Here is a 71265-nt window from a genome sequence, read left to right as displayed (position 1 = left end):
GACGCTCGTGCAACATTACCTAGCCAGAAGCGTTTTCGTCTTCCTTCTCCGGAGCATATGACTTCAAGGCGCACGAAACCAACGTTTAAAAGCTAGCAGAAGCTATGTCGCCTACCGTCCCGAGGAGGTGTGATAACAAAACCTCTTATTAATTTATCGGCTCTTCGCTATAGGCTCAGGAGTGAAATTTGCAGTGGTGTTGTAGATGAGCGTAGCAAGCCAATTTGTTTATTTTTGCACCGTAAGTTTGTGGTTCTTTAAGGTTTAGTTGTGTAAGTTTCAAGTTCTGTCGAAGTTTGGGAGCTAGAGTGTGTGCGCTTCCGTCATACACACCACATCGCCGCGTCTCAGCCGGAGTGTTCCATCACGGAGTACTCAAAATTCAGCCTTTTATGCCTCAACATTACCTGTGTTCTCCGTGTTGTTTACTTCGAGCTACAAAAAACCATGAGCGACGAAATCAACAAGTGATGTTGTGTTCACGTTTGCTACCGCGTAGGCGGCGCATATGGTAAAACTTCGCATTTAAGGGCGTTCATACCCGAATGTTCTTATTTTACGCTAGATCACAGTGCACTTGGTTTTTATGCGTAACCGTTTCATTCTACACGCACTGTTGAAAAGTAAATTTGCGGTGCCCTGAATTGCGTATGAAAAGTATGAAAGTGTACTTAGTATTCCAGGGCATTCATTCCTCCGTGTTCTCAATTTACAGTAGATTACAGCGGAGTTACATTATTTTACATAAGCGTTTTATTCTACATGCACTGTAAAAAGTTAATGTCCAGTGCACTGCATTGTATATGAAGAAGACTTGTAGCATTTTGTATTTACGGCACTATTTGAGCTTATCAAACCTTGAGTGTCATCTAACAGGCATGCAAGTTCGTATTGTACCCAAGGTGCTTGATTCACTCAGTGCTTTTTGTTTCTTCCCAGAAGGCCTCGGCATACAGCATATCGGCAATTTGTCCGGTGACTCTGACGTCGCCTAGGAAAAAACATCGCCTCATTTTGTCAGCCTTTTTGGTGGCGAAGATAAGGGGATCATTCTCGGCGGACTTACCGACGGGTTTTGATATGTTCAATTTCAAGGAGGCAAGTAATGCCGATTTCTGAGGTTCTTTTCGAGTGGGCGATGTTCCGTGCTACTAACGATAATAGCATAGAAACGTGGTTCTTTTTAATGCTGAAGAGAGCTTCTTATTGGGTAGCCTGGTAAATATCTAAAGCCACCAAAGCTACTACACATCCCACAATGGAGGGAAAACTGGACACAGCTGCTTTATTTCACAGAAAACATATGCATGTGTGTCCTCAATTGCAAATTGCTCAAAGAACCCATTAATTCATCAGATATTCTTCTCTTCGCATTAGTTGCCGTGCCCTAGCCTTTCTCCATGATTTTGTCGAGAATCTAACCCACGTTTGTTCTCTGACCCACTCTGCCCTCTTCCTGTCCCTTAATGTAACACCTATTATTTTCCTTCGCATATCATACTGCGCTCTCCACATATTAAGTTGAACCCTTTCAGTTAGCCCTCCGTTTTGGCCTCATAGCTAAGTATTAGTAAGATGCAGCGTTTATATGCTTTTCTCTAAAGGGATATTGGTAATGTGTCTGTAGCGCCCCTCGTGTCGCGCTCGGTTCGCAGGCCATGGCACGCGGCTCCAGACAAGCAGGAGTAAGTTGGGGCTGGGAAGCCACAGCGTGAGCAGCGAAAGTATAAACAGTTCGAACCTCAAAGATGTCGGAGCTCGTTATTCCTCGCCTTAGCTTCGACAGAATTGGTCACCCGGCTTCGAACACGCAACCCCATCCCTCCTTCATGGATTCTCCTGGCTCGTCTTCCATTCCTACCGGCGGCGACACGTTCCAGAACGCTCAGTCTCTCGATGCTTCGGTGAGCGCGTTCCAGCCAGTCAGCCTGCCGCAAATTCGGCCCAATAGACCCCGGTCCTGGCTCCTGCAGGTGGAACCACCTTTCCAACTGCGACGTATTACCAGCCAGGAGACCAAGTTCCTCCACCTCGTGCCGGCCCTGCCTCCTGACTTCGCTGAGGAATTAGTGGACGTCATCAGCTCGCCGGACTCGGCTCGACCCTTCGAAATGTTGAAGGCTGCTATCAATGACCGCAAGTCAGCGTGCGAGCGCAGCAACTTCCAGCAGCTCCTCAGTGCTACAGAGCTTGGTGACAGCCGCCCGTCGCAGCTCCTCCGTCGCATGCACCAGCTTTTTGGAGACTGTCGTACAGCACGACCTCCTTCTGCGTGAGTTGTTCCTTCAGCGTCTTCCCCAACACATGGTCCCCATCCTCGCAGCTTCGGGTGATTTTTCATTATACAAGCTCGCTGAAATAGCTGACCGCTTTGCCGACTACTAACGGCAAAAGATAGGCAGACAGAGGAAAGGGCGCAAGCACGCACAGACGCTCGCGAAGCAGATGAGCGCGAGGGTAAAAAGAGCTCGCGAGGCAGAAGAGCGGGAGGCGAAAAGAGCTGGCGAGGCAGGAGAGCGAGAAGAGAATAGAACTCTCGAGGCAGAAGAGCGAGAAGCTAGAAGAGCTCGCGAGGCAGAACAACAGGAGAAAAGGATAGAACGGGAGGAGTTTCTTTTGTGGAAACAAGCGCATGTCGCGGAAGAATATGAGGAGATCGACGACAGTGATCAGCATTCCTTAGCGGGTAGAGAATCTCCTAGACCTGCCAGGGTTTGTCCAAGAAAGCGGATGGCTCCTTTTCATGACAAGAGAGATGATTTGGACGCATTTCTGCAACGATTCGACCGGATAGCTCTGGGGCAAGGCTGGGAGCGTAGTGAATGGGCCGTGGCATTGAGCATGTGGATAGTCGGAGAGGCGCTGAAAGTGTTTGGAAGGATGCCTGCTGCTGATTCCATGGACTACGAGGAAGTTAAAAGGGCGCTCCTCCAAAGATTCTGGCTTACAGCAAAGAGTTTTCTTTAGAGATTTCGCACCTCGAAACCTGAGGATTTGGAAGCCGCTAAATAGTTTTCCTGCAGGCTGGAAACCTATTTTGATAGGTGGCTTGATATGTCCAACACAAAAAACAGTTTTTAAGGGTGCGTGATAAGCTTGTCACAGAGCAATTTTTAGCATATTGCAGCTAAAAGCTAGCGGTATTCCTAAAAGAAAGTTGTGTTCATTGGAAGAGTTCGCCGACACTGCAGACCAATCGCTCGAGGCTCAAGGGCTAAGATTTTTGAGTAAGGAAAAGGAGGAAACCCAAAAGATCCTAGAGACAGATGCGGCAAAACCAAGAGCATAAGACGGTGCATCTATGGCGCCAGTGAGGTGTTTTCTCTGCGCCAAGGTGGGACACCGTGCAGTTGACTGTCGGATTACTAGCGCTGTCTAAAAACACAGGTTGTGTGTCAAGGTTTTAAGAGGAGAGGCCATACTCTGGATGAGCTTTGTTACAGAACGCACGACCGAACTGCATATGTTGCCGACTCTAGGGTAGAACTTGTCATGCATGTGCCACCTGAAGTTCCGCAGCTGAAAGGAGAGCAAATGCCGCAGAAAATCAGGCGATGAGTGGGACACCCAAGTCGAAAGCAGCAATGCCTGTGGTGGTTGGGCAAATAGGGGACCGTCCTATGTTGATGCTTAGAGACAGCGCAGCCAACACAGTTTTGCTTCGTAGAAGCCTGGTGAGGGACGAGGATCTTGCAGGGGAAGCGTCGGCCCTCACTCTTGTAGATAGCACAGTAATCTGCCTTCCTGAAGCGAGAATCATAGTGTCCAAGAAATATTATACTGGGCAGGTAGTGGCAAAATGAATGCGTAGACCAACGCATCTACGATCTCATCTTGGGAAACATTACGGGTGCTAGAAGTATCGCAGACCCCGATCCCGGGTGGAGGATGCTCGACGTTGAAGAATATCCAAAGGAGGAAAGGCCCGGGACTGCTCAGACGTGTGCAGTCAGTTTCTCGTCTGCAGTGGAGACAAGAGCTCAAGCGACCGCCCGAGCAACGCAGCGTCCGCTCTCTGCTCCTGTTACGGTGAGCCTGAGCGTAAAACAAGGCGAAATTGCAAAAAGGCAAAAAGAAGACCCGAGTTTGAAGGCCTGCTTCGAAAGAGTAGGGGAAAAAGTGAAAAGAAAAAAGAGTTGTACATCATTCGAACATCAATTGGTAAATGGTCTTCTGCACAGGGAATGCATATTTATTTCTGGACGGCGTGTCCAATAGCTGGTGTTACCGAGAGATATGCGAGAGAGCGTGCTACGCTGAGGACCTGATGCAATTATTGCCGGACACCAGGGTGATCAAAAAACGGTGTTTAGGATCACCATGGAGTTCTTTTCGCCGGGTGTTAGAGTGATGTTAAGCGCTTTGTTCGCTCATGTGACGTGTGCCAGCGCACAGTTCTGAAGGGAAGAGTTGGTACCGTACCTCTGGGCAAGATGCAAGCCATCGACCTAACGTTTCAGCGACTGGCAATTGACATTGTAGGGCCAATCTCTCCAGTGTCCGCCAAAGGCAACATATATGTGCTTACTCTTGTTGATGTGGCCACTCGTTATCCTGACGCTATTCCACTGAGAACTACTCACAGTATCTAGGTGGCGGAGGGTCTTATGGAAATGTTTTCGCCTTATGGGTTCGCAAAGCAAGTTTTGACTGACCGGGGCTCAATATTCACATCGGAACTAATGAAGGAGGTTAACCGCCTTTTGTCAGTAAGACAGTTACTGGCAAAGGCTTACCATCCCATGTGTAATGGGCGTGTAGAGCGGTTCAACGACACCCTCAAAAATATGATCAAGAAAATGTGCCAGGAGAGGCCTACTGATTGGGTATAGATATCTCCGAGCTCTTTTCTTCGCTAACCGCGAAATACTGCAAACGGGTCTTGGTTTCTCGCCCTTGGACATGTATAGAAGAACCGTTGGAATTCCATTTGCAATACTCAAGGAGCTGTGGGCTAATAAAGGTATTGAATGAGATCTCAAGACAGCATAGACGTACGATATTGAGTTGCGGGACAGGTAGAAGGAAACATCCAGGCTTGCACATCAGGGCCTGGAAAGCGCGCGCGAACGCTATAAAGGATATAATAAGAAAGCCATTCACAGAAATCTGAATCCGGGCGATAGGTTTCTCGTACTCCTACCACGGATCATAACCAGTTAGTGATGCAATGGAAGGGCCCGTACCTTGTGGCGCAGAAGAAATAGAACATGGATTATGATTTATTGATAGAGGACATTAAGAACGGTTTCTATCTAAATATGTTGAAGAAATACGAAGACAGGGGTCCTGTACGGCACGCTCCCGAGGTAGCATGTGCGGTAGTGGCCGAGGAGACAAGTGATGTTTCCCACGTGTCCACGGGCAGTGAGAAGAAAAATGCATTAGGGGATGAGGTACTAATGAATTCCAATTAAAAATGAAGACAGACGATCACAGCTCTACTCGAAAATAAGAAGTAGACGTTTTCGGAAAGGCCAGGAAAAACGGAGGTCATATGTTACAAATTAGACCTGTATAAAAATAGATTCAACTAAACAGCTATAGATATTTCTGAAATGTATCTTGTTGCTGCGCAGGGATCATTGGGATGTATCCTGTTGTTGTTGTTGATGTTGTTCTCAAGTGATTATACAAGGTAGTGTGGTGTGGGTATTAACATGTGTATTAAGAATGCCGCACGGACAACATTAGTGGTGCTTTAATGTTCCGAAAATGCAGTTTGTTGTGTTGTGTGAGTGGTGTGCTTTTGGTTTGTACAGGACTTCCGCGGTGTGTTGTGTGCTGTGTCCAGAGCCTCCACAGCAGATAGTCGGTTGGCTGGATGGCTTGAAGATGAGTATGACGTAAGCAGTTTTTCATGGAAAAACTCTTCAGAGACGGGGCCCTTGTCACATATAATAAAGAGTCCAAAATAAAATTATGAAGGAAAGAGCTGTGAAGAAGAAGACGTGCTTTAACCGAAGAATAAAGAAGATGGAGAAGACGCAGTCGGTGAGGTGGAGAGGGATGATTGGTGGAGAAGAGAAGGAGAAGGCGACGACAAGGCTTACGTGGACTAACGCCAAGGCTATAAAAGGGCGAAGGAGAGCGAGGCACGAGGGGGGGGGGGGGAGAATAGAGAAGCGGAGGCTCCGGCGGGTCAGAGACGCTGCGGCTGGAAGAGAGCGACGCCGGCTACTGCTCCGGTGAGCCCGCGCTCTACGGCTTCGCATTGTGGACTTCCTGCCGTGCCTCAGCCCGCTCCGGGGAGTCAACGGTGGACGATACCACCTGCTACGACCAAGGGTGTCTCAAGCGCTGTTGTCACCCATCCAGGGATGTACCCCCAGCGCCAAGAACACCGGCTTCTCAACCACCGGCGCTGGGACCGGGAGCTTATACGACGCAGCCAGCGACGCCGCCAATGACGCGAGCCCAAGCACGACGATGTCGTTTGTATTTTTGTGTGTGTGTGTGTTTTGTGTTAGCTTTGTTATTTTTGTATTCAAGTGTGTGTGTCACGTAGGGTGTACTAAATGTGCATCCGTGTGGGTACACTTTTCACCTAGTCCATTCTTTTGGTCCGAGTGTTATTCGCGGAGATCCGTGATACCATCAAATCCATCCATCCATCCGTCCGTCCATCCATCCATCCATCAATCCATCCATCCATCCATCCATCCATCCATCCATCCATCCATCCATCTATCTATCCATCCGTCCGTCCGTCCGTCCGTCCATCCATCCATCCATCCATCCATCCATCCATCCATTCATCCATTCTACCATCTATCCATCCTTCCATCCTTCCGTCCATCCAACTATCCATCCTTCCGTCCATCCATCCCTCCATCCATCCGTCCGCCCATCCATCCATCCATCAATCCATCCATCCATCCATCCATCTATCTATCCCTCCGTCCGTCCGTCCGTCCATCCATCCATCCATCCATCCATCCATCCATCCATCCATCCATCCATCCATCCATTCATCCATTCTACCATCTATCCATCCTTCCATCCTTCCGTCCATCCAACTATCCATCCTTCCGTCCATCCATCCCTCCATCCATCCGTCCGCCCATCCATCCATCCATCCATCCATCCATCCATCCGTCCGTCCGTCCGTATGTACATCCATCCATCCATCCATCCATCCATTCATTCATTAATTCATTCATTCATTCATTAATTCATTCATTCATTCATCCATTCATCCATCCATCCATCCATCCATCTATTGAAGCAACCGCCAGCCGCATGTTGAAGGCATCTATCGGCCGTCACTAACGTCGCTTCGTTTACATTTACACCGGCGTCTTACCACCGTTACGATGGATCCCGTTCCCGAACAAGACAGCGAATGCAATTCAGCGACGTCAGCCCCACAGAGCGTGCCATGCTTTTGAGGACTGAAGCGGCTGGTGCGGTCGAATGTCAAGAATATCGAAGCGCCGCGGAGCCGGCATTGTCGGCAGGAAATGCGGGAGGAGTAATTGCAGAGCCACTATCACGACTGATTAGTTGATACTTATACGTGCGGAGATATCTTAATTCTATAATAATAGTCCTCGTAGACCGTAGTGTTGCCCATCGTCTTGGTACATTTACTAAAGCGCCGAACGGTGCGTTTGCTAATATGGACGCTCGTGCAACATTACCTAGCCAGAAGCGTTTTCGTCTTCCTTCTCCGAAGCATATGACTGCAAGGCGCACGATACCAACGTTTAAAAGCTGGCAGAAGCTATGTCGCCTACCGTCCCGAGGAGGTGTGATAATAAATCCTCTTATTAATTTACCGGCTCTTCGCTATAGGCTCAGGAGTGAAATTTGCAGTGGTGTTGTAGATGAGCGTAGCAAGCCAATTTGTTTATTTTTGCACCGTAAGTTTGTGGTTCTTTCAGGTTTAGTTGTGTAAAGTTTCAAGTTCTGTCGAAGTTTGGGAGCTAGAGTGTGTGCGCTTCCGTCATACACACCACATCGCCGCGTCTCAGCCGGACTGTTCCATCACGGAGTACTCAAAATTCAGCCTTTTATGCCTCAACATTACCCGTGTTCTCCGTGTTGTTTACTTCGAGCTACGCAAACCATGAGCGACGAAATCAACAAGTGATTTCTGTTCACGTTTGCTGCCGCGTAGGCGGCGCATATGGTAAAACTTCGCATTTAAGGGCGTTCATCCCCAAATGTTCTTATTTACGCTAGATCACAGTGCACTTGGTTTTTATGCATAACCGTTTCATTCTAGACGCAATGTTGAAAATTAAATTTCCGGTGACCTGAATTGCGTAAGAAAAGTATGAAAGTTTACTTAGTACTCCAGGGCATTCATTCCTCCGCGTTCTCAATTTACAGTAGATTACAGTGGAGTTACATTATTTTGCATAAGCGTTTTATTCTACATGCACTGTAAAAAGTTAATGTCCAGTGCACTGCATTGTATATGAAGAAGCCTTATAGTATTTTGTATTTACGGCACTATTTGAGCTTATCAAACCTTGAGTGTCATCTAACATGCATGCAAGTGCGTATTGTCCCCAAGGGGCATGATTCACTCAGTGCTTTTTGTTCCTTCCCAGAAGTCCCCGGTATGCAGCATATCGGCAATTTGTCCGGTGACTCTGACGTCGCCTAGGAAAAAACATCGCCTCATTTTGTCAGCCTTTTTGGTGGCGAAGACAAGGGCATCATTCTCGGCGGACACACCTACGTGTTTTGATATGTTCAATTTCAGGAGGCAAGTAATGCCGATTTCTGAGGTTCTTTTGGAGTTGGCGATGTTCCGTGCTACTAACGATAAGAGCTTAGAAACGTGGTTCTTTTTAATGCTGAAGAGAGCTTCTTATTGGGTAGGCTGGTAAATATTAAAACCACGAAAGCTACTACACATCCCACAATGGAGGAAAACGGGACACAGCTGCTTTATTTCACAGAAAACATATGCATGTGTGTCCTCAATTGCAAATCGCTCAAAGAACACATTAATTCATCAGTTATTCTTCATTTCGCATTAGTTGCCGTGCCCTAGCCTTTCTCCATAATTTTGTCCAGAATCTAACCCACGTTTGTTCTCTGACCCACTCTGCCCTCTTCCTGTCCCTTCATGTAACACCTGTTATTTTCCTTTGCATATCATACTGCGCTCTCCACATATTAAGTTGAACCCCTTCAGTTAGCCTCCGTTTTGGCCCCATAGCTGAGTATCAGTAAGATGCAGCGTTTATATGCCTTTCTCTAAAGGGATAGTGTTAATGTGTCTGTAGGGCCCATCTCTCCGCGCTCGGATCGCAGGCCGAGGCACGCGGCGGAAGAGACGCAGAAGGAAGTTGGGCTAGATGCGTCTGTAGGGCCCATCGCGTTGCGCTCGGCTCGCAGGCCGAGGCACGCGGCGCAAGACAAGCAGAAGAAATTTGGGCTGGGCAGTCGCAGCGTGAGCAGTGAAATTAAAAACCCTCTATTTTTACAAGGAGTGCCTCGGTGGAGTTCTCTGTCTCTGAGTGGCTTTCCTTTATTGCATATTCCAGTACTGATTTTCTTCAGGATACAGTTTGTGCAAGTATACGCCTTTCACAACCCGCCCCTTCAGGTCAGAGTGGCGCTGGCAACAATTGGGCCAAGGGCCACTACACCGAGGGTGCTGAACTGGTGGACTCGGTGCTCGACGTTGTGCGCAAGGAAGCGGAATCCTGTGACTGCCTGCAGGGATTCCAGCTGACCCACTCCCTGGGCGGTGGTACTGGATCTGGCATGGGCACACTGCTCATCTCGAAGATCCGTGAAGAGTACTCCGATCGCATCATGAACACCTAGAGTGTAGTGCCCTCTCCAAAGGTGTGTGACATTATCTGCAGGAGCCATCTTCAGCATCTTTGAAGCAAATCAAACATGACATTTTGGTCTTGCTTTATAAGGCGTCTTCCTTGAATTTTGATTAGTCGTTATGCACAAAGTTCTCATTCTCTTCCTGCGGCTACCACTAGGTTTCGGACACTGTCGTCGAGCCCTACAATGCTACTTTGTCAGTGCATCAGCTTGTGGAGAACACCAACGAGACCTACTGCATCGACAACGAAGCACTCTACGACATCTGCTTCCGGACGCTTAAGCTCATGACTCCCACCTACGGAGACCTTAACCACTTGGTTTCTGCAACGATGTCTGGTGTGACCACATGCCTGAGGTAAGTATTTCGCAGCTTCATTCAAGGGGTCACTTAAGCGCCTCATGCATGTTCATAAAGAGCCCAAAGAGGTCGACACCATCCGCCGAATTGTTAGTTCCGACGGTAGTGATCGGTTCATTATGGAACAAGCACTGCAAAGACTGCGGTCGCCAAGGTCTTTTACAAAATATTTAGAGTAATACACTACAGCTAATCTCCATGTATAAAGTGCATGTGGTGGCAATATTTTAAGAAAATACAATGACGAGCAAGAAAGCAAATAAAAGCACCCTCACCGTCCGCATAAAAACTAACAAACACCGCACCTGCTATAGCCAGCCAAGCAGCTGCTCAAGGAAGCTTTGAAAAACACTTCAAAGAAAGTGAATTTGGCAACGGCAGCAATAACGAGAAGGCGGCTGCCGTCGGGAATAATGGAGCGGCGCCTAATCTACGGCATGCGATTGCACACATTGGGAATAAAATGGCCGTGTTTCACCACTGTACCTCAGAAACTCATGAGGCGAAAAGGTAAATTAAGCCCTCGCGCTGTAAATGATGAAAAACTACTCTGTTCAAAAAGCAAACATCTCAAATCTCTTAGAAATAATTTAGGTGTGTGTCAGTGGAGAATGCTTTTTGAACTGTTTCTCCTTTATAAAGCGCACATTTATCTCGTTCAGCTCCTTAATCCTAGCGTACAGGACCTCCATATAAAGCCTCACGTACAGTGGAATCAGTTATCCCCGTTTTCTCTTCGGGAAAAGGGAATACACATTCCCACGTTTTGGTATGGAAGTTTTTCTTCGATAAATAGTGGCACTTTCTGAGGAAGTTGGGAGCAGAGTACCACATTAGCGTGCTGAGCAGTCAGTATGGAATACTGGTTGCCATTGTTGGGGGATGGTGTTTTAGGGCCTGGAGAACTATCAATTAATTTTAAAGTGCCACGACAACCGGCAGACCGGTGAAGTTAATACCCATCGATGTTCTCCTAATGTAGTAATTTGTATAACCTTTGAAGCTGGATACGAAGCAGTGTCCATGTGAAGAATCCATTTTTATTTTTTGTGATTTTGCCAATGAATGGAAACAGCAACAGAAGAAATCTTGTTACCTTACTGGAGCTGGTTTGTTTCTCCGCCGTTGTAATTTGGCTGAGGCAAATAACAGGCATGCAGTTTCAATGTTCTCTAGAGCAGACTGGCAAAGTGTAAACTATGTCACTTCTGAAATTTCCATGAGTTCGTTCTTTCATTGGGCTTCGTTCTCTGCACTGGCGTGAAGAGAACTGAATTTAAAATTTGATGACCCGATATTCAAAAGCTTTGAACGAACAGCGGCAACAATCGCGACATTCTACAAGATGCCTCCACTGACCATTGTAGCTGCTTTATAATCTTACCACAATCTTGTTCTGACTGCTCCCAAACAAGAGCGCCCAACATACGTCTGTAAATTCTCTCGCCTTTTGAATTAAGCGGGCTTCTAATCAAGCACCGTCCCATTCCTCACAGATTTCCTGGGCAGCTGAATGCTGATCTTCGCAAGCTGGCCGTTAACATGGTGCCCTTCCCTCGCCTCCACTTCTTCATGACTGGCTTTGCTCCACTCACGTCTCGCGGCTGCCAGCAGTACCGGGCTCTGACCGTGCCAGAGCTGACGCAACAGATGTTCGATGCCAAAAACATGATGGCTGCTTGCGACCCCCGCCACGGTCGTTACCTGACAGTTGCTGCAGTCTTCAGAGGCCGAATGAGCATGCGGGAAGTCGATGACCAGATGCTCAACATCCAGAACAAGGACTCGAGTTACTTCGTTGAATGGATCCCGAACAACGTAAAGACAGCTGTCTGTGACATACCGCCTCGAGGTCTGAAGATGTCTGCTACTTTCATTGGGAACAGCACAGCCATTCAAGAGCTTTTCAAGCGGATCTCCGAGCAGTTTACAGGTGACCGTCGTGTTTGATTTGAAAGTGCTTCTTAAAAGCACATGCTTTCATTGTAGGTACCCATTGCTGTCGCTTTTCTGGTACAGCGCGTTTTCGGGGACAGTTCTAGGAGTGTGACCCCGCCTGCTTGATATATTATTTTTTTGCAGCTATGTTCCGCCGCAAGGCATTTCTGCACTGGTACACCGGAGAGGGCATGGACGAGTTTGAGTTCACCGAGGCCGAGTCCAACTTGAACGAACTGGTGTCAGAATACCAACAGTACCAGGAGGCCACCCCTGAGGACGAGGAGGAATTCGAGGAGACCCAGGCAGAGGCCTAGTTTGTGTGCAGTGCTTTTTTTCTTTCGGTTTACAATAAAGTGTCTGTTTGTCATGGATCCTTGTTTTTGAGCCAGGTGCTTGTGCACTTTAGTATGTCGTAGGCCCGGACTGCGTCACAAGCATGGTCACGCAAAACAGCTAAACCTTACTGTATTGCAATGTGCGCACATCTGTAAATAGCCGTGTGACCGGCGTTTTCGGCATTTTGACGAAACTCTAAAATCTGTTAAAATCTTCTCATCGAACCACTTTTAGAGCGAACGCAAGGTGATCTTAAGAAAAACAAGTTTTGATGAGCTATTATTGGTCTCGGATACTTCCTGTCTGATGATGTGGCAAATTCTCTGTGCTGTCGAAACTGATACGAGACGAGACGGTTTTTAGAACATCGCTACGGAGAATACATTTAGCTTATTCTCAGTGTTACTTGACTGAGGTTTTTTGGCGTATTATCTAGCCATCGTTTGTCTCATATTTTTACGATTTTTAACAAAAATTTTAGTGACGGGATCTTCGTCAATACTACGACGATCGAATCACTTTCCTTGAGAGACTCTTCTACTTGAGGCAAGGAAAAGACGTTGAGAAGACGCCGACAGGACATCAAGTAGCATTTGAGGCTGCTTGACCAATTCATTGTTCAGCGATAGTCGAGCTCCTCGGGGCTGCTGAACCTGTAGCGATCGAACCACAAGGCCCATATCTCGTCCTTCTGTGAGCGGAATAGCCCTAACCCGGGACGCAGCGCAGAAAGGTTCGTCGTCAAAGGCTTTGGCGATTCGCCACTGTGAGGAGCCCTCAACCCTTAATACTCAACGAACATTGTCCGTGTTGAATTCTGCGCTAATGATTCAGAATCCCTCAGCGTGGTGTCCACAGAAACGGAGGGCAGGTGCTTTGGAAGCCATGCGAGCTTTCGTGATCTGAAAGCCCTATGCTTGGAGGCGGGAGCGATATTTCCGGCGAAGGTCTGGGGTAAACAGCTCTTTGTCTCTATAGCAGTTTAGCGTCAGCATCACCAGCTCTTAACGTGATAGCGGTAAAGGCCCCGTTCACCCGAAAATCCAGTGCCGATGTTCGTGTTTTCGGTGTCGTGAGTGAAAAACCGCAAGCTCTTGATTGCCCAGGTATTGAATGTCCAGATATTTTTGGTTGCAAAGTAGAGAACGACCGTTTGCATATATGGTAATTAACCGATTGCGCTACCGCGTTATACCCTTAGGGCGGAGCTTAAGTGATCCTTCCAAGTTTTGCATGGCAGGTAGGAAAGCGCTTCCTGATGTCTCTGAGGGGCTCAAGTATGTCTCCGTAGTAGGTTTGCATTACAGGATAGGTTCCCACTTCGTCGACTACCGCTTGGTTTTATGACCGCGAGCTGTGGCGTTCGTGATTTGATTCCCGGTGTGTAGAGCCCATGTCATGGTAAGTGCTTCTCAGCTGGTACCCCCATGGCGGAATATTTGGGAAGCCTTCTCGATGGGGCTACCGCTGGTGTAATTACGACTGATTGTTGTCTGCGAGTCGAGGTTACTGTCAAGGATCTGTGCCATCTGTTTCCGTCGGCGACTGCGAGGATTTTCGTGGTCAAATAGCATCCAGGTCGCGGCAGTGTAACGCGAAATCCGGTGACAACTCTTGCACTACTGGAGTGGAACTCGTTTCATTTTTATCGCCTTACCGTAATATCCGGTATACAGTCCGCACGCAGTGTATAGTCCGCAACACACAATTTTGGCTGCATATGGATTGTAAAACTTTTATTTCCAACAGTTTGAGAGGCTTTAGGCCCCTCGCCTAAACGACAGCCAGAATGTCCTGGCTTGTGGCGGCGTCTTCGGCCAGTTGTACGACCTTTGTCTGAATCATCAGATCGGTGCTGAATAGGAGAGCCTCTCATTGGTCAAGCGATAGAATTTTTTTCTCTCCAGGGGGCAAAATGGTATTTCCAATATATATGGTTGAGATCCGCGTTGTGGTGACATAGCTTGCACACATTTGATTATTGGGACGGATAACAAAGACTACACAAAACTGGGTTCTGGAATGTATGAGTCTGGAGACGGCTGATGAGAAAAAAAATACTACACTTTCCGCACTCGTTACATACAATATCAGAATCAGGCGTGCGAACAGCACATAAAATTATATTTGGCGCAGTTCAAGTATCAAAAAACGTGGCAATAGAGTAAGCGTCGCGAACTTTGTGCCACATTCAGCGATGCTGAAAATGAAAAAAATGCTGTGCAGTGCATGTATACAGATGGTCCGCAAAGCGCAAAATATAAATTTTTAGCATGTATAACTCGCAGACTGTATACCAGAAACAATAGAATATGTTACAGAATTTCTGCCCCTCCCCCTAAAAGAGCCGCTTGCTATATATATATATATATATATATATATATATATATATATATATATATATATATATATATATATATATCAAATTTTTTCTCAGTATACAGAGGAAATGCTAGGCATCACATGGGAAAGAAATATGCTACAGATTAGAAATTACGACCTACACTGCGCTCATCATCCTCGTCCGTAGCGTTTTCCTCGTTCCATTTACTGACAAGCACAAGGCACTCCGAGCGTATTCAAATTCTAAAGCTTCATTTAGGTAAGCACAACGAATGAATGAGTCAAATAACATTTATTTACTTACATTCAACCGCATAAACGAACAGTTTGATCAGTGTTTATATTTTTTAACAGCAAGCTCATGATTCACCCGAAGATGAGGAAGACGTGGTTTGCGACGTTCCGCGATGTGTTCATCTCTAAAAACTCAAATTTCCTTTGAATAATATAAGGCACACTTTTCACGCACTTCTTTTTGCCTTCGCCAGATTCTGAGCTGATCTCTCTTTATGGGAGTGTCATTAACCTTGCGAGACCAACAACAACCAAAGACGGTTGACCACAAATCACCTACTCCTTCAGTGCAGATGCCCGCCGCGGTGGCTCAGTGGTTAGGGCGCTCGACTACTGATCAGGAGTTCCCGGGTTCGAACCCGACCGCGGCGGCTAAGTTTTCATGGAGGAAAAACGCTAAGGCGCCCGTGTGCTGTGCGATGTCAGTGCACGTTAAAGAACCCCAGGTGGTCGAAATTATTCCGGAGCCCTCCACTACGGCACCTATTCATTTCTTCTTTCACTCCCTCCTTTATTCCTTCCCTTACGGCGCGGTTCAGCTGTCCAACGATATATGAGACAGATACTGCGCCATTTCCTTTCCACCAAAAAACCAATTATTATTACTATTCAGCGCAGATCGGGTTTGGGGTAGGTGTCGCATTTGTAAATATACCAGCGCAAAACGTAAGCCCACGTTACGGCAGAAGGGAAGACATTACGACAGATCCATTGCTCTCCTCACTGTAGTCGCGTCTCTTTTTTGTACTCACTTCGTTTTTACAATGCGTGAGTATCGTTACAACTGATCCTGGTTGAACGAGCGTAATGGAAAAGCCTGCTCGATGCTGCGGGCATCTTGGAAGCCTTAACGCGGGAAGCAACGCGCAAGCTGTGCAACATACTCTGAAAAGCTGTTAAAATTGTATGTACTGAATTTCGCGAGATAGGGGTCACAGTCATGTTCTCACAAAAAAATCCTCAGCATATTTAATCCAGTTAATGAACAATTTCAAGCGTAAGGAGGCCCATACCAAATCGCACTCAGCTTGCCACCGTTACAAATGCTGGTAAGGGATTGTCTGTATTGCTGTTGGGGCCTGATGTTTAATTCACAGGAAGTTATTTTAAAACCTGTTTTGATGCACAGCACGCGGAAGGCGCAAATGCAACCATTTTCGCTTAATTTTGTACACTAGGTATGCGGATATCCATGGCTATTGAGGAAGGCTCCAATTTTACTCCTCTGACGTTATGTTAAGGTCTGTTTACACAATGAACCCCATATAGGAGACGCCGCAGTGCCTTTGGCGGTCGTCTGCTGAGACCAAGGTCGCCAGTTCGATTCCTGCCGCGGCGGCCATATTTCGATGGAGGCGTAATACAAAAATACCCGTGCGCTGCAGCCACAAGTGGCGCATGTTAAAGATCCCCATTTTGGCTAAATTATTCTGCAGCCCTCCACTACGGTGTTCCTCATACCCTATGTGTCGGTTCGAGACGTTAAACTCGACAATTAAAAAAAATAAAATCTTGAGACCAATTTTTGTGTCGCGAAACAGGCTTTGCGTGACGTTCTACTTTCAGTTCGTAAAGTTCGCGCCTGGCTCGTATCTGGCCTGGCCCCGGTTGTTGTTGATGATGATAATGATGATGATTTTGGCCTCTGGTTGAATGGTACGTACCCACGGTAGGGGGATTGGACAGGGTACATTGGCCCCGGTTATCTGCGCACCAGGGGTTCCAGCAGAAATTCCGATATCCTTTTTTCTGACGGCGGACCCCGGATCCTTGGCTGCCATGTTGGTGAACGTCGCACAGTGAAATGTGATGCGCGTGTCTAACCCTGTTATCAGCACCTGTAATGCTGGAGGTCGGAGCAAGCGGCTGTAAGTGGATTAGGCATACGCACGGCCTGTCGCCGTGCTACGTTCACCAATATCAGACAATTGTCCGCGGGCAGTGTGCATACCTAACGCACCGAAAGCAGAACGCAACCCGGACCAAGGAACGGCAAGAGGCCCGTATTGTGAATCCACATTTACTAAAGAATTCCATGATCCATCAAAAGTATCGATCATGTACCTAGTAAAATCACTGCCCGGATGAACAATTTCTGCGCAAATTGTCTGTGTTAATAGCTTGCTGTTCACCAGGCATATATTGGCACATAGCCACCCAATCTGAACCTGGCAACGTTTGGCAGAAGGTTAGGTGGGCGGATGAGATTAAGAGGTTTGCAGGCATAAGGTGGGCGCAGCTGGTAAAGGACAGGAATAATTGAAGAGCCATGGGAGAAGCCTTTCTCCTGCAGTGAGCGTAGTCGGGCTGATGACGACGATGATAAAAATGACCCACCCAAACCCCCAACCCAACCTCCCATACCCACACCCAACCACTTCCTCCCAATGGGAAGCCACTGTTTCGAGAGCACAAACCAGGATGACCAGCGCAGACTGATCGACCAGGCAACCCCGATTGGAACAGATAATGAGGCCCTGGACTCAGGTCTCTAACCTCTTGGGGCTACAGTCAGGCTGCTGCTGCTGATGATGATGATAAAATAAAGTTTTCCAATCGGTCGGTAACATTCAAACTTTAGAACCGACCGCACGCGCACAAATCGAAAGGTTAGAAAAGTTAAAAAAATATGCTGCAGAATGCACGTTTGTTCTTTCGAGCGAAACCAATTTCGAGCACCGAGAAAAGAAAGTAGAAGAGGCCGAGTTTGCCCCTGCAGCCTGTTGAGAGAACCCCGTTGTGCCGGAAGCTTTGCGAAACGAAAAATAGTTCGCGTTGTACGGCACATATCCTTTACACGGCACCGTGTACGTGAACTGAAGGCCTTATATATAACCTCTGAAACTCATTTACCATGGCAGGAACAGGCTGCGGCACTACTTTATGCGCTATTGAGTCGACACGCGTACACATAGGAACAGAGTTGAGGAAGAAGTGAGCGTTGATGCGGCGCAAGGCTACAAATACGTGGGCCCTTGACCCAGGCAGGCAGTCGGCATCTTGACAGCTTAGTCTCGGAGTGGCATCGAACATGCGCGAGATAGTCCACATCCAGACAGGCCAGTGTGGCAACCAGATTGGGGCGAAGGTAAGCCACCTCTACCACCTCGTGGGTTATTTCACGGCTCAGGCGATCGCGGTTGCCATTCGGTCCCAGTGCCGGTCCCGGCGCGTTTTACGTTGGTGATTATGTTGCGTCCTAAACGCCACGTACTAGAATCTCGTTTCAGGATACGGGCGAAAGCAATTGCCTGTGAAGCAGTCGCGGCTTTTACCAGACGTACTGCTTTCGTTCTAAGTTGTGGCCTCTTTGCGTTGGACAATGTTGAGCCCTAGCTAATGCTCATCGAATCTCTTGTTCTTGACCACTCCTTTCGCTCTGACCTTTTAATTACTGCTCGCGCTTTGAGAGCGTTGAGATATTGTTGTTGTTTTATGACATATAGCTCAGACTTTATTCCCGGTTGTAAAAAAAATTCGAGACAATCGGTCTTGGCGGAGAGGTGACATGGAACTGTTTTATGGCAAATGACTGCCGCAAAGCGATCGGCGAGGATTCTTTGCCGGAATTTTTTTTCGCACGACCTAGTTTTCGCGTATGATGCAATTCAAAAGCCTCAAGTGATCTTAGGCCCTGCCGGGTTTCCGCCATCAGCAAGACACATGGCGGGTGAGAATCGATGGCAGTTGACGAGTTGACTACAAAAACCAGTTGACAAGTGGAACTGTAGCAGTTATGCTGCTTTCGCTGTGAATTACAGCCTCTAAATATGCTTTGACTGCCGCCACTGCGCGATGTGACGCCACTCTGATTACTGAAATCTTTTCCCGTCTGCAGTTTTGGGAGGTGATTTCCGATGAGCATGGCATCGACCCAAGCGGGGCGTACCATGGCGATTCGGACCTCCAGTTGGAGCGCATCAATGTCTACTACAATGAGGCCTCCGGTACGCGTCTGGCTGTATTTCGGTTGATAATTTCACTCTGAAGCTTCACCGTCGAGTTGATGTTGCCTTGTGGCTGTTTCGCACTGCTAAGCATTACGGAAATTTGCCGGGCCGTTTGGCACATGACTTCAACAGAAACAGCAAGCGAAAGACAAAACCGAACGCTGTGTGTATGGTTGTCCCTTATTCTCGGTCCTGCCTTAATAGCGTTGTTTGTGCTGTTAAGCTGATATCTGGCCTGTCAATAGAGCTTCTTCAACGGCAGGCCTTTGCTCTTCAGGCTTTAAATTCTACAACCGATCGCGCAAATCTAGTAAGGTCAAAGTGCAATGTCTAGTGACCTCTTCTGTTGGCGGCATGTTATGTTAGGCCATAGCAGCTTTTCAGGTTGCATTGCCACAAGTCCCGCAGGGATTAGCTTAAAGGTTCTTGGCCAAAGGCTTTTTCTCATAGGCAATGAATGTTCACAACGCGATTGAGTTTTTAATAATAACATTAATTGGTTTTGGGGGAAGGAAATGGCGCAGTGTCGGTCTCATATATCGGCGGACACTTGAACCGCGCCGCAAGGGAAGGGATAAAAGTGGGAGTGAAGGAAGAAAGGAAGAGAGAGGTGCCGTAGTGGAGGGCTCCAGAATAATTTCGACCACCTGGGGATCTTTAACGTGCGCTGACATCGAAAAGCACACGGGCACCTTAGCGTTTTTCCTCCATAAAAACGCAGCCGCCGCGGTCTGGTTCGAACCCGGGTTCTGAATTCCCTCGTCAGGTTTGACGAGGACATAGTACGTCTCCTCCCCGCTACTACGTTTAATCTTGCTGCAGTGAGTTTGTAAGGAGTTTTTAACTCTATGTTTGCTAATACCGCCGCTGTGCTTCATTTGGAAGGGGCTCGATCATGACATCCATGATTCGGCGGACGCATTTCTATGGAGGCGAGATCATAAAGAGCCGTGTGTTCTGCGATCTTATTGCGCGTAAAGTAACCCGAGGTGGTGCAAATTTATCCAGAGGCCGGCACTACTGCGTTGATGACAGCCCATGTACAGTATTCGGAATGTTAATCCCATATAGGACACCGTAAGTTTAGTAATACGAAACAGAAGCGAAACAGGAGTCGCAACAGGACGTTAATTTAGTGACATCATTTTGATCCACCTCAATTTATCTATCAACATCTCACGTTCTGTTTTTCTGCTTAAAGATATTTAAATATTTTATTATTAAATATAACTGGATCTCCTGTTTGAAGGCCGGGAGGTGGCGCAAGGACCTAGTAGTGCCGCTTTTATTTGCTATGACACCTACAGTTGGCGCGCTCCATTTTCATTTCTTTAAGTGGCTTTGTTGTGACGCAGGTACTTGTAATAACTGCACGGTATCTTTGTTGCCGCTAAGTGATATTTGTTTTTTGTTTGAGGAGGTAAATACGTGCCTCGGGCCATCCTGGTTGACTTGGAGCCGGGAGCCGTGGACGCCGTCCGCTCGGGACCGTATGGACCACTCTTCCGGCCGGGTAACTTTGTGTTCGGTAAGGGGCTTCTCGGCTTAAAACCTAGTACATAAACACACCCACAAGAGCGCACAGTATAGACTAATCTTTAAAGCGCACAACTGGCTAAATTTGTACCCACATCTCTGTACGCACAGCGAATCCTCGCTCAGTATAATCCAGTCCGAGTGGCAGTCAGTTTAATACAGCCACGCAATCAAATACTTCGAGTTTGATCTATGGACATTCTCATCAGTTCCTTGCGAAACCTAGGCCGCCAAGATTGAGACGCAAGCTTGGTGGTTCATCAAGAATGTAGTGCGCCGTGAAAAGAGCTTATTACGAGAGAGGGAATACATGGGCCATTTCGAAAATAAAATGAATTGGAATAGAGGATATACAAGGCAAAAGCTGTCGGCGTTCAATGTGTTCATTGACGTGGACACCGTTCTAGACGCTTAAGGAAGTGCGTAAACTGGCTCCCCGGGTCAGTGGACGCTTCACTCGCTCTTCTAGGTACGTGACGATGGTGAAGACATGTGGGCTGCATACATTAATAATAATTGGTTTTTGGGGAAAGGAAACGGCGCAGTATCTGTCTCATATATCATTGGACACCTGAACCGCGCTGTAAGGGAAGAGATAAGGGTGGGAGTGAAGAAGGAAGAAAGAGGTGCCGTAGTGGATGGCTCCGGAATAATGTCGACCACCTGGGGATCTTTAACGTGCACTGATATCGCACAACCTACGGGCGCCTTAGCGTTTTGCCTCAGTAAAAACGCAGCCGCCACGGTTGGGTTCGAACCCGGGAACTCCGGAGCAGTAGCTGAGCGCCCTAACCCCTGAGTCATCGCGGCGGGTTTCTGCATACATTAGCACTGATAACTTAGTGGTAGACACGCGGCACTGCAGTAATAGGCCGCAGCGTTCATTGGGTGATCAACCTCTCGCGATCATGAACTGCAACCTGCCACAGAAGCAGGGTGAACGCGCTGCATATCAAAAGTGCGGAAGGCAATCAAATGGGGTTTTAAAGTGAAGGCTTTACTGGCCGCAAACTTGGGATTTCGCCGTGGCGGTGCTCCGAGGAAGCACATAACGTCACAACGTGCGGCTCACCGCGCATATTTCTTTCTCGTTCCCTAGTCACTACTGAGCATGAGCCACTAGTAGCATCGAGCCACAGGTGTCCGCCGCTGCGCAGCGCCACGCCTTTCCTCAAAATCCAACTTTCAATTTTCAGTTTACTCTTTTTTCTTTCCCTCCCTCCTTTATCGCTTCCTTTACGGCGCGGTTCGGGTGTCCACCCATATATGTGAGACGGTTACTGTGTCATTTCCTTTCCTCAAATACCAAACAAAACTAGTCAGCCGACGGTTTTCATAGTTCATTGGCGTTGACAACTTTGAAAAGGCCGCTCATTTTCACGAAAGGATAGACGTAATAATTAATGTAATAATTGGTTTTTGGGGAAAGGAAATTGCGCAGTATCTGTCCCGTATATCGTTGGACACCTGAACCGAGTCGTAAGGGAAGGGATAAACGAGGGAGTGAAAGAAGAGGTGCCGTAGTGGAGGGCTCCGGAATAATTTCGACCACTTGGGGATCTTTCACGTGCACTGACATGGCACAAGATGCGGGCGCCTTAGCGTTTTTCCACCATAAAAATGCAGCCGCCGCGGTCGGGTTCCAACCCGGGAACTCCGGATCAGTAGCCGAGCGCCCTAACCACTGAGCCACCGCGGCGCACAACCGGCTCCGTGGGTCAGTGGAGACCTAAATCTCGCTTTCATGCACGTGGCGCTGGTTTCCAACTGCAAAAGACTGCTTTGATTGCGTTCCCCACACTGGATAGGCAGCGCGCCCTCCCTGCCACCCAGGGAGGTGGCACGCAGTTAATGGTTGATCGCGAGATCTTGATCAGCTAACGAACGCAGCGGCCTAGCTATTGCTGCAGTGCCGCATGTCAGCCACAACGCTGTCAGCGCTATTGCATTCAGGCCACATCTTTCTCCCACCACTGCCACGTGCATCAAATCACGAATGAGGCGTCTGCATATTCAGGCAGCCAGTTATGCGCCCTTCCTTTGTACAACTCCATCGTCGTCTAGAACATTGTCAACGCCAATAACACAGTGAACGCCGACACCTTTCGCTTTGTATTCCCTAGATTAACTGAGCTAATCCACATTAATTTTTTGCAGTTGCATGCCAACGCCACGTTACACGAAAGCGAAAGTGAGGTGTCCACTGACCCAGGTAGCCAGGTGTGCGCCTTTCAATTTCGTAAAAATGAGCGGGCTCTACGTTGTCAACACCAATGCACCAAATGAGCGCCGGCGGCTCATTTTTTTTTGTTTTGACGAAAGGAAATGGAGCAGCAACTGTCTCATATGTCTCGGTGGACACTAGATCGAATGGATAAAGGCGGGATGGAAACAAGAAAAAAGAAAACTTGAAAATCGACTTTAAGGCAAGGTGTGGCGCGACGGAGCGGCGGAACACCTACGGCTCGGTGCAACTAGTGGCTCATGCGCAGCAGTGACTAGACACGCTTACCCGAAATGGGCCGCTGGCTATAGCCTAGCGTAGCTCTCGCTACAAAAAAATTCCATCCGCCTTTGACACAACATCACATCACTCAGCAAAACGCATAGGTGGCGCATTACACAAAAAAGGGAGGCGGCCGTCTGCTTGGACAATCCGGCATAAAACAAAATATTACAGACAGATATAACACAGGAAATGAGCACAGCTGGCGGTTCTCCCTCCCCTGTGTTCATGTCATTTGTCACCCGTTTTACGTAGGGACTCGCTGGAGAGATTGTGTTCTGTAGCCGAGTACAATGCGAGCCATGACTTGTTGAATTGTTTGCAGACGTGAACATATATTTTCAACTTCTTTCACCCGTCGCATTATCGGGAACTTCCGCAAGCTGTTAACTTCAACTGTGTTGAGCGTTGTTTATCTCTCTTCTCGCTACCTGCACCACGCAGCATAAGTATTGTTTTTTCCGCCCAGGGCATGGCTTTCTTTCATGCCCAGCTTTCTGGGACATCTACTACTTGTGCCATCTACCGGCAGTGGCGGCAACAGGGAGCGTAACTGAATGGGAAGGGTACAAAAAAAATCGTAAAACGTGAACAAAATCACCTACAAAAATGCTTCGGGGATTTGTATAATATACACTTAGCTGAGGAATGTGCCGAAGTTTCTGTCCTGTGCTATTATTACACGAGCTTCCCAGCGCGTTTGAATATTATACGATGCTGCCTACGGGAGGGGGCCAAAGTTTTGGCATTTTTCCAGACTTTGAAACTGTATAGCACCGTAACACAGATAGATATCGAAAATGCTTCCCGGTTTTAGGTACCAAAATATATGGTGTTTAAAATGGTGTGAAACGATTTGGCATAGCTTTGATCAAGAAGCTTCCTGAGGCCTTTTAATTGAAACGTGATATGCCTAAAATATGAAAGATGGCGCCCGGCACCGAGCTACGCTGCAGAAGTGGTTCGGACTGCTGAAGTTACGTCCAATTCGACGCTTACCTTTTTATCGGGTGACTTTTGCCTTGCAGACAAGAACACATGTCAGAGCTCGAACCCAGTGTCTCGACCGGAGCTTTAAAAAAGAAAGTTGTTACGATGACCATGCATTAACGCAGCTACATAAAATATTCGCGGCTATTCATATATGCTTGTCGTGGAGCAACTTTGCAAATTGTCAGCCCTTTGCTATTATCTAAAAAGTTTATTGGGGCGTGTGATCATGATATATTAGGGTATGAGGGCTAGCTCGCCTGAATTTTAGCTATTCTTGTTGCTTTTAAGGAGCGTAGAGGCATTCAAACGGCCGACATCAAAAAGTATTCGCGGATATAAATGTTTAAGTTTATTCTTTTAATACTTATTTAAGAAAATTTGATATAGCTTTACTCAGATACATTCTGAAGCTGTTCAGCTGTTTTCGGGCAGAACACAAAATTTGGAGTCTAGAACCAAATAGCGTCTAGATAGACGTTCAGGTTGTTACTGTCACGTTCACCTGTAATGCTTTCAAATTTGTGACTCTAGCGTTGTCCGAATATGGTGACTCGAGTTTGCACTTAGAGTTCTAACCTTGGTTCAGAACCTTTTGTTTTGGTCAACTAATTTTAATGAATGTGCTCGTTTCTATAGAAAATATATTAGTATGAATGTATGAATGAAAAATTTCACGCATGATCACTATTCATACTTTTATTGCTGCAGCTATTGGCGACTTTTTTTGCTGTTCTTTCATTCTGACTTCTGTAATATGCATGCATGATGTATTGCCGGGATCCATCCTGTGTAACACAACAGAAAAAGTCAGGCTTCGCTTTTGAGGTGCGAAACTTCGCTTTTAAAGATACCGCGAGATACCGCCAACTTTTTTTCATTTTTGCAAACAAATTGGTGAATTTAATTGTGTCCACTTCTGGGCTACGAAAAAGCACTTTTACATGGACGTCATCAAGGAAGCATTTCATAACGGTATATATAAATGGTAAATATGGCGGCTGTCGCAATTTGCGACGCTGGCAGTCGCTGCTACGCTGCTTCGTCGGCCGATTGTCATGATATCGCATTTAATTCTCCCGCACCTCCCAGAGTGACATCGCAAGGGGCCGCCAGGTGCAAGAGGGTTAACCACGGATTAACAGGGTTAGTCGCGATGTCATATCAATCGTCTGAAGCAACTGTCTTGACAGCCTCCTTTGAAGAACGTTTCCATCTGTCCTTTGAGGCTGGGCTGTAATCATTTTAAGCAATAAAGTTTTCTTTTTCACCAGTATAATAGATGAGTTGCGTTATCGCAAGCAGCATGCTTTTAAGATTCATCTTCTTCAAAATGCTATGAAAACGTCTAAAAAATTGACCGCCAACAGCAAGATCACAGGATGTCAAGGGGTATAAATTAGACGGGGGAAGAAAAATAAAAAACAACTAAGTGTCCTGCCACGCCAGTACAAATACTACATTGAGACTGTTAAAGGAATGAAAACTAGAAGTGCCCCCCGTTAGGACGGCCAATAAAAATCAAGAGAAACACCCCCACAAATACATTCAAAGAGAGGGAGAGGGGTGGGCGGTTGGGGGGTGGCAAAGTCTTGCACAGGGTGCCGGGTGATGTAAGGCCGGCTCAGGACCCAGCCGCTATGCCCACATTTCAGCGTACGCGAAATGCAACAACGCTGCGGCTGTTTACCCCCGGGGGGTCGAATTAGTTCGAAGCGCTCCAGTGCGCTGTCCCTCATAGCCTGTAATGGAACTAATTTGTATAATTTCATTGTAGCTTTTCCCAGTTCCCAGGTTACTCTGCCTGCAGCAGCTTTGATTTCCGTGGTGAGGTGAAAAACTAATTATACTGCACTGAACAATACTATCGCTTACTTTGGAAGCAGCAGCGTTTGGTAAATCAAACCAAATACAATTGTAATAGAGAGGTACAGCGCAACAAAAATAACCAGACTCTAAAATAATTGCATTCTATATTACAAAGTTAATGAGAATATCAAATAGGTGGGGATGTCATTATAGCAGGCGGGGATGTCTATAGCACGTAGGGGAAAGCACAATGTCAGCAAATTACCATGAATGAAGGGGAAGCCTTCGTAACGATAACACTCATGGGAAGTGATCTGTTACGTTTACAGTAATATTCGAAGCACTGGAGGTTATATTTCTTTTCTCCTATGCACCTTTGGGGAGGAAATTGAGCAAATGTAATAGGCCTATTTTCACGGCGTCGCTGTCAATAAACTTGCACTTGTCACAATATCTGATAGCTGGTGCGGAAGGGGTTATAACTTCCCCGCAAAAAGGCAAGGACAGGGGCTATATTGCCGACATAAAATATTTTATTATACACTTTTTATACAAAATTTGGAAACAAAATGTGAACAGTCAGAATCACAAAGCGTCATTACCTTGTGTTCATGTTACATGTACAACCAGAACGATGCACTCCGAACGTAATGAATATGAATATAACTAAACACACTTCACAGTAACATGGCATACAAAAGAAGCAATACTTTGCGAAAAGAATAAAGAACAAGGCAAACTTTTAATCGGTTGCCAAACAAAATGTGTCAGCAAAGAAGGACATACAAATGAACATAAATGATGGCATTGAATGTGCGTAGTACTGCTGTCGTCACTTTTCTCGAGCCTGTTTGTGCGCATTGTGCACTTGATGCCAGTATCATATGATCTACGCCCGATACGACCAATCAGTTTTCTTAAATTCGCTGCAAAATTTTTTCCTACTGCCCCCCAGAACTTAAAGGCGTGTGTGCATGTTCATTTTCAAAGCACCCCCCCCCAAGTACTTTTTCTAGCTGTACTGATTGCGTTATAAATCGGTTATCCATGGTTTGTTTACATAAAAGAATTTTCTTACGCAAAAGGCAAGCCAACATATCATTTTAAAAGTGACAACTGCAATACTTACAAAACACACATATCACATTTATATTACACCAAAAAATTGCTCAGGGCATATATGGCAGGTAAACAGTCACATAATACAAATACACTATTTTTGATACACACCGAACACTCCTTTAGAAGCAGGTCACATAAGGCATCAGGAACAGTACTCTTCATCTTCAAGCAGTGATGCACTTTCTAAACTAGAGGTACAACACAGCACTATAAATATAGGAGGAAACACGCAAAACTAAAAGGCACATCTCACCACATAACTGTTATCTCCTCCTATGGCTACAATCATTGCTTTTCTCTTTCTTTCCTTACAAGGTTGCGAAGTTTTTCTATTGATTTGACTTTCGTCGACATTCCCATAGCCCGAAGCTCCGTGCGCAATTCTCCTTCATCCATGTCGTCCACATTTTGTAGACAGTTTCCTTCGCTCACTTTTTCATCTGCACAGCGTAGCCTCTTCGCCCGTGTCTCTTGAATAAGTCCCTCAAACCAATACTCTTGGTCCCGCTTTTTATATGCACGGCTTAGTCTGATATTCTCGCTCACTTCAAGCCTTTTCGCCAGCTTGAGATCGTCAGCGGGTGCATTCCACATGTTAGACTTCTCATGGTGTAGATGCTTTAGCACGTCGTTTTTTTTCCTCTAACCGTTGGCACTTGAACCTTTCGTGCTTTGCGGAAGCGTGGTGCGCGAGAATATGAATGTATGGCTTAACTCTATCGCCACCATAGGCTTTGCAACCTTGGGCTCCTAATTCTAAGAACGTGTGAAAGAATTGTGAGGTTTCTCTTTCTATGCTGCGACCTTCAACATCATTTTCAAGGTGGTACAAAATTTTCCGCATAAGCTTTCAAAGGAGCAAAGTTTTTTCCTCTGTATGAGGGCGCAATTTCCCGGCCAGTTTTTCAGGCAAAGCCTTTAGCAGGCGTTCACAATCGCCCCCCGATACCGACGTGAATGTTTTTCCCTTGTATCCTTCATTGGCTTCCCAGACGTGAAATTTAATCCCACAGTTATTTACGGCGTCAACGATGTCCTGAACGTGTATGGTCATACAACGTGGTTTGCGGACTTTTTCACGGTAATCTCTGTCTTCTGCTTCTGAAAGCAATCCATCTACAAGGCGGTTAACTATACTTAACTTCATGTGCAATACATCAGGAATTATTAAATCAGAGTCGAAGTTAAACAATGGCACGTTTTTCATCCCGTTCGCCTCTGCGCAGCAATCAGCTTTCATGTTCTCAAGAGTGCGGATCAAAGGAGGCTCATTAAAGCTCCTGTTACTTGTCAGAACTGAGCACCTTGTCTGTGGGTTTGCTCGACAAAATGGACAAGGATAGTGTGATGCAGCAGACTGAAGACCCTGAACAACAAGCAAAAATTTCAAATCTGACCCTAGACAGATGCGAATCGGAATCTCGTGGCCCCCGACAGATATGCTACCCCTTCGTGCGACAACATTAATTTCTTTTATCAAATCCCGAAAAGCATCTCTTATTTCAAAATAACCTTCCGACATCTCCGCCACACCGAGAAGGCGATGAAGGTTATGGCTTTGTAGGTGCCGCGTTTTGCAAATGATGACCAATGATAATCTTGTCCAGGCCATGAGTCTACTCACAACGCAGCTCCACACTATATTTTTACAAGGAGTGCCTCGGTGGAGTTCTCTGTCTCTGAGTGGCTTTCCTTTATTGCATATTCCAGTACTGATTTTCTTCAGGATACAGTTTGTGCAAGTATACGCCTTTCACAACCCGCCCCTTCAGGTCAGAGTGGCGCTGGCAACAATTGGGCCAAGGGCCACTACACCGAGGGTGCTGAACTGGTGGACTCGGTGCTCGACGTTGTGCGCAAGGAAGCGGAATCCTGTGACTGCCTGCAGGGATTCCAGCTGACCCACTCGCTGGGCGGTGGTACTGGATCTGGCATGGGCACACTGCTCATCTCGAAGATCCGTGAAGAGTACCCCGATCGCATCATGAACACCTACAGTGTAGTGCCCTCTCCAAAGGTGTGTGACATTATCTGCAGGAGCCAACTTCAGCATCTTTGAAGCAAATCAAATATGACATTTTGGTCTTGCTTTATAAGGCGTCTTCCTTGAATTTTGATTAGTCGTTATGCACAAAGTTCTCATTCTCTTCCTGCGGCTGCCACTAGGTTTCGGACACTGTCGTCGAGCCCTACAATGCTACTTTGTCAGTGCATCAGCTTGTGGAGAACACCGACGAGACCTACTGCATCGACAACGAAGCACTCTACGACATCTGCTTCCGGACGCTTAAGCTCACGACTCCCACCTACGGAGACCTTAACCACTTGGTTTCTGCAACGATGTCTGGTGTGACCACATGCCTGAGGAAAGTATTTCGCAGCTTCATTCAAGGGGTCACTTAAGCGCCTCATGCATGTTCATAAAGAGCCCAAAGAGGTCGACACCATCCGCCGAATTGTTAGTTCCGACGGTAGTGATCGGTTCATTATGGAACAAGCACTGCAAAGACTGCGGTCGCCAAGGTCTTTTACAAAATATTTAGAGTAATACACTACAGCTAATCTCCATGTATAAAGTGCATGTGGTGGCAATATTTTAAGAAAATACAATGACGAGCAAGAAAGCAAATAAAAGCACCCTCACCGTCCGCATAAAAACTAACAAACACCGCACCTGCTATAGCCAGCCAAGCAGCTGCTCAAGGAAGCTTTGAAAAACACTTCAAAGAAAGTGAATTTGGCAACGGCAGCAATAACGAGAAGGCGGCTGCCGTCGGGAATAATGGAGCGGCGCCTAATCTACGGCATGCGATTGCACACATTGGGAATAAAATGGCCGTGTTTCACCACTGTACCTCAGAAACTCATGAGGCGAAAAGGTAAATTAAGCCCTCGCGCTGTAAATGATGAAAAACTACTCTGTTCAAAAAGCAAACATCTCAAATCTCTTAGAAATAATTTAGGTGTGTGTCAGTGGAGAATGCTTTTTGAACTGTTTCTACTTTATAAAGCGCACATTTATCTCGTTCAGCTCCTTAATCCTAGCGCACAGGACCTCCATATAAAGCCTCACGTACAGTGGAATCAGTTATCCCCGTTTTCTCTTCGGGAAAAGGGAATACACATTCCCACGTTTTGGTATGGAAGTTTTTCTTCGATAAATAGTGGCACTTTCTGAGGAAGTTGGGAGCAGAGTACCACATTAGCGTGCTGAGCAGTCAGTATGGAATACTGGTTGCCATTGTTGGGGGATGGTGTTTTAGGGCCTGGAGAACTATCACTTAATTTTAAAGTGCCACGACAACCGGCAGACCGGTGAAGTTAATACCCATCGATGTTCTCCTAATGTAGTAATTTGTATAACCTTTGAAGCTGGATACGAAGCAGTGTCCATGTGAAGAATCCATTTTTATTTTTTGTGATTTTGCCAATGAATGGAAACAGCAACAGAAGAAATCTTGTTACCTTACTGGAGCTGGTTTGTTTCTCCGCCGTTGTAATTTGGCTGAGGCAAATAACAGGCATGCAGTTTCAATGTTCTCTAGAACAGACTGGCAAAGTGTAAACTATGTCACTTCTGAAATTTCCATGAGTTCGTTCTTTCATTGGGCTTCGTTCTCTGCACTGGCGTGAAGAGAACTGAATTTAAAATTTGATGACCCGATATTCAAAAGCTTTGAACGAACAGCGGCAACAATCGCGACATTCTACAAGATGCCTCCACTGACCATTGTAGCTGCTTTATAATCTTACCACAATCTTGTTCTGACTGCTCCCAAACAAGAGCGCCCAACATACCTCTGTAAATTCTCTCTCCCCTTTTGAATTAAGCGGGCTTCTAATCAAGCACCGTCCCATTCCTCACAGATTTCCTGGGCAGCTGAATGCTGATCTTCGCAAGCTGGCCGTTAACATGGTGCCCTTCCCTCGCCTCCACTTCTTCATGACTGGCTTTGCTCCACTCACGTCTCGCGGCTGCCAGCAGTACCGGGCTCTGACTGTGCCAGAGCTGACGCAACAGATGTTCGATGCCAAAAACATGTGCTGCTTGCGACCCCCGCCACGGTCGTTACCTGACAGTTGCTGCAGTCTTCAGAGGCCGAATGAGCATGCGGGAAGTCGATGACCAGATGCTCAACATCCAGAACAAGGACTCGAGTTACTTCGTTGAATGGATCCCGAACAACGTAAAGACAGCTGTCTGTGACATACCGCCTCGAGGTCTGAAGATGTCTGCTACTTTCATTGGGAACAGCACAGCCATTCAAGAGGTTTTCAAGCGGATCTCCGAGCAGTTTACAGGTGACCATCGTGTTTGATTTGAAAGTGCTTCTTAAAAGCACATGCTTTCATTGTAGGTACCCATTGCTGTCGATTTTCTGGTACAGCGCATTTTCGGGGACAGTTCTAGGAGTGTGACCCCGCCTGCTTGATATATTATTTTTTTGCAGCTATGTTCCGCCGCAAGGCCTTTCTGCACTGGTACACCGGAGAGGGCATGGACGAGTTTGAGTTCATCGAGGCCGAGTCCAACTTGAACGAACTGGTGTCAGAATACCAACAGTACCAGGAGGCCACCCCTGAGGACGAGGAGGAATTCGAGGAGACCCAGGCAGAGGCCTAGTTTGTGTGCAGTGCTTTTTTTCTTTCGGTTTACAATAAAGTGTCTGTTTGTCATGGATCCTTGTTTTTGAGCCAGGTGCTTGTGCACTTTAGTATGTCGTAGGCCCGGACTGCGTCACAAGCATGGTCACGCAAAGCAGCTAAACCTTACTGTATTTCAATGTGCGCACATCTGTAAATAGCCGTGTGACCGGCGTTTTCGGCATTTTGACGAAACTCTAAAATCTGTTAAAATCTTCTCATCGAACCACTTTTAGAGCGAACGCAAGGTGATCTTAAGAAAAACAAGTTTTGATGAGCTATTATTGGTCTCGGATACTTCCTGTCTGATGATGTGGCAAATTCTCTGTGCTGTCGAAACTGATACGAGACGAGACGGTTTTTAGAACATTGCTACGGAGAATACATTTAGCTTATTCTCAGTGTTACTTGACTGAGGTTTTTGGCGTATTATCTAGCCATCTTTTGTCTCATATTTTTACGATTTTTAACAAAAATTTCAGTGACGGGATCTTCGTCAATACTAGGACGATCGAATCACTTTCCTTGAGAGACTCTTCTACTTGAGGCAAGGAAAACACGTTGAGAAGACGCCGACAGGACATCAAGTAGCATTTGAGGCTGCTTGACCAATTCATTGTTCAGCGATAGTCGAGCTCCTCGGGGCTGCTGAACCTGTAGCGATCGAACCACAAGGCCCATATCTCGTCCTTCTGTGAGCGGCATAGCCCTAACCCGGGACGCAGCGCAGAAAGGTTCGTCGTCAAAGGCTTTGGCGATTCGCCACTGTGAGGAGTCCTCAACCCTTAATACTCAACGAACATTGTCCGTGTTGAATTCTGCGCTAATGATTCAGAATCCCTCAGCGTGGTGTCCACAGAAACGGAGGGCAGGTGCTTTGGAAGCCATGCGAGCTTTCGTGATCTGAAAGCCCTATGGTTGGAGGCGGGAGCGATATTTCCGGCGAAGGTATGGGGTAAACAGCTCTTTGTCTCTATAGCAGTTTAGCGTCAGCATCACCAGCTCTTAACGTGATAGCGGTAAAGGCCCCGTTCACCCGAAAATCCAGTGCCGATGTTCGTGTTTTGGTGTCGTGAGTGAAAAATCGCAAGCTCTTGATTGCCCAGGTATTGAATGTCCAGGTATTTTTGGATGCAAAGTAGAGAACGACCGTTTGCATATATGGTAATTAACCGATTGCGCTACCGCGTTATACCCTTAGGGCGGAGCTTAAGTGATCCTTCCAAGTTTTGCATGGCAGGTAGGAAAGCGCTTCCTGATGTCTCTGAGGGGCTCAAGTATGTCTCCGTAGTAGGTTTGCATTACAGGATAGGTTCCCACTTCGTCGACTACCGCTTGGTTTTATGACCGCGAGCTGTGGCGTTCGTGATTTGATTCCCGGTGTGTAGAGCCCATGTCATGGTAAGTGCTTCTCAGCTGGTACCCCCATGGCGGAATATTTGGGAAGCCTTCTCGATGGGGCTACCGCTGGTGTAATTACGACTGATTGTTGTCTGCGAGTCGAGGTTACTGTCAAGGACCTGTGCCATCTGTTTCCGTCGGCGACTGCGAGGATTTTCGTGGTCAAATAGCATCCAGGTCGCGGCAGTGTAACGCGAAATCCGGTGACAACTCTTGCACTACTGGAGTGGAACTCGTTTCATTTTTATCGCCTTACCGTAATATCCGGTATACAGTGCGCACGCAGTGTATAGTCCGCAACACACAATTTTGGCTGCATATGGATTGTAAAACTTTTATTTCCAACAGTTTGAGAGGCTTTAGGCCCCTCGCCTAAACGACAGCCAGAGTGTCCTGGCTTGTGGCGGCGTCTTCGGCCAGTTGTACGACCTTTGTCTGAATCATCAGATCGGTGCTGAATAGGAGAGCCTCCCATTGGTCAAGCGATAGAATTTTTTTCCCTCCAGGGGGCAAAATGGTATTTCCAATATATATGGTTGAGATCCGCGTTGTGGTGACATAGCTTGCACACATTTGATTATTGGGACGGATAACAAAGACTACACAAAACTGGGTTCTGGAATGTATGAGTCTGGAGACGGCTGACGAGAAAAAAAATACTACACTTTCCGCACTCGTTACATACAATATCAGAATCAGGAGTGCGAACAGCACATAAAATTATATTTGGCGCAGTTCAAGTATCAAAAAACGTGGCAATAGAGTAAGCGTCGCGAACTTTGTGCCACATTCAGCGATGCTGAAAAAGAAAAAAATGCTGTGCAGTGCATGTATACAGATGGTCCGCAAAGCGCAAAATATAAATTTTTTAGCATGTATAACTCGCAGACTGTATACCAGAAACAATAGAATATGTTACAGAATTTCTCCCCTCCCCCTAAAAGAGCCGCTTGCTATATATATATATATATATATATATATATATATATATATATATATATATATATATATATATATATATATATATATATATATATATATCAAATTCTTTCTCAGTATACAGAGGAAATGCTAGGCATCACATGGGAAGGAAATATGCTACAGATTAGAAATTACGACCTACACTGCTCTCATCATCCTCGTCCGTAGCGTTTTCCTCGTTCCATTTACTGACAAGCACAAGGCACTCCGAGCGTATTCAAATTCTAAAGCTTCATTTAGGTAAGCACAACGAATGAATGAGTCAAATAACATTTATTTACTTACATTCAACCGCATAAACGAACAGTCCGATCAGTGTTTATATTTTTTAACGGCAAGCTCATGATTCACCCGAAGATGAGGAAGACGAGGTTTGCGACGTTCCGCGATGTGTTCATCTCTAAAAACTCAAATTTCCTTTAAATAATATAAGGCACACTTTTTACGCGCTTCTTTTTGCCTTCGCCAGATTCTGAGCTGATCTCTCTTTATGGGAGTGTCATTAACCTTGCGAGACCAACGACAACCAAAGACGGTTGACCACAAATCACCTACTCCTTCAGTGCAGATGCCCGCCGCGGTGGCTCAGTGGTTAGGGCGCTCGACTACTGATCCGGAGTTCCCGGGTTCGAGCCCGACCGCGGCGGCTAAGTTTTCATGGAGGAAAAACGCTAAGGCGCCCGTGTGCTGTGCGATATCAGTGCACGTTAAAGAACCCCAGGTGGTCGAAATTATTCCGGAGCCCTCCACTACGGCACCTATGCATTTCTTCTTTCACTCCCTCCTTTATTCCTTCCCTTACAGCGCGGTTCAGCTGTCCAACGATATATGAGACAGATACTGCGCCATTTCCTTTCCCCCAAAAAACCAATTATTATTATTATTCAGCGCAGATCGGGTTTGGGGTAGGTGTCGCATTTGTAAATATACCAGCGCAAAACGTAAGCCCACGTTACGGCAGAAGGGAAGACATTACGACAAATCCATTGCTCTCCTCACTGTAGTCGCGTCTCTTTTTGTGTACTCACTTCGTTTTTACAATGCGTGAGTATCGTTACAACTGATCCTGGTTGAACGAGCGTAATGGAAAAGCCTGCTCGATGCTGCGGGCATCTTGGAAGCCTTAACGCGGGAAGCAACGCGCAAGCTGTGCAACATACTCTGAAAAGCTGTTAAAATTGTATGTACTGAATTTCGCGAGATAGGGGTCACAGTCATGTTCTCACAAAAAAATCCTCAGCATATTTAATCCAGTTAATGAACAATTTCAAGCGTAAGGAGGCCCATACCAAATCGCACTCAGCTTGCCACCGTTACAAATGCTGGTAAGGGATTGTCTGTATTGCTGTTGGGGCCTGATGTTTAATTCACAGGAAGTTATTTTAAAACCTGTTTTGATGCACAGCACGCGGAAGGCGCAAATGCAACCATTTTTCGCTTAATCTTGTACACTTGGTATGCGGATATCCATGGCTATTGAGGAAGGCTCCAATTTTACTCCTCTGACATTATGTTAAGGTCTGTTTACACAATGAACCCCATATAGGAGACGCCGCAGTGCCTTTGGCGGTCGTCTGCTGATACCAAGGTCGCCAGTTCGATTCCTGCCGCGGCGGCCATATTTCGATGGAGGCGTAATACAAAAATACCCGTGCGCTGCAGCCACAAGTGGCGCATGTTAAAGATCCCCATTTTGGCTAAATTATTCTGCAGCCCTCCACTACGGTGTTCCTCATACCCTATGTGTCGGTTCGAGATGTTAAACTCGACAATTAAAAAAATAAAATCTTGAGACCAATTTTTGTGTCGCGAAACAAGCTTTGCGTGACGTTCTACTTTCAGTTCGTAAAGTTCGCGCCTGGCTCGTATCTGGCCTGGCCCCGGTTGTTGTTGATGATGATAATGATGATGATTTTGGCCTCTGGTTGAATGGTACGTACCCACGGTGGGGGATTTGACAGGGTACATTGGCCCCGGTTATCTGCGCACCAGGGGTTCCAGCAGAAATTCCGATATCCTTTTTTCTGACGGCGGACCCCGGATCCTTGGCTGCCATGTTGGTGAACGTCGCACAGTGAAATGTGATGCGCGTGTCTAACCCTGTTATCAGCACCTGTGATGCTGGAGGTCGGAGCAAGCGGCTGTAAGTGGATTAGGCATACGCACGGCCTGTCGCCGTGCTACGTTCACCAACATCAGACAATTGTCCGCGGGCAGTGTGCATACCTAACGCACCGAAAGCAGAACGCAACCCGGACCAAGGAACGGCAAGAGGCCCGTATTGTGAATCCACATTTACTAAAGAATTCCATGATCCATCAAAAGTATCGATCATGTACCTAGTAAAATCACTGCCCGGATGAACAATTTCTGCGCAAATTGTCTGTGTTAATAGCTTGCTGTTCACCAGGCATATATTGGCACATAGCCACCCAATCTGAACCTGGCAGCGTTTCGCAGAAGGTTAGGTGGGCGGATGAGATTAAGAGGTTTGCAGGCATAAGGTGGGCGCAGGTGGCAAAGGACAGGAATAATTGGAGAGCCATGGGAGAAGCCTTTCTCCTGCAGTGAGCGTAGTCGGGCTGATGACGACGATGATAATAGTGACCCACCCAAACCCCCAACCCAACCTCTCATACCCACACCCAACCCCTTCCTCCCAATGGGAAGCCACTGTTTCGAGAGCACAAACCAGGATGACCAGCGCAGACTGATCGACCAGGCAACCCCGATTGGAACAGATAATGAGGCCCTGGACTCAGGTCTCTAACCTCTTGGGGCTACAGTCAGGCTGCTGCTGCTGATGATGAAGATAAAATAAAGTTTTCCAATCGGTCGGTAACATTCAAACTTTAGACCCGACCGCACGCGCACAAATCGAAAGGTTAGAAAAGTTAAAAAAATATGCTGCAGAATGCACGTTAGTTCTTTCGAGCGAAACCAATTTCGAGCACCGAAAAAAGAAAGTAGAAGAGGCCGAGTTTGCCCCTGCAGCCTGTTGAGAGAACCCCGTTGTGCCGGAAGCTTTGCGAAACGAAAAATAGTTCGCGTTGTACGGCGCATATCCTTTACACGGCACCGTGTACGTGAACTGAAGGCCTTATATATAACATCTGAAACGCATATACCATGGCAGGAACAGGCTGCGGCACTACTTTTTTTCGCACGACCTAGTTTTCGCGTATGATGCAATTCAAAAGCCTCAAGTGATCTTAGGCCCTGCCGGGTTTCCGCCATCAGCAAGACACATGGCGGGTGAGAATCGATGGCAGTTGACGAGTTGACTACAAAAACCAGTTGACAAGTGGAACTGTAGCAGTTATGTTGCTTTCGCTGTGAATTACAGCCTCTAAATATGCTTTGACTGCCGCCACTGCGCGATGTGACGCCACTCTGATTACTGAAATCTTTTCCCGTCTGCAGTTTTGGGAGGTGATTTCCGATGAGCATGGCATCGATCCAAGCGGGGCGTACCATGGCGATTCGGACCTCCAGTTGGAGCGCATCAATGTCTACTACAATGAGGCCTCCGGTACGCGTCTGGCTGTATTTCGGTTGATAATTTCACACTGAAGCTTCCCCGTCGAGTTGATGTTGCCTTGCGGCTGTTTCGCACTGCTAAGCATTACGGAAATTTGCCGGGCCGTTTGGCCCATGACTTCAACAGAAACAGCAAGCGAAAGACAAAACCGAACGCTGTGTGTATGGTTGTCCCTTATTCTCGGTCCTGCCTTAATAGCGTTGTTTGTGCTGTTAAGCTGATATCTGGCCTGTCAATAGAGCTTCTTCAACGGCAGGCCTTTGCTCTTCAGGCTTTAAATTCTACAACCGATCGCGCAAATCTAGTTAGGTCAAAGTGCAATGTCTAGTGACCTCTTCTGTTTGCGGCATGTTATGTTAGGCCATAGCAGGTTTTCAGGTTGCATTGCCACAAGTCCCGCAGGGATTAGCTTGAAGGTTCTTGGCCAAAGGCTTTTTTCTCATAGGCAATGAATGTTCACAACGCGATTGAGTTTTTAATAATAATAATAATTGGTTTTGGGGGAAGGAAATGGCGCAGTGTCGGTCTCATATATCGGCGGACACTTGAACCGCGCCGCAAGGGAAGGGATAACGGTGGGAGTGAAGGAAGAAAGGAAGAGAGAGGTGCCGTAGTGGAGGGCTCCAGAATAATTTCGACCACCTGGGGATCTTTAACGTGCGCTGACATCGAAAAGCACACGGGCACCTTAGAGTTTTTCCTCCATAAAAACGCAGCCGCCGCGGTCTGGTTCGAACCCGGGTTCTGAATTTCCTCGTCAGGTTTGACGAGGACATAGTACGTCTCCCCTCTACTACGTTTCCTCTTGCTGCAGTGAGTTTGTAAGGAGTTTTTACCTCTATGTTTGCTAATACCGCCGCTGTGCTTCATTTGGAAGGGGCTCGATCATGACATCCGTGATTCGGCGGACGCATTTCTATGGAGGCGAGATCATAAAGAGCCGTGTGTTCAGCGATCTTATTGCGCGTAAAGTAACCCGAGGTGGTGCAAATTTATCCAGAGGCCGGCACTACTGCGTTGATGACAGCCCATGTACAGTATTCGGAATGTTAATCCCATATAGGACACCGTAAGTTTAGTAATACGAAACAGAAGCGAAACAGGAGTCGCAACGGGACGTTAATTTAGTGACATCATTTTGATCCACCTCAATTTATCTATCAACATTTCACCTTCTGTTTTTCTGCTGAAAGATATTTAAATATTTTATTATTAAATATAACTGGATCTCCTGTTTGAAGGCCGGGAGGTGGCGCAAAGACCTAGTAGTGCCGCTTTTATTTGCTATGACACCTACAGTTGGCGCGCTCCATTTTCATTTCTTTAACTGGCTTTGTTGTGACGCAGGTACTTGTAATAACTACACGGTATCTTTGTTGCCGCTAAGTGATATTTGTTTTTTGTTTGAGGAGGTAAATACGTGCCTCGGGCCATCCTGGTTGACTTGGAGCCGGGAGCCGTGGACGCCGTCCGCTCGGGACCGTATGGACGACTCTTCCGGCCGGATAACTTTGTGTTCGGTAAGGGGCTTCTCGGCTTAAAACCTTGTACATAATCACACCCACAAGAGCGCACAGTATAGACTAATCTTTAAAGCGCACAACTGGCTAAATTTGTACCCACATCTCTGTACGCACAGCGAATCCTCGTTCAGTATAATCCAGTCCGAGTGGCAGTCAGTTTAATACAGCCACGCAATCAAATACTTCAAGTTTGATCTATGGACATTCTCATCAGTTCCTTGCGAAACCTAGGCCGCCAAGATTGAGACGCAAGCTTGGTGGTTCATCAAGAATGTAGTGCGCCGTGAAAAGAGCTTATTACGAGAGAGGGAATACATGGGCCATTTCGAAAATAAAATGAATTGGAATAGAGGATATACAAGGCAAAAGCTGTCGGCGTTCAATGTGTTCATTGACGTGGACACCGTTCTAGACGCTTAAGGAAGTGCGTAAACTGGCTCCCCGGGTCAGTGGACGCTTCACTCGCTCTTCTAGGTACGTGACGATGGTGAAGACATGTGGGCTGCATACATTAATAATAATTGGTTTTTGGGGAAAGGAAACGGCGCAGTATCTGTCTCATATATCGTTGGACACCTGAACCGCGCTGTAAGGGAAGGGATAAGGGTGGGAGTGAAGAAGGAAGAAAGAGGTGCCGTAGTGAATGGCTCCGGAATAATGTCGACCACCTGGGGATCTTTAACGTGCACTGAAATCGCACAACCTACGGGCTCCTTAGCGTTTTGCCTCAGTAAAAACGCAGCCGCCACGGTTGGGTTCGAACCCGGGAACTCCGGAGCAGTAGCTGAGCGCCCTAACCCCTGAGTCATCGCGGCGGGTTTCTGCATACATTAGCACTGATAACTTAGTGGTAGACACGCGGCACTGCAGTAATAGGCCGCAGCGTTCATTGGGTGATCAACCTCTCGCGATCATCAACTGCAACCTGCCACAGAGGCAGGGTGAACGCGCTGCATATCAAAAGTGCGGAAGGCAATCAAATGGGGTTTTAAAGTGAAGGCTTTACTGGCCGCAAACTTGGGATTTCGCCGTGACGGTGCTCCGAGGAAGCACATAACGTCACAACGTGCGGCTCACCGCGCATATTTCTTTCTCGTTCCCTAGTCACTACTGAGCATGAGCCACTAGTAGCATCGAGCCACAGGTGTCCGCCGCTGCGCAGCGCCACGCCTTTCCTCAAAATCCAACTTTCAATTTTCAGTTTTCTCTTTTTTCTTTCCCTCCCTCCTTTATCGCTTCCTTTACGGCGCGGTTCGGGTGTCCACCCATATATGTGAGACGGTTACTGTGTCATTTCCTTTCCTCAAATACCAAACAAAACTAGTCAGCCGACGGTGTTCATAGTTCATTGGCGTTGACAACTTTGAAAAGGCCGCTCATTTTCACGAAAGTATAGACGTAATAATTAATGTAATAATTGGTTTTTGGGGAAAGGAAATTGCGCAGTATCTGTCCCGTATATCGTTGGACACCTGAACCGAGTCGTAAGGGAAGGGATAAACGAGGGAGTGAAAGAAGAGGTGCCGTAGTGGAGGGCTCCGGAATAATTTCGACCACTTGGGGATCTTTCACGTGCACTGACATGGCACAAGATGCGGGCGCCTTAGCGTTTTTCCACCATAAAAATGCAGCCGCCGCGGTCGGGTTCGAACCCGGGAACTCCGGATCAGTAGCCGAGCGCCCTAACCACTGAGCCAACGCGGCGCACAACCGGCTCCGTGGGTCAGTGGAGACCTAAATCTCGCTTTCATGCACGTGGCGCTGGTTTCCAACTGCAAAAGACTGCTTTGATTGCGTTCCCCACACTGGATAGGCAGCGCGCCCTCCCTGCCACCCTGGGAGGTGGCACGCAGTTAATGGTTGATCGCGAGATCTTGATCAGCAAACGAACGCAGCGGCCTAGCTATTGCTGCAGTGCCGCATGTCAGCCACAACGCTGTCAGCGCTATTGCATTCAGGCCACATCTTTCTCCCACCACTGCCACGTGCATCAAATCACGAATGAGGCGTCTGCATATTCAGGCAGCCAGTTATGCGCCCTTCCTTTGTACAACTCCATCGTCGTCTAGAACATTGTCAACGCCAATAACACAGTGAACGCCGACACCTTTCGCTTTGTATTCCCTAGATTAACTGAGCTAATCCACATTAATTTTTTGCAGTTGCATGCCAACGCCACGTTACACGAAAGCGAAAGTGAGGTGTCCACTGACCCAGGTAGCCAGGTGTGCGCCTTTCAATTTCGTAAAAATGAGCGGTCTCTACGTTGTCAACACCAATGCACCAAATGAGCGCCGGCGGCTCATTTTTTTTGTTTTGACGAAAGGAAATGGAGCAGCAACTGTCTCATATGTCTCGATGGACACTAGATCGAATGGATAAAGGCGGGATGGAAACAAGAAAAAAGAAAACTTGAAAATCGATTTTAAGGAAAGGTGTGGCGCGACGCAGCGGCGGAACACCTACGGCTCGGGGCAACTAGTGGCTCATGCGCAGCAGTGACTAGACACGCTTACCCGAAATGGGCCGCTGGCTATAGCCTAGCGTAGCTCTCGCTACAAAAAAATTCCATCCGCCTTTGACACAACATCACATCACTCAGCAAAACGCATAGGTGGCGCATTACACAAAAAAGGGAGGCGGCCGTCTGCGGGGACAATCCGGCTTAAAACAAATTATTACAGACAGATATAACACAGGAAATGAGCACAGCTGGCGGTTCTCCCTCCCCTGTGTTCATGTCATTTGTCACCCGTTTTACGTAGGGACTCGCTGGAGAGATTGTGTTCTGTAGCCGAGTACAATGCGAGCCATGACTTGTTGCATTGTTTGCAGACGTGAACATATATTTTCAACTTCTTTCACCCGTCGCATTATCGGGAACTTCCGCAAGCTGTTAACTTCAACTGTGTTGAGCGTTGTTTATCTCTCTTCTCGCTACCTGCACCACGCAGCATAAGTATTGTTTTTTCCGCCCAGGGCATGGCTTTCTTTCATGCCCAGCTTTCTGGGACATCTACTACTTGTGCCATCTACCGGCAGTGGCGGCAACAGGGAGCGTAACTGAATGGGAAGGGGTACAAAAAAAATCGTAAAACGTGAACAAAATCACCTACAAAAATGCTTCGGGGATTTGTATAATATACACTTAGCTGAGGAATGTGCCGAAGTTTCTGTCCTGTGCTAATAATACACGAGCTTCCCAGCGCGTTTGAATATTATACGATGCTGCCTACGGGAGGGGGCCAAAGTTTTGGCATTTTTCCAGACTTTGAAACTGTATAGCACCGTAACACAGATAGATATCGAAAATGCTTCCCGGTTTTAGGTACCAAAATATATGGTGTTTAAAATGGTGTGAAACGATCTGGCATAGCTTTGATCAAGAAGCTTCCTGAGGCCTTTTAATTGAAACGTGATATTGCCTAAAATATGAAAGATGGCGCCCGGCACCGAGCTACGCTGCAGAAGTGGTTCGGACTGCTGAAGTTACGTCCAATTCGACGCTTACCTTTTTATCGGGTGACTTTTGCCTTGCAGACAAGAACACATGTCAGAGCTCGAACCCAGTGTCTCGACCGGAGCTTTAAATAAAGAAAGTTGTTACGATGACCATGCATTAACGCAGCTACATAAAATATTCGCGGCTGTTCATATATGCTTGTCGTGGAGCAACTTTGCAAATTGTCAGCCCTTTGCTATTATCTAAAAAGTTTATTGGGGCGTGTGATCATGATATATTAGGGTATGAGGGCTAGCTCGCCTGAATTTTAGCTATTGTTGCTTTTAAGGAGCATAGCGGCATTCAAACGGCCGACATTAAAAAGTATTCGCGGATATAAATGTTTAAGTTTATTCTTTTAATACTTATTTAAGAAAATTTGATATAGCTTTACTCAGATACATTCTGAAGCTGTTCAGCTGTTTTCGGGCAGAACACAAAATTTGGAGTCTATAAGCAAATAGCGTCTAGATAGACGTTCAGGTTGTTACTGTCACGTTCACCTGTAATGCTTTCAAATTTGTGACTCTAGCGTTGTCCGAATATGGTGACTCGAGTTTGCACTTAGAGTTCTAACCTTGGTTCAGAACCTTTTGTTTTGGTCAACTAATTTTAATAAATGTGCTCGTTTCTATAGAAAATATATTAGTATGAATGTATGAATGAAAAATTTCACGCATGATCATTATTAATACTTTTATTGCTGCAGCTATTGGCGACTTTTTTTTCTGTTCTTTCATTCTGACTTCTGTAATATGCATGCATGATGTATTGCCGGGATCCATCATGTGTAACACAACTGAAAAAGTGAGGCTTCGCTTTTGAGGTACGAAACTTCGCTTTTAAAGATACCGCGAGATACCGCCAACTTTTTTCCATTTTTGCAAACAAATTGGTGAATTTAATTGTGTCCACTTCTGGGCTACGAAAAAGCACTTTTACATGGACGTCATCAAGGAAGCATTTCATAACGGTATATATAAATGGTAAATATGGTGGCTGTCGCAATTTGCGACGCTGGCAGTCGCTGCTACGCTGCTTCGTCGGCCGATTGTCATGATATCGCATTTAATTCTCCCGCACCTCCCAGAGTGACATCGCAAGGGGCCGCCAGGTGCAAGAGGGTTAACCACGGATTAACAGGGTTAGTCGCGATGTCATATCAATCGTCTGAAGCAACTGTCTTGACAGCCTCCTTTGAAGAACGTTTCCATCTGTCCTTTGAGGCTGGGCTGTAATCATTTTAAGCAATAAAGTTTTCTTTTTCACCAGTATAATAGATGAGTTGCGTTATCGCAAGCAGCATGCTTTTAAGATTCATCTTCTTCAAAATGCTATGAAAACGTCTAAAAAATTGACCGCCAACAGCAAGATCACAGGATGTCAAGGGGTATAAATTAGAGGGGGAAGAAAAATAAAAAACAACTAAGTGTCCTGCCCACGCCAGTACAAATACTACATTGAGACTGTTAAAAGAATGAAAACTAGAAGTGCCCCCCGTTAGGACGGCCAATAAAAATCAAGAGAAACACCCCCACAAATACATTCAAAGAGAGGGAGAGGGGTGGGCGGTTGGGGGGTGGCAAAGTCTTGCACAGGGTGCCGGGTGATGTAAGGCCGGTCAGGACCCAGCCGCTATGCCCACATTTCAGCGTACGCGAAATGCAACAACGCTGCGGCTGTTTACCCCCGGGGGGTCGAATTAGTTCGAAGCGCTCCAGTGCGCTGTCCCTCATAGCCTGTAATGGAGCTAATTTGTATAATTTCATTGTAGCTTTTCCCAGTTCCCAGGTTACTCTGCCTGCAGCAGCTTTGATTTCCGTGGTCAGGTGAAAAACTAATTATACTGCACTGAACAATACTATCGCTTACTTTGGAAGCAGCAGCGTTTGGTAAATCAAACCAAATACAATTGTAATAGAGAGGTACAGCGCAACAAAAATAACCAGACTCTAAAATAATTGCATTCTATATTACAAAGTAATGAGAATATCAAATAGGCGGGGATGTCATTATAGCAGGCGGGGATGTCTATAGCACGTAGGGGAAAGCACAATGTCAGCAAATTACCATGAATGAAGGGGAAGCCTTCGTAACGATAACACTCATGGGAAGTGATCTGTTACGTTTACAGTAATATTCGAAGCACTGGAGGTTATATTTCTTTTCTCCTATGCACCCTTGGGGAGGAAATCGAGCAAATGTAATAGGTCTATTTTCACTGCGTCGCTGTCAATAAACTTGCACTTGTCACAATATCTGATAGCTGGTGCGGAAGGGGTTATAACTTCCCCGCAAAAAGGCAAGGACAGGGGCTATATTGCCGACATAAAATATATTATTATACACTTTTTATACAACATTTGGAAACAAAATGTGAACAGTCAGAATCACAAAGCGTCATTACCTTGTGTTCATGTTACATGTACAACCAGAACGATGCACTCCGAACGTAATGAATATGAATATAACTAAACACACTTCACAGTAACATGGCATACAAAAGAAGCAATACTTTGCGAAAAGAATAAAGAACAAGGCAAACTTTTAATCGGTTGCCAAACAAAATGTGTCAGCAAAGAAGGACATACAAATGAACATAAATGATGGCATTGAATGTGCGTAGTACTGCTGTCGTCACTTTTCTCGAGCCTGTTTGTGCGCATTGTGCACTTGATGCCAGTATCATATGATCTACGCCCGATACGACCAATCAGTTTTCTTAAATTCGCTGCAAAATTTTTTCCTACTGCCCCCCAGAACTTAAAGGCGTGTGTGCATGTTCATTTTCAAAGCACCCCCCCCCCCCTAAGTACTTTTTCTAGCTGTACTGATTGCGTTATAAATCGGTTATCCATGGTTTGTTTACATAAAAGAATTTTCTTACGCAAAAGACAAGCCAACATATCATTTTAAAAGTGACAACTGCAATACTTACAAAACACACATATCACATTTATATTACACCAAAAAATTGCTCAGGGCATATATGGCAGGTCAACAGTCACATAATACAAATACACTATTTTTAGTACACACCGAACACTCCTTTAGAAGCAGGTCACATAAGGCATCAGGAACAGTACTCTTCATCTTCAAGCAGTGATGCACTTTCTAAACTAGAGGTACAACACAGCACTATAAATATAGGAGGAAACACGCAAAACTAAAAGGCACATCTCACCACATAACTGTTATCTCCTCCTATGGCTACAATCATTGCTTTTCTCTTTCTTTCCTTACAAGGTTGCGAAGTTTTTCTTTTGATTTGACTTTCGTCGACATTCCCATAGCCCGAAGCTCCGTGCGCAATTCTCCTTCATCCATGTCGTCCACATTTTGTAGACAGTTTCCTTCGCTCACTTTTTCATCTGCACAGCGTAGCCTCTTCGCCCGTGTCTCTTGAATAAGTCCCTCAAACCAATACTCTTGGTCCCGCTTTTTATATGCACGGCTTAGTCTGATATTCTCGCTCACTTCAAGCCTTTTCGCCAGCTTCAGAGCGTCAGCGGGTGCATTCCACATGTTAGACTTCTCATGGTGTAGATGCTTTAGCACGTCGTTTTTTTCCTCTAACCCTTGGCACTTGAACCTTTCGTGCTTTGCGGAAGCGTGGTGCGCGAGAATATGAATGTATGGCTTAACTCTATCGCCACCATAGGCTTTGCAACCTTGGGCTCCTAATTCTAAGAACGTGTGAAAGAATTGTGAGGTTTCTCTTTCTATGCTGCGACCTTCAACATCAATTTCCAGGTGGTACAAAATTTTCCGCATAAGCTTTCAAAGGAGCAAAGTTTTTTCCTCTGTATGAGGGTGCAATTTCCCGGCCAGTTTTTCAGGCAAAGCCTTTAGCAGGCGCTCACAATCGCCCCCCGATACCGACGTGAATGTTTTTCCCTTGTTTCCTTCATTGGCTTCCCAGACGTGAAATTTAATCCCGCAGTTATTTACGGCGTCAACGATGTAATGAACGTGTATGGTCATGCAACGTGGGTTGCGGACTTTTTCACGGTAATCTGTCTTCTGCTTCTGAAAGCAATCCATCTACAAGGCGGTTAACTATACTTAACTTCATGTGCAATACATCAGGAATTATTTAATCAGAGTCGAAGTTAAACAATGGCACGTTTTTCATCCCGTTCGCCTCTGCGCAGCAATCAGCTTTGATGTTCTCAAGAGTGCGGATCAAAGGAGGCTCATTAAAGCTCCTGTTACTTGTCAGAACTGAGCACCTTGTCTGTGGGTTTGCTCGACAAAATGGACAAGGATAGTGTGATGCAGCAGACTGAAGACCCTGAACAACAAGCAAAAATTTCAAATCTGACCCTAGACAGATGCGAATCGGAATCTCGTGGTCCCCTACATATATGCTACCCCTTCGTGCGACAACATTAATTTCTTTTATCAAATCCCGAAAAGCATCTCTTATTTCAAAATAACCTTCCGAGATCTCCGCCACACCGAGAAGGCGATGAAGGTTATGGCTTTGTAGGTGCCGCGTTTTGCAAATGATGACGAATGATAATCTTGTCCAGGCCATGCGTCTACTCACAACGCAGCCATCACCCTCTATTTTTACAAGGAGTGCCTCGAGGAGTTCTCTGTCTCTGAGTGGCTTTCCTTTATTGCATATTCCAGTACTGATTTTCTTCAGGATACAGTTTGTGCAAGTATACGCCTTTCACAGCCCGCCCCTTCAGGTCAGAGTGGCGCTGGCAACAATTGGGCCAAGGGCCACTACACCGAGGGTGCTGAACTGGGGGACTCGGTGCTCGACGTTGTGCGCAAGGAAGCGGAATCCTGTGACTGCCTGCAGGGATTCCAGCTGACCCACTCCCTGGGCGGTGGTACTGGATCTGGCATGGGCACACTGCTCTTCTCGAAGATCCGTGAAGAGTACCCCGATCGCATCATGAACACCTACAGTGTAGTGCCCTCTCCAAAGGTGTGTGACATTATCTGCAGGAGCCAACTTCAGCATCTTTGAAGCAAATCAAACATGACATTTTGGTCTTGCTTTATAAGGCGTCTTCCTTGAATTTTGATTAGTCGTTATGCACAAAGTTCTCATTCTCTTCCTGCGGCTACCACTAGGTTTCGGACACTGTCGTCGAGCCCTACAATGCTACTTTGTCAGTGCATCAGCTTGTGGAGAACACCGACGAGACCTACTGCATCGACAACGAAGCACTCTACGACATCTGCTTCCGGACGCTTAAGCTCACGACTCCCACCTACGGAGACCTTAACCACTTGGTTTCTGCAACGATGTCTGGTGTGACCACATGCCTGAGGTAAGTATTTCGCAGCTTCATTCAAGGGGTCACTTAAGCGCCTCATGCATGTTCATAAAGAGCCCAAAGAGGTCGACACCATCCGCCGAATTCTTAGTTCCGACGGTAGTGATCGGTTCATTATGGAACAAGCACTGCAAAGACTGCGGTCGCCAAGGTCTTTTACAAAATATTTAGAGTAATACACTACAGCTAATCTCCATGTATAAAGTGCATGTGGTGGCAATATTTTAGGAAAATACAATGACGAGCAAGAAAGCAAATAAAAGCACCCTCACCGTCCGCATAAAAACTAACAAACACCGCACCTGCTATAGCCAGCCAAGCAGCTGCTCAAGGAAGCTTTGAAAAACACTTCAAAGAAAGTGAATTTGGCAACGGCAGCAATAACGAGAAGGCGGCTGCCGTCGGGAATAATGGAGCGGCGCCTAATCTACGGCATGCGATTGCACACATTGGGAATAAAATGGCCGTGTTTCACCACTGTACCTCAGAAACTCATGAGGCGAAAAGGTAAATTAAGGCCTCGCGCTGTAAATGATGAAAAACTACTCTGTTCAAAAAGCAAACATCTCAAATCTCTTGGAAATAATTTAGGTGTGTGTCAGTGGAGAATGCTTTTTGAACTGTTTCTCCTTTATAAAGCGCACATTTATCTCGTTCAGCTCCTTAATCCTAGCGCACAGGACCTCCATATAAAGCCTCACGTACAGTGGAATCAGTTATCCCCGTTTTCTCTTCGGGAAAAGGGAATACACATTCCCACGTTTTGGTATGGAAGTTTTTCTTCGATAAATAGTGGCACTTTCTGAGGAAGTTGGGAGCAGAGTACCACATTAGCGTGCTGAGCAGTCAGTATGGAATACTGGTTGCCATTGTTGGGGATGGTGTTTTAGGGCCTGGAGAACAATCACTTAATTTTAAAGTGCCACGACAACCGGCAGACTGGTGAAGTTAATACCCATCGATGTTCTCCTAATGTAGTAATTTGTATAACCTTTGAAGCTGGATACGAAGCAGTGTCCATGTGAAGAATCCATTTTTATTTTTTGTGATTTTGCCAATGAATGGAAACAGCAACAGAAGAAATCTTGTTACCTTACTGGAGCTGGTTTGTTTCTCCGCCGTTGTAATTTGGCTGAGGCAAATAACAGGCATGCAGTTTCAATGTTCTCTAGAACAGACTGGCAAAGTGTAAACTATGTCACTTCTGAAATTTCCATGAGTTCGTTCTTTCATTGGGCTTCGTTCTCTGCACTGGCGTGAAGAGAACTGAATTTAAAATTTGATGACCCGATATTCAAAAGCTTTGAACGAACAGCGGCAACAATCGCGACATTCTACAAGATGCCTCCACTGACTATTGTAGCTGCTTTATAATCTTACCACAATCTTGTTCTGACTGCTCCCAAACAAGAGCGCCCAACATACCTCTGTAAATTCTCTCTCCCCTTTTGAATTAAGCGGGCTTCTAATCAAGCACCATCCCATTCCTCACAGATTTCCTGGGCAGCTGAATGCTGATCTTCGCAAGCTGGCCGTTAACATGGTGCCCTTCCCTCGCCTCCACTTCTTCATGACTGGCTTTGCTCCACTCACGGCTCGCGGCTGCCAGCAGTACCGGGCTCTGACTGTGCCAGAGCTGACGCAACAGATGTTCGATGCCAAAAACATGATGGCTGCTTGCGACCCCCGCCACGGTCGTTACCTGACAGTTGCTGCAGTCTTCAGAGGCCGAATGAGCATGCGGGAAGTCGATGACCAGATGCTCAACATCCAGAACAAGGACTCGAGTTACTTCGTTGAATGGATCCCGAACAACGTAAAGACAGCTGTCTGTGACATACCGCCTCGAGGTCTGAAGATGTCTGCTACTTTCATTGGGAACAGCACAGCCATTCAAGAGCTTTTCAAGCGGATCTCCGAGCAGTTTACAGGTGACCATCGTGTTTGATTTGAAAGTGCTTCTTAAAAGCACATGCTTTCATTGTAGGTACCCATTGCTGTCGATTTTCTGGTACAGCGCATTTTCGGGGACAGTTCTAGGAGTGTGACCCCGCCTGCTTGATATATTATTTTTTTGCAGCTATGTTCCGCCGCAAGGCCTTTCTGCACTGGTACACCGGAGAGGGCATGGACGAGTTTGAGTTCACCGAGGCCGAGTCCAACTTGAACGAACTGGTGTCAGAATACCAACAGAACCAGGAGGCCACCCCTGAGGACGAGGAGGAATTCGAGAAGACCCAGGCAGAGGCCTAGTTTTTGTGCAGTGCTTTTTTTCTTTCGGTTTACAATAAAGTGTCTGTTTGTCATGGATCCTTGTTTTTGAGCCAGGTGCTTGTGCACTTTAGTATGTCGTAGGCCCGGACTGCGTCACAAGCATGGTCACGCAAAGCAGCTAAACCTTACTGTATTGCAATGTGCGCACATCTGTAAATAGCCGTGTGACCGGCGTTTTCGGCATTTTGACGAAACTCTAAAATCTGTTAAAATCTTCTCATCGAACCACTTTTAGAGCGAACGCAAGGTGATCTTAAGAAAAACAAGTTTTGATGAGCTATTATTGGTCTCGGATACTTCCTGTTTGATGATGTGGCAAATTCTCTGTGCTGTCGAAACTGATACGAGACGAGACGGTTTTTAGAACATCGCTACGGAGAATACATTTAGCTTATTCTCAGTGTTACTTGACTGAGGTTTTTGGCGTATTATCTAGCCATCTTTTGTCTCATATTTTTACGATTTTTAACAAAAATTTCAGTGACGGGATCTTCGTCAATACTAGGACGATCGAATCACTTTCCTTGAGAGACTCTTCTACTTGAGGCAAGGAAAACACGTTGAGAAGACGCCGACAGGACATCAAGTAGCATTTGAGGCTGCTTGACCAATTCATTGTTCAGCGATAGTCGAGCTCCTCGGGGCTGCTGAACCTGTAGCGATCGAACCACAAGGCCCATATCTCGTCCTTCTGTGAGCGGCATAGCCCTAACCCGGGACGCAGCGCAGAAAGGTTCGTCGTCAAAGGCTTTGGCGATTCGCCACTGTGAGGAGCCCTCAACCCTTAATACTCAACGAACATTGTCTGTGTTGAATTCTGCGCTAATGATTCAGAATCCCTCAGCGTGGTGTCCACAGAAACGGAGGGCAGGTGCTTTGGAAGTCATGCGAGCTTTCGTGATCTGAAAGCCCTATGGTTGGAGGCGGGAGCGACATTTCCGGCGAAGGTCTGGGGTAAACAGCTCTTTGTCTCTATAGCAGTTTAGCGTCAGCATCACCAGCTCTTAACGTGATAGCGGTAAAGGCCCCGTTCACCCGAAAATCCAGTGCCGATGTTCGTGTTTTCGGTGTCGTGAGTGAAAAATCGCAAGCTCTTGATTGCCCAGGTATTGAATGTCCAGGTATTTTTGGATGCAAAGTAGAGAACGACCGTTTGCATATATGGTAATTAACCGATTACGCTACCGCGTTATACCCTTAGGGCGGAGCTTAAGTGATCCTTCCATGTTTTGCATGGCAGGTAGGAAAGCGCTTCCTGATGTCGCTGAGGGGCTCAGGTATGTCTCCGTAGAAGGTTTGCATTACAGGATAGGTTCCCACTTCGTCGACTACCGCTTGGTTTTATGACCGCGAGCTGTGGCGTTCGTGATTTGATTCCCGGTGTGTAGAGCCCATGTCATGGCAAGTGCTTCTCAGCTGGTACCCCCATGGCGGAATATTTGGGAAGCCTTCTCGATGGGGCTACCGCTGGTGTAATTACGACTGATTGTTGTCTGCGAGTCGAGGTTACTGTCAAGGATCTGTGCCATCTGTTTCCGTCGGCGACTGCGAGGATTTTCGTGGTCAAAAAGCATCCAGGTCGCGGCAGTGTAACGCGAAATCCGGTGACAACTCTTGCACTACTGGAGTGGAACTCGTTTCATTTTTATCGCCTTACCGTAATATCCGGTATACAGTCCGCACGCAGTGTATAGTCCGCAACACACGATTTTGGCTGCATATGGATTGTAAAACTTTTATTTCCAACAGTTTGAGAGGCTTTAGGCCCCTCGTCTTCGGCCAGTTGTACGACCTTTGTCTGAATCATCAGATCGGTGCTGAATAGGAGAGCCTCCCATTGGTCAAGCGATAGAATTTTTTTCCCTCCAGGGGGCAAAATGGTATTTCCAATATATATGGTTGAGATCCGCGTTGTGGTGACATAGCTTGCACACATTTGATTATTGGGACGGATAACAAAGACTACACAAAACTGGGTTCTGGAATGTATGAGTCTGGAGACGGCTGATGAGAAAAAAAATACTACACTTTCCGCACTCGTTACATACAATATCAGAATCAGGCGTGCGAACAGCACATAAAATTATATTTGGCGCAGTTCAAGTATCAAAAAACGTGGCAATAGAGTAAGCGTCGCGAACTTTGTGCCACATTCAGCGATGCTGAAAAAGAAAAAAATGCTGTGCAGTGCATGTATACAGATGGTCCGCAAAGCGCAAAATATAAATTTTTTAGCATGTATAACTCGCAGACTGTATACCAGAAACAATAGAATATGTTACTGAATTTCTGCCCCTCCCCCTAAAAGAGCCGCTTGCTATATATATATATATATATATATATATATATATATATATATATATATATATATATATATATATATATATATATATATATATATATATATATATCAAATCAAATTCTTTCTCAGTATACAGAGGAAATGCTAGGCATCACATGGGAAGGAAATATGCTACAGATTAGAAGTTACGACCTACACTGCGCTCATCATCCTCGTCCGTAGCGTTTTCCTCGTTCCATTTACTGCCAAGCACAAGGCACTCCGAGCGTATTCAAATTCTAAAGCTTCATTTAGGTAAGCACAACGAATGAATGAGTCAAATAACATTTATTTACTTACATTCAACCGCATAAACGAACAGTTCGATCAGTGTTTATATTTTTTAACGGCAAGCTCATGATTCACCCGAAGATGAGGAAGACGAGGTTTGCGACGTTCCGCGATGTGTTCATCTCTAAAAACTCAAATTTCCTTTAAATAATATAAGGCACACTTTTTACGCACTTCTTTTTGCCTTCGCCAGATTCTGAGCTGATCTCTCTTTATGGGAGTGTCATTAACCTTGCGAGACCAACGACAACCAAAGACGGTTGACCACAAATCACCTACTCCTTCAGTGCAGATGCCCGCCGCGGTGGCTCAGTGGTCAGGGCGCTCGACTACTGATCCGGAGTTCCCGGGTTCGAACCCGACCGCGGCGGCTAAATTTTCATGGAGGAAAAACGCTAAGGCGCCCGTGTGCTGTGCGATGTCAGTGCACGTTAAAGAACCCCAGGTGGTCGAAATTATTCCCGAGCCCTCCACTACGGCACCTATTCATTTCTTCTTTCACTCCCTCCTTTATTCCTTCCCTTACGGCGCGGTTCAGCTGTCCAACGATATATGAGACACATACTGCGCCATTTCCTTTCCCCCAAAAAACCAATTATTATTATTATTCAGCGCAGATCGGGTTTGGGGTAGGTGTCGCATTTGTAAATATACCAGCGCAAAACGTAAGCCCACGTTACGGCAGAAGGGAAGACATTACGACAGATCCATTGCTCTCCTCACTGTAGTCGAGTCTCTTTTTGTGTACTGACTTCGTTTTTACAATGCGTGAGTATCGTTACAACTGATCCTGGTTGGACGAGCGTAATGGAAAAGCCTGCTCAATGCTGCGGGCATCTTGGAAGCCTTAACGCGGGAAGCAACGCGCAAGCTGTGCAACATACTCTGAAAAGCTGTTAAAATTGCATGTACTGAATTTCGCGAGATAGGGGTCACAGTCATGTTCTCGCAAAAAAATCCTCAGCATATTTAATCCAGTTAATGAACAATTTCAAGCGTAAGGAGGCCCATACCAAATCGCACTCAGCTTGCCACCGTTACAAATGCTGGTAAGGGATTGTCTGTATTGCTGTTGGGGCCTGATGTTTAATTCACAGGAAGTTATTTTAAAACCTGTTTTGATGCACAGCACGCGGAAGGCGCAAATGCAACCATTTTTCGCTTAATTTTGTACACTAGGTATGCGGATATCCATGGCTATTGAGGAAGGCTCCAATTTTACTCCTCTGACGTTATGTTAAGGTCTGTTTACACAATTAACCCCATATAGGAGACGCCGCAGTGCCTTTGGCGGTTGTCTGCTGATACCAAGGTCGCCAGTTCGATTCCTGCCGCGGCGGCCATATTTCGATGGAGGCGTAATACAAAAATACCCGTGCGCTGCAGCCACAAGTGGCGCATGTTAAAGATCCCCATTTTGGCTAAATTATTCTGCAGCCCTCCACTACGGTGTTCCTAATACCCTATGTGTCGGTTCGAGACGTTAAACTCGACAATTAAAAAAAATAAAATCTTGAGACCAATTTTTGTGTCGCGAAACAGGCTTTGCGTGACGTTCTACTTTCAGTTCGTAAAGTTCGCGCCTGGCTCGTATCTGGCCTGGCCCCGGTTGTTGTTGATGATGATAATGATGATGATTTTGGCCTCTGGTTGAATGGTACGTACCCACGGTGGGAGATTGGACAGGGTACATTGGCCCTGGTTATATGCGCACCAGGGGTTCCAGCAGAAATTCCGATATCCTTTTTTCTGACGGCGGACCCCGGATCCTTGGCTGCCATGTTGGTGAACGTCGCACAGTGAAATGTGATGCGCGTGTCTAACCCTGTTATCAGCACCTGTGATGCTGGAGGTCGGAGCAAGCGGCTGTAAGTGGATTAGGCATACGCACGGCCTGTCGCCGTGCTACGTTCACCAACATCAGACAATTGTCCGCGGGCAGTGTGCATACCTAACGCACCGAAAGCAGAACGCAACCCGGACCAAGGAACGGCAAGAGGCCCGTATTGTGAATCCACATTTACTAAAGAATTCCATGATCCATCCAAAGTATCGATCATGTACCTAGTAAAATCACTGCCCGGATGAACAATTTCTGCGCAAATTGTCTGTGTTAATAGCTTGCTGTTCACCAGGCATATATTGGCACATAGCCACCCAATCTGAACCTGGCAACGTTTGGCAGAAGGTTAGGTGGGCGGATGAGATTAAGAGGTTTGCAGGCATAAGGTGGGCGCAGCTGGCAAAGGACAGGAATAATTGGAGAGCCATGGGAGAAGCCTTTCTCCTGCAGTGAGCGTAGTCGGGCTGATGACGACGATGATAATAGTGACCCACCCAAACCCCCAACCCAACCTCCCATACCCACACCCAACCCCTTCCTCCCAATGGGAAGCCACTGTTTCGAGAGCACAAACCAGGATGACCAGCGCAGACTGATCGACCAGGCAACCCCGATTGGAACAGATAATGAGGCCCTGGACTCAGGTTTCTAACCTCTTGGGGCTACAGTCAGGCTGCTGCTGATGATGATGATGATAAAATAAAGTTTTCCAATCGGTCGGTAACATTCAAACTTTAGAACCGACCGCACGCGCACAAATCGAAAGGTTAGAAAAGTTAAAAAAATATGCTGCAGAATGCACGTTAGTTCTTTCGAGCGAAACCAATTTCGAGCACCGAGAAAAGAAAGTAGAAGAGGCCGAGTTTGCCCCTGCAGCCTGTTGAGAGAACCCCGTTGTGCCGGAAGCTTTGCGAAACGAAAAATAGTTCGCGTTGTACAGCGCATATCCTTTACACGGCACCGTGTACGTGAACTGAAGGCCTTATATATAACATCTGAAACGCATATACCATGGCAGGAACAGGCTGCGGCACTACTTTATGCGCTATTGAGTCGACACGCGTACACATAGGAACAGAGTTGAGGAAGAAGTGAGCGTTGATGCTGCGCAAGGCTACAAATACGTGGGCCCTTGACCCAGGCAGGCAGTCGGCATCTTGACAGCTTAGTCTCGGAGTGGCATCGAACATGCGCGAGATAGTCCACATCCAGACAGGCCAGTGTGGCAACCAGATTGGGGCGAAGGTAAGCCACCTCTACCACCTCGTGGGTTATTTCACGGCTCAGGGGATCGCGGTTGCCATTCGGTCCCAGTGCCGGTCCCGGCGCGTTTTACGTTGGTGATTATGTTGCGTCCTAAACGCCACGTACTAGAATCTCGTTTCAGGATACGGGCGAAAGCAATTGCCTGTGAAGCAGTCGCGGCTTTTACCAGACGTACTGCTTTCGTTCTAAGTTGTGGCCTTTTTGCGTTGGACAATGTTGAGCCCTAGCTAATGCTCATCGAATCTCTTGTTCTTGACCACTCCTTTCGCTCTGACCTTTTAATTACTGCTCGCGCTTTGAGAGCGTTGAGATATTGTTGTTGTTTTATGGCATATAGCTCAGACTTTATTCCCGGTTGTAAAAAAATTCGAGACAATCGGTCTTGGCGGAGAGGTGACATGGAACAGTTTTATGGCAAATGACTGCCGCAAAGCGATCGGCGAGGATTCTTTGCCGGAATTTTTTTTCGCACGACCTAGTTTTCGCGTATGATGCAATTCAAAGGCCTCAAGTGATCTTAGGCCCTGCCGGGTTTCCGCCATCAGCAAGACACATGGCGGGTGAGAATCGATGGCAGTTGACGAGTTGACTACAAAAACCAGTTGACAAGTGGAACTGTAGCAGTTATGTTGCTTTCGCTGTGAATTACAGCCTCTAAATATGCTTTGACTGCCACCACTGCGCGATGTGACGCCACTCTGATTACTGAAATCTTTTCCCGTCTGCAGTTTTGGGAGGTGATTTCCGATGAGCATGGCATCGATCCAAGCGGGGCGTACCATGGCGATTCGGACCTCCAGTTGGAGCGCATCAATGTCTACTACAATGAGGCCTCCGGTACGCGCCTGGCTGTATTTCGGTTGATAATTTCACTCTGAAGCTTCCCCGTCGAGTTGATGTTGCTTTGCGGCGGTTTCGCACTGCTAAGCATTACGGAAATTTGCCGGGCCGTTTGGCACATGACTTCAACAGAAACAGCAAGCGAAAGACAAAACCGAACGCTGTGTGTATGGTTGTCCCTTATTCTCGGTCCTGCCTTAATAGCGTTGTTTGTGCTGTTAAGCTGATATCTGGCCTGTCAATAGAGCTTCTTCAACGGCAGGCCTTTGCTCTTCAGGATTTAAATTCTACAACCGATCGCGCAAATCTAGTTAGGTCAAAGTGCAATGTCTAGTGACCTCTTCTGTTTGCGGCATGTTATGTTAGGCCATAGCAGCTTTTGAGGTTGCATTGCCACAAGTCCCGCAGGGATTAGCTTGAAGGTTCTTGGCCAAAGGCTTTTTTCTCATAGGCAATGAATGTTCACAACGCGATTGAGTTTTTAATAATAATAATAATTGGTTTTGGGGGAAGGAAATGGCGCAGTGTCGGTCTCATATATCGGCGGACACTTGAACCGCGCCGCAAGGGAAGGGATAAAAGTGGGAGTGAAGGAAGAAAGGAAGAGAGAGGTGCTGTAGTGGAGGGCTCCAGAATAATTTCGACCACCTGGGGATCTTTAACGTGCGCTGACATCGAAAAGCACACGGGCACCTTAGCGTTTTTCCTCCATAAAAACGCAGCCGCCGCGGTCAGGTTCGAACCCGGGTTCTGAATTCCCTCGTCAGGTTTGACGAGGACATAGTACGTCTCCCCTCTACTACGTTTCCTCTTGCTGCAGTGAGTTTGTAAGGAGTTTTTAACTCTATGTTTGCTAATACCGCCGCTGTGCTTCATTTGGAAGGGGCTCGATCATGACATCCATGATTCGGCGGACGCATTTCTATGGAGGCGAGATCATAAAGAGCCGTGTGTTCTGCGATCTTATTGCGCGTAAAGTAACCCGAGGTGGTGCAAATTTATCCAGAGGCCGGCACTACTGCGTTGATGACAGCTCATGTACAGTATTCGGAATGTTAATCCCATATAGGACACCGTAAGTTTAGTAATACGAAACAGAAGCGAAACAGGAGTCGCAACAGGACGTTAATTTAGTGACATCATTTTGATCCACCTCAATTTATCTATCGACATTTCACCTTCTGTTTTTCTGCTGAAAGATATTTAAATATTTTATTATTAAATATAACTGGATCTCCTGTTTGAAGGCCGGGAGGTGGCGCAAGGACCTAGTAGTGCCGCTTTTATTTGCTATGACACCTACAGTTGGCGCGCTCCATTTTCATTTCTTTAACTGGCTTTGTTGTGACGCAGGTACTTGTAATAACTGCACGGTATCTTTGTTGCCGCTAAGTGATATTTCTTTTTTGTTTGAGGAGGTAAATACGTGCCTCGGGCCATCCTGGTTGACTTGGAGCCGGGAGCCGTGGACGCCGTCCGCTCGGGACCATATGGACCACTCTTCCGGCCGGATAACTTTGTGTTCGGTAAGGGGCTTCTCGGCTTAAAACCTAGTACATAAACACACCCACAAGAGCGCACAGTATAGACTAATCTTTAAAGCGCACAACTGGCTAAAGTTGTACCCACATCTCTGTACGCACAGCGAATCCTCGCTCAGTATAATCCAGTCCGAGTGGCAGTCAGTTTAATACAGCCACGCAATCAAATACTTCGAGTTTGATCTATGGACATTCTCATCAGTTCCTTGCGAAACCTAGGCCGCCAAGATTGAGACGCAAGCTTGGTGGTTCATCAAGAATGTAGTGCGCCGTGAAAAGAGCTTATTACGAGAGAGGGAATACATGGGCCATTTCGAAAATAAAATGAATTGGAATAGAGGATATACAAGGCAAAAGCTGTCGGCGTTCAATGTGTTCATTGACGTGGACACCGTTCTAGACGCTTAAGGAAGTGCGTAAACTGGCTCCCCGGGTCAGTGGACGCTTCACTCGCTCTTCTAGGTACGTGACGATGGTGAAGACATGTGGGCTGCATACATTAATAATAATTGGTTTTTGGGGAAAGGAAACGGCGCAGTATCTGTCTCATATATTGTTGGACACCTGAACCGCGCTGTAAGGGAAGTGATAAGGGTGGGAGTGAAGAAGGAAGAAAGAGGTGCCGTAGTGGATGGCTCCGGAATAATGTCGACCACCTGGGGATCTTTAACGTGCACTGAAATCGCACAACCTACGGGCGCCTTAGCGTTTTGCCTCAGTAAAAACGCAGCCGCCACGGTTGGGTTCGAACCCGGGAACTCCGGAGCAGTAGCTGAGCGCCCTAACCCCTGAGTCATCGCGGCGGGTTTCTGCATACATTAGCACTGATAACTTAGTGGTAGACACGCGGCACTGCAGTAATAGGCCGCAGCGTTCATTGGGTGATCAACCTCTCGCGATCATGAACTGCGACCTGCCACAGAAGCAGGGTGAACGCGCTGCATATCAAAAGTGCGGAAGGCAATCAAATGGGGTTTTAAAGTGAAGGCTTTACTGGCCGCAAACTTGGGATTTCGCCGTGGCGGTGCTCCGAGGAAGCACATAACGTCACAACGTGCGGCTCACCGCGCATATTTCTTTCTCGTTCCCTAGTCACTACTGAGCATGAGCCACTAGTAGCATCGAGCCACAGGTGTCCGCCGCTGCGCAGCGCCACGCCTTTCCTCAAAATCCAACTTTCAATTTTCAGTTTTCTCTTTTTCTTTCCCTCCCTCCTTTATCGCTTCCTTTACGGCGCGGTTCGGGTGTCCACCCATATATGTGAGACGGTTACTGTGTCATTTCCTTTCCTCAAATACCAAACAAAACTAGTCAGCCGACGGTGTTCATAGTTCATTGGCGTTGACAACTTTGAAAAGGCCGCTCATTTTCACGAAAGGATAGACGTAATAATTAATGTAATAATTGGATTTTGGGGAAAGGAAATTGCGCAGTATCTGTCCCGTATATCGTTGGACACCTGAACCGAGTCGTAAGGGAAGGGATAAACGAGGGAGTTAAAGAAGAGGTGCCGTAGTGGAGGGCTCCGGAATAATTTCGACCACTTGGGGAGCTTTCACGTGCACTGACATGGCACAAGATGCGGGCGCCTTAGCGTTTTTCCACCATAAAAATGCAGCCGCCGCGGTCGGGTTCGAACCCGGGAACTCCGGATCAGTAGCCGAGCGCCCTAACCACTGAGCCACCGCGGCGCACAACCGGCTCCGTGGGTCAGTGGAGACCTAAATCTCGCTTTCATGCACGTGGCGCTGGTTTCCAAATGCAAAAGACTGCTTTGATTGCGTTCCCCACACTGGATAGGCAGCGCGCCCTCCCTGCCACCCTGGGAGGTGGCACGCAGTTAATGGTTGATCGCGAGATCTTGATCAGCAAACGAACGCAGCGGCCTAGCTATTGCTGCAGTGCCGCATGTCAGCCACAACGCTGTCAGCGCTATTGCATTCAGGCCACATCTTTCTCCCACCACTGCCACGTGCATCAAATCACGAATGAGGCGTCTGCATATTCAGGCAGCCAGTTATGCGCCCTTCCTTTGTACAACTCCATCGTCCTCTAGAACATTGTCAACGCCAATAACACAGTGAACGCCGACACCTTTCGCTTTGTATTCCCTAGATTAACTGAGCTAATCCACATTAATTTTTTGCAGTTGCATGCCAACGCCACGTTACACGAAAGCGAAAGTGAGGTGTCCACTGACCCAGGTAGCCAGGTGTGCGCCTTTCAATTTCGTAAAAATGAGCGGGCTCTACGTTGTCAACACCAATGCACCAAATGAGCGCCGGCGGCTCATTTTTTTTGTTTTGACGAAAGGAAATGGAGCAGCAACTGTCTCATATGTCTCGATGGACACTAGATCGAATGGATAAAGGCGGGATGGAAACAAGAAAAAAGAAAACTTGAAAATCGATTTTAAGGAAAGGTGTGGCGCGACGCAGCGGCGGAACACCTACGGCTCGGGGCAACTAGTGGCTCATGCGCAGCAGTGACTAGACACGCTTACCCGAAATGGGCCGCTGGCTATAGCCTAGCGTAGCTCTCGCTACAAAAAAATTCCATCCGCCTTTGACACAACATCACATCACTCAGCAAAACGCATAGGTGGCGCATTACACAAAAAAGGGAGGCGGCCGTCTGCGGGGACAATCCGGCATAAAACAAAATATTACAGACAGATATAACACAGGAAATGAGCACAGCTTTCGGTTCTCCCTCCCCTGTGTTCATGTCATTTGTCACCCGTTTTACGTAGGGACTCGCTGGAGAGATTGTGTTCTGTAGCCGAGTACAATGCGAGCCATGACTTGTTGAATTGTTTGCAGACGTGAACATATATTTTCAACTTCTTTCACCCGTCGCATTATTGGGAACTTCCGCAAGCTGTTAACTTCAACTGTGTTGAGCGTTGTTTATCTCTCTTCTCGCTACCTGCACCACGCAGCATAAGTATTGTTTTTTCCGCCCAGGGCATGGCTTTCTTTCATGCCCAGCTTTCTGGGACATCTACTACTTGTGCCATCTACCGGCAGTGGCGGCAACAGGGAGCGTAACTGAATGGGAAGGGGTACAAAAAAAATCGTAAAACGTGAACAAAATCACTTACAAAAATGCTTCGGGGATTTGTATAATATACACTTAGCTGAGGAATGTGCCGAAGTTTCTGTCCTGTGCTATTAATACACGAGCTTCCCAGCGCGTTTGAATATTATACGATGCTGCCTACGGGAGGGGGCCAAAGTTTTGGCATTTTTCCAGACTTTGAAACTGTATAGCACCGTAACACAGATAGATATCGAAAATGCTTCCCGGTTTTAGGTACCAAAATATATGGTGTTTAAAATGGTGTGAAACGATTTGGCATAGCTTTGATCAAGAAGCTTCCTGAGGCCTTTTAATTGAAACGTGATATTGCCTAAAATATGAAAGATGGCGCCCGGCACCGAGCTACGCTGCAGAAGTGGTTCGGACTGCTGAAGTTACGTGCAATTCGACGCTTACCTTTTTATCGGGTGACTTTTGCCTTGCAGACAAGAACACATGTCAGAGCTCGAACCCAGTGTCTCGACCGGAGCTTTAAATAAAGAAAGTTGTTACGATGACCATGCATTAACGCAGCTACATAAAATATTCGCGGCTGTTCATATATGCTTGTCGTGGAGCAACTTTGCAAATTGTCAGCCCTTTGCTATTATCTAAAAAGTTTATTGGGGCGTGTGATCATGATATATTAGGGTATGAGGGCTAGCTCGCCTGAATTTTAGCTATTGTTGCTTTTAAGGAGCGTAGCGGCATCCAAACGGCCGACATCAAAAAGTATTCGCGGATATAAATGTTTAAGTTTATTCTTTTAATACTTATTTAAGAGAATTTGATATAGCTTTACTCAGATACATTCTGAAGCTGTTCAGCTGTTTTCGGGCAGAACACAAAATTTGGAGTCTAGAAGCAAATAGCGTCTAGATAGACGTTCAGGTTGTTACTGTCACGTTCACCTGTAATGCTTTCAAATTTGTGACTCCAGCGTTGTCCGAATATGGTGACTCGAGTTTGCACTTAGAGTTCTAACCTTGGTTCAGAACCTTTTGTTTTGGTCAACTAATTTTAATACATGTGCTCGTTTCTATAGAAAATATATTAGTATGAATGTATGAATGAAAAATTTTACGCATGATCACTATTCATACTTTTATTGCTGCAGCTATTGGCGACTTTTTTTGCTGTTCTTTCATTCTGACTTCTGTAATATGCATGCATGATGTATTGCCGGGATCCATCCTGTGTAACACATCTGAAAAAGTGAGGCTTCGCTTTTGATGTACGAAACTTCGCTTTTAAAGATACCGCGAGATACCGCCAACTTTTTTCCATTTTTGCAAACAAATTGGTGAATTTAATTGTGTCCACTTCTGGGCTACGAAAAAGCACTTTTACATGGACGTCATCAAGGAAGCATTTCATAACGGTATATATAAATGGTAAATATGGTGGCTGTCGCAATTTGCGACGCTGGCAGTCGCTGCTACGCTGCTTCGTCGGCCAATTGTCATGATATCGCATTTAATTCTCCCGCACCTCCCAGAGTGACATCGCAAGGGGCCGCCAGGTGCAAGAGGGTTAACCACGCATAAACAGGGTTAGTCGCGATGTCATATCAATCGTCTGAAGCAACTGTCTTGACAGCCTCCTTTGAAGAACGTTTCCATCTGTCCTTTGAGGCTGGGCTGTAATCATTTTAAGCAATAAAGTTTTCTTTTTCACCCGTATAATAGATGAGTTGCGTTATCGCAAGCAGCATGCTTTTAAGATTCATCTTCTTCAAAATGCTATGAAAACGTGTAAAAAATTGACCGCCAACAGCAAGATCACAGGATGTCAAGGGGTATAAATTAGAGGGGGGAAGAAAAATAAAAAACAACTAAGTGTCCTGCCCATGCCAGTACAAATACTACATTGAGACTGTTAAAAGAATGAAAACTAGAAGTGCCCCCCGTTAGGACGGCCAATAAAAATCAAGAGAAACACCCCCACAAATACATTCAAAGAGAGGGAGAGGGGTGGGCGGTTGGGGGGTGGCAAAGTCTTGCACAGGGTGCCGGGTGATGTAAGGCCGGCTCAGGACCCAGCCGCTATGCCCACATTTCAGCGTACGCGAAATGCAACAACGCTGCGGCTGTTTACCCCCGGGGGGTCGAATTAGTTCGAAGCGCTCCAGTGCGATGTCCCTCATAGCCTGTAATGGAACTAATTTGTACAATTTCATTGTAGCTTTTCCCAGTTCCCAGTTTACTCTGCCTGCAGCAGCATTGATTTCCGTGGTCAGGTGAAAAACTAATTATACTGCACTGAACAATACTATCGCTTACTTTGGAAGCAGCAGCGTTTGGTAAATCAAACCAAATACAATTGTAATAGAGAGGTACAGCGCAACAAAAATAACCAGACTCTAAAATAATTGCATTCTATATTACAAAGTTAATGAGAATATCAAATAGGCGGGGATGTCATTATAGCAGGCGGGGATGTCTATAGCTCGTAGGGGAAAGCACAATGTCAGCAAATTACCATGAATGAAGGGGAAGCCTTCGTAACGATAACACTCATGGGAAGTGATCTGTTACGTTTACAGTAATATTCGAAGCACTGGAGGTTATATTTCTTTTCTCCTATGCACCTTTGGGGAGGAAATCGAGCAAATGTAATAGGTCTATTTTCACGGCGTCGCTGTCAATAAACTTGCACTTGTCACAATATCTGATAGCTGGTGCGGAAGGGGTTATAACTTCCCCGCAAAAAGGCAAGGACAGGGGCTATATTGCCGACATAAAATATTTTATTATACACTTTTTATACAACATTTGGAAACAAAATGTGAACAGTCAGAATCACAAAGCGTCATTACCTTGTGTTCATGTTACATGTACAACCAGAACGATGCACTCCGAACGTAATGAATATGAATATAACTAAACACACTTCACAGTAACATGGCATACAAAAGAAGCAATACTTTGCGAAAAGAATAAAGAACAAGGCAAACTTTTAATCGGTTGCCAAACAAAATGAGTCAGCAAAGAAGGACATACACATGAACATAAATGATGGCATTGAATGTGCGTAGTACTGCTGTCGTCACTTTTCTCGAGCCTGTTTGTGCGCATTGTGCACTTGATGCCAGTATCATATGATCTACGCCCGATACGACCAATCAGTTTTCTTAAATTCGCTGCAAAATTTTTTCCTACTGCCCCCCAGAACTTAAAGGCGTGTGTGCATGTTCATTTTCAGAGCACCCCCCCCCCCCAAGTACTTTTTCTAGCTGTACTGATTGCGTTATAAATCGGTTATCCATGGTTTGTTTACATAAAAGAATTTTCTTACGCAAAAGACAAGCCAACATATCATTTTAAAAGTGACAACTGCAATACTTACAAAACACACATATCACATTTATATTACACCAAAAAATTGCTCAGGGCATATATGGCAGGTAAACAGTCACATAATACAAAGACACTATTTTTAGTACACACCGAACACTCCTTTTGAAGCAGGTCACATAAGACATCAGGAACAGTACTCTTCATCTTCAAGCAGTGATGCACTTTCTAAACTAGAGGTACAACACAGCACTATAAGTATAGGAGGAAACACGCAAAACTAAAAGGCACATCTCCCCACATAACTGTTATCTCCTCCTATGGCTACAATCATTGCTTTTCTCTTTCTTTCCTTACAAGGTTGCGAAGTTTTTCTTTTGATTTGACTTTCGTCGACATTCCCATAGCCCGAAGCTCCGTGCGCAATTCTCCTTCATCCATGTCGTCCACATTTTGTAGACAGTTTCCTTCGCTCACTTTTTCATCTGCACAGCGTAGCCTCTTCGCCCGTGTCTCTTGAATAAGTCCCTCAAACCAATACTCTTGGTCCCGCTTTTTATATGCACGGCTTAGTCTGATATTCTCGCTCAATTCAAGCCTTTTCGCCAGCTTCAGAGCGTCAGCGGGTGCATTCGACATGTTAGACTTCTCATGGTGTAGATGCTTTAGCACGTCGTTTTTTTCCTCTAACCCTTGGCACTTGAACCTTTCGTGCTTTGCGGAAGCGTGGTGCGCGAGAATATGAATGTATGGCTTAACTCTATCGCCACCATAGGCTTTGCAACCTTGGGCTCCTAATTCTAAGAACGTGTGAAAGAATTGTGAGGTTTCTCTTTCTATGCTGCGACCTTCAACATCAATTTCCAGGTGGTACAAAATTTTCCGCATAAGCTTTCAAAGGAGCAAAGTTTTTTCCTCTGTATGAGGGTGCAATTTCCCGGCCAGTTTTTCAGGCAAAGCCTTTAGCAGGCGCTCACAATCGCCCCCCGATACCGACGTGAATGTTTTTCCCTTGTTTCCTTCATTGGCTTCCCAGACGTGAAATTTAATCCCACAGTTATTTACGGCGTCAACGATGTCCTGAACGTGTATGGTCATGCAACGTGGGTTGCGGACTTTTTCACGGTAATCTGTCTTCTGCTTCTGAAAGCAATCCATCTACAAGGCGGTTAACTATACTTAACTTCATGTGCAATACATCAGGAATTATTGAATCAGAGTCGAAGTTAAACAATGGCACGTTTTTCATCCCGTTCGCCTCTGCGCAGCAATCAGCTTTGATGTTCTCAAGAGTGCGGATCAAAGGAGGCTCATTAAAGCTCCTGTTACTTGTCAGAACTGAGCACCTTGTCTGTGGGTTTGCTCGACAAAATGGACAAGGATAGTGTGATGCAGCAGACTGAAGACCCTGAACAACAAGCAAAAATTTCAAATCTGACCCTAGACAGATGCGAATCGGAATCTCGTGGTCCCCTACATATATGCTACCCCTTCGTGCGACAACATTAATTTCTTTTATCAAATCCCGAAAAGCATCTCTTATTTCAAAATAACCTTCCGAGATCTCCGCCACACCGAGAAGGCGATGAAGGTTATGGCTTTGTAGGTGCCGCGTTTTGCAAATGATGACGAATGATAATCTTGTCCAGGCCATGCGTCTACTCACAACGCAGCCATCACCCTCTATTTTTACAAGGAGTGCCTCGAGGAGTTCTCTGTCTCTGAGTGGCTTTCCTTTATTGCATATTCCAGTACTGATTTTCTTCAGGATACAGTTTGTGCAAGTATACGCCTTTCACAGCCCGCCCCTTCAGGTCAGAGTGGCGCTGGCAACAATTGGGCCAAGGGCCACTACACCGAGGGTGCTGAACTGGTGGACTCGGTGCTCGACGTTGTGCGCAAGGAAGCGGAATCCTGTGACTGCCTGCAGGGATTCCAGCTGACCCACTCCCTGGGCGGTGGTACTGGATCTGGCATGGGCACACTGCTCATCTCGAAGATCCGTGAAGAGTACCCCGATCGCATCATGAACACCTACAGTGTAGTGCCCTCTCCAAAGGTGTGTGACATTATCTGCAGGAGCCAACTTCAGCATCTTTGAAGCAAATCAAACATGACATTTTGGTCTTGCTTTATAAGGCGTCTTCCTTGAATTTTGATTAGTCGTTATGCACAAAGTTGTCATTCTCTTCCTGCGGCTACCATTAGGTTTCAGACACTGTCGTCGAGCCCTACAATGCTACTTTGTCAGTGCATCAGCTTGTGGAGAACACCGACGAGACCTACTGCATCGACAACGAAGCACTCTACGACATCTGCTTCCGGACGCTTAAGCTCACCACTCCCACCTACGGAGACCTTAACCACTTGGTTTCTGCAACGATGTCTGGTGTGACCACATGCCTGAGGTAAGTATTTCGCAGCTTCATTCAAGGGGTCACTTAAGCGCCTCATGCATGTTCATAAAGAGCCCAAAGAGGTCGACACCATCCGCCGAATTGTTAGTTCCGACGGTAGTGATCGGTTCATAATGGAACAAGCACTGCAAAGACTGCGGTCGCCAAGGTCTTTTACAAAATATTTAGAGTAATACACTACAGCTAATCTCCATGTATAAAGTGCATGTGGTGGCAATATTTTAAGAAAATACAATGACGAGCAAGAAAGCAAATAAAAGCACCCTCACCATCCGCATAAAAACTAACAAACACCGCACCTGCTATAGCCAGCCAAGCAGCTGCTCAAGGAAGCTTTGAAAAACACTTCAAAGAAAGTGAATTTGGCAACGGCAGCAATAACGAGAAGGCGGCTGCCGTCGGGAATAATGGAGCGGCGCCTAATCTACGGCATGCGATTGCACACATTGGGAATAAAATGGCCGTGTTTCACCACTGTACCTCAGAAACTCATGAGGCGAAAAGGTAAATTAAGGCCTCGCGCTGTAAATGATGAAAAACTACTCTGTTCAAAAAGCAAACATCTCAAATCTCTTGGAAATTATTTAGGTGTGTGTCAGTGGAGAATGCTTTTTGAACTGTTTCTCCTTTATAAAGCGCACATTTATCTCGTTCAGCTCCTTAATCCTAGCGTACAGGACCTCCATATAAAGCCTCACGTACAGTGGAATCAGTTATCCCCGTTTTCTCTTCGGGAAAAGGGAATACACATTCCCACGTTTTGGTATGGAAGTTTTTCTTCGATAAATAGTGGCACTTTCTGAGGAAGTTGGGAGCAGAGTACCACATTAGCGTGCTGAGCAGTCAGTATGGAATACTGGTTGCCATTGTTGGGGATGGTGTTTTAGGGCCTGGAGAACTATCACTTAATTTTAAAGTGCCACGACAACCGGCAGACTGGTGAAGTTAATACCCATCGATGTTCTCCTAATGTAGTAATTTGTATAACCTTTGAAGCTGGATACGAAGCAGTGTCCATGTGAAGAATCCATTTTTATTTTTTTGTGATTTTGCCAATGAATGGAAACAGCAACAGAAGAAATCTTGTTACCTTACTGGAGCTGGTTTGTTTCTCCGCCGTTGTAATTTGGCTGAGGCAAATAACAGGCATGCAGTTTCAATGTTCTCTAGAACAGACTGGCAAAGTGTAAACTATGTCACTTCTGAAATTTCCATGAGTTCGTTCTTTCATTGGGCTTCGTTCTCTGCACTGGCGTGAAGAGAACTGAATTTAAAATTTGATGACCCGATATTCAAAAGCTTTGAACGAACAGCGGCAACAATCGCGACATTCTACAAGATGCCTCCACTGACCATTGTAGCTGCTTTATAATCTTACCACAATCTTGTTCTGACTGCTCCCAAACAAGAGCGCCCAACATACCTCTGTAAATTCTCTCTCCCCTTTTGAATTAAGCGGGCTTCTAATCAAGCACCGTCCCATTCCTCACAGATTTCCTGGGCAGCTGAATGCTGATCTTCGCAAGCTGGCCGTTAACATGGTGCCCTTCCCTCGCCTCCACTTCTTCATGACTGGCTTTGCTCCACTCACGTCTCGCGGCTGCCAGCAGTACCGGGCTCTGACTGTGCCAGAGCTGACGCAACAGATGTTCGATGCTAAAAACATGATGGCTGCTTGCGAACCCCGCCACGGTCGTTACCTGACAGTTGCTGCAGTCTTCAGAGGCCGAATGAGCATGCGGGAAGTCGATGACCAGATGCTCAACATCCAGAACAAGGACTCGAGTTACTTCGTTGAATGGATCCCGAACAACGTAAAGACAGCTGTCTGTGACATACCGCCTCGAGGTCTGAAGATGTCTGCTACTTTCATTGGGAACAGCACAGCCATTCAAGAGCTTTTCAAGCGGATCTCCGAGCAGTTTACAGGTGACCATCGTGTTTGATTTGAAAGTGCTTCTTAAAAGCACATGCTTTCATTGTAGGTACCCATTGCTGTCGATTTTCTGGTACAGCGCATTTTCGGGGACAGTTCTAGGAGTGTGACCCCGCCTGCTTGATATATTATTTTTTTGCAGCTATGTTCCGCCGCAAGGCCTTTATGCACTGGTACACCGGAGAGGGCATGGACGAGTTTGAGTTCACCGAGGCTGAGTCCAACTTGAACGAACTGGTGTCAGAATACCAACAGTACCAGGAGGCCACCCCTGAGGACGAGGAGGAATTCGAGGAGACCCAGGCAGAGGCCTAGTTTGTGTGCAGTGCTTTTTTTCTTTCGGTTTACAATAAAGTGTCTGTTTGTCATGGATCCTTGTTTTTGAGCCAGGTGCTTGTGCACTTTAGTATGTCGTAGGCCCGCACTGCGTCACAAGCATGGTCACGCAAAGCAGCTAAACCTTACTGTATTGCAATGTGCGCACATCTGAAAATAGCCGTGTGACCGGCGTTTTCGGCATTTTGACGAAACTCTAAAATCTGTTAAAATCTTCTCATCGAACCACTTTTAGAGCGAACGCAAGGTGATCTTAAGAAAAACAAGTTTTGATGAGCTATTATTGGTCTCGGATACTTCCTGTCTGATGATGTGGCAAATTCTCTGTGCTGTCGAAACTGATACCAGACGAGACGGTTTTTAGAACATCGCTACGGAGAATACATTTAGCTTATTCTCAGTGTTACTTGACTGAGGTTTTTTGGCGTATTATCTAGCCATCGTTTGTCTCATATTTTTACGATTTTTAACAAAAATTTCAGTAACGGGATCTTCGTCAATACTAGGACGATCGAATCACTTTCCTTGAGAGACTCTTCTACTTGAGGCAAGGAAAACACGTTGAGAAGACGCCGACAGGACATCAAGTAGCATTTGAGGCTGCTTGACCAATTCATTGTTCAGCGATAGTCGAGCTCCTCGGGGCTGCTGAACCTGTAGCGATCGAACCACAAGGCCCATATCTCGTCCTTCTGTGAGCGGCATAGCCCTAACCCGGGACGCAGCGCAGAAAGGTTCGTCGTCAAAGGCTTTGGCGATTCGCCGCTGTGAGGAGCCCTCAACCCTTAATACTCAACGAACATTGTCCGTGTTGAATTCTGCGCTAATGATTCAGAATCCCTCAGCGTGGTGTCCACAGAAACGGAGGGCAGGTGCTTTGGAAGCCATGCGAGCTTTCGTGATCTGAAAGCCCTATGGTTGGAGGCGGGAGCGATATTTCCGGCGAAGGTCTGGGGTAAACAGCTCTTTGTCTCTATAGCAGTTTAGCGTCAGCATCACCAGCTCTTAACGTGATAGCGGTAAAGGCCCCGTTCACCCGAAAATCCAGTGCCGATGTTCGTGTTTTCGGTGTCGTGAGTGAAAAATCGCAAGCTCTTGATTGCCCAGGTATTGAATGTCCAGGTATTTTTGGTTGCAAAGTAGAGAACGACCGTTTGCATATATGGTAATTAACCGATTGCGCTACCGCGTTATACCCTTAGGGCGGAGCTTAAGTGATCCTTCCAAGTTTTGCATGGCAGGTAGGAAAGCGCTTCCTGATGTCTCTGAGGGGCTCAAGTATGTCTCCGTAGTAGGTTTGCATTACAGGATAGGTTCCCACTTCGTCGACTACCGCTTGGTTTTATGACCGCGAGCTGTGGCGTTCGTGATTTGATTCCCGGTGTGTAGAGCCCATGTCATGGTAAGTGCTTCTCAGCTGGTACCCCCATGGCGGAATATTTGGGAAGCCTTCTCGATGGGGCTACCGCTGGTGTAATTACGACTGATTGTTGTCTGCGAGTCGAGGTTACTGTCAAGGATCTGAGCCATCTGTTTCCGTCGGCGACTGCGAGGATTTTCGTGGTCAAATAGCATCCAGGTCGCGGCAGTGTAACGCGAAATCCGGTGACAACTCTTGCACTACTGGAGTGGAACTCGTTACATTTTTATCGCCTTACCGTAATATCCGGTATACAGTCCGCACGCAGTGTATAGTCCGCAACACACAATTTTGGCTGCATATGGATTGTGAAACTTTTATTTCCAACAGTTTGAGAGGCTTTAGGCCCCTCGCCTAAACGACAGCCAGAATGTCCTGGCTTGTGGCAGCGTCTTCGGCCAGTTGTACGACCTTTGTCTGAATCATCAGATCGGTGCTGAATAGGAGAGCCTCCCATTGGTCAAGCGATAGAATTTTTTTCCCTCCAGGGGGCAAAATG

At 46.4% G+C, this 71265-nt stretch overlaps 3 protein-coding genes and 1 pseudogene across 5 annotated transcripts; all 4 read left to right on the top strand.

The window, feature by feature from the left end:
- The first annotated feature begins 9855 nt into the window (after nucleotides 1–9855).
- Nucleotides 9856–12477, top strand: LOC144107223 (tubulin beta chain). Its single transcript, XM_077640228.1, has 3 exons — nucleotides 9856–10162; nucleotides 11662–12098; nucleotides 12248–12477. Exons 1-3 carry the CDS (start codon nucleotides 10092–10094, stop codon nucleotides 12418–12420), a joined length of 681 nt encoding a protein of 226 aa, XP_077496354.1. The 5' UTR covers nucleotides 9856–10091; the 3' UTR covers nucleotides 12421–12477.
- A 5511-nt stretch (nucleotides 12478–17988) lies between these two features.
- LOC144107212 (tubulin beta-4 chain-like) lies at nucleotides 17989–31673 on the top strand (annotated as a pseudogene).
- Nucleotides 31674–35337: 3664 nt separating this feature from the next.
- Nucleotides 35338–50137, top strand: LOC144128711 (tubulin beta-4 chain-like). Its single transcript, XM_077662350.1, has 7 exons — nucleotides 35338–35343; nucleotides 37442–37550; nucleotides 38969–39079; nucleotides 47285–47529; nucleotides 47679–47878; nucleotides 49379–49815; nucleotides 49965–50137. Exons 1-7 carry the CDS (start codon nucleotides 35338–35340, stop codon nucleotides 50135–50137), a joined length of 1281 nt encoding a protein of 426 aa, XP_077518476.1.
- Nucleotides 50138–55733: 5596 nt separating this feature from the next.
- On the top strand, nucleotides 55734–69382 carry LOC144107188 (tubulin beta-4 chain-like). 3 transcript variants are annotated; one of them, XM_077640207.1, is made up of 7 exons: nucleotides 55734–55878; nucleotides 56628–56736; nucleotides 58158–58265; nucleotides 66472–66716; nucleotides 66866–67065; nucleotides 68567–69003; nucleotides 69153–69382. In XM_077640207.1, the coding sequence occupies exons 1-7, from the start codon at nucleotides 55822–55824 to the stop codon at nucleotides 69323–69325; spliced, it is 1329 nt and encodes a 442-aa protein (XP_077496333.1). In that variant the 5' UTR covers nucleotides 55734–55821; the 3' UTR covers nucleotides 69326–69382. The 3 variants fall into 3 exon arrangements, with proteins under 3 accessions (XP_077496333.1, XP_077496328.1, XP_077496339.1); XM_077640202.1 differs by having other exon boundaries at nucleotides 58155–58265; XM_077640213.1 differs by lacking the exons at nucleotides 55734–55878; nucleotides 56628–56736 and having other exon boundaries at nucleotides 58185–58265; nucleotides 66459–66716.
- Nucleotides 69383–71265: the final 1883 nt, after the last annotated feature.

The sequence above is a fragment of the Amblyomma americanum genome, chromosome 1 (assembly GCF_052857255.1).
Source record: "Amblyomma americanum isolate KBUSLIRL-KWMA chromosome 1, ASM5285725v1, whole genome shotgun sequence".
NCBI classification, from domain to species: Eukaryota; Metazoa; Arthropoda; class Arachnida; order Ixodida; family Ixodidae; genus Amblyomma; species Amblyomma americanum.
Note: the sequence above shows the minus strand (reverse complement) of the source record. Positions and strands in the feature narration are given on the sequence as shown.

Bases quoted from the DNA above. Each gene is read 5' to 3' on its own strand.
- LOC144107188 (XM_077640202.1), top strand. From the start codon at position 55,822: ATGCGCGAGATAGTCCACATCCAGACAGGCCAGTGTGGCAACCAGATT. The intron at 56,737-58,154 runs GTACGCGCCTGG...TTTTTGTTTGAG, and splicing joins CTACTACAATGAGGCCTCCG to GAGGTAAATACGTGCCTCGG. The intron at 58,266-66,471 runs GTAAGGGGCTTC...CCGCCCCTTCAG, and splicing joins GCCGGATAACTTTGTGTTCG to GTCAGAGTGGCGCTGGCAAC.
- LOC144128711 (XM_077662350.1), top strand. The intron at 47,530-47,678 runs GTGTGTGACATT...GGCTACCACTAG, and splicing joins GTGTAGTGCCCTCTCCAAAG to GTTTCGGACACTGTCGTCGA. The intron at 47,879-49,378 runs GTAAGTATTTCG...CATTCCTCACAG, and splicing joins GGTGTGACCACATGCCTGAG to ATTTCCTGGGCAGCTGAATG.
- LOC144107223 (XM_077640228.1), top strand. From the start codon at position 10,092: ATGACTCCCACCTACGGAGACCTTAACCACTTGGTTTCTGCAACGATG. The intron at 10,163-11,661 runs GTAAGTATTTCG...CATTCCTCACAG, and splicing joins GGTGTGACCACATGCCTGAG to ATTTCCTGGGCAGCTGAATG. The intron at 12,099-12,247 runs GTGACCGTCGTG...ATTTTTTTGCAG, and splicing joins GATCTCCGAGCAGTTTACAG to CTATGTTCCGCCGCAAGGCA.